This window comes from Schistocerca nitens, chromosome 1 (assembly GCF_023898315.1).
Source record: "Schistocerca nitens isolate TAMUIC-IGC-003100 chromosome 1, iqSchNite1.1, whole genome shotgun sequence".
Classification (NCBI taxonomy): domain Eukaryota; kingdom Metazoa; phylum Arthropoda; class Insecta; order Orthoptera; family Acrididae; genus Schistocerca; species Schistocerca nitens.
The window spans coordinates 491469399-491541487 of NC_064614.1; the positions used below are offsets into that span (position 1 = coordinate 491469399).

Here is a 72089-nt window from a genome sequence, read left to right on the forward strand (position 1 = left end):
AGTTCTGACATAATATCGTCTTCTCCCGCGACCTTGCTTCGACTTAGGTCTTTCAGTGGTCTGTCATATTCTTCTCGCAGTATCATAACTACAATCTCATTTTATCGACGTCCTCTACCATCTATAATACTGCCTTCAAGTTCATATCCTCTCCCACCTCTCAGCTTTCCCTCCTTAGGTTACGACTGGTTTTCAGTCTGAGATCTTTATATTCATACAGCTGCTTCTCATTTCTCCAAAGTCCATCTAAATTTTCCTGGAGACGGTATTCCTCTTTCCCTTAGTGAAATTGGCTTTTAAATCCTTACATCTATCCTCTAGCCATATATGATTAGCCATTTTGCAGTCTCATTTTTTAGACATTTGTATTCCCTTTTACTTGCTTCATTGTTGCATTTTTATGCTTCACACATCATCAGTTAAATTCAATCTCCTGTGTTATACAAAGGTTTCTGCTGGACCTTGCCTTTTTAACTGTTTGATCCTCTGCTGCTTTTACTATTTGAGGTCTAAAAGCTACCATTCATCATCTACTGTATTCCTTTCCCCTGTTCTAGTCAATCCTTGTCTAATGCTCCCTCTGAAACTCTCAACAATCTCCGGTTCCTTCAACTTATCTAGGTCCAACATCCTTAATTTCCTACCTGTTTGCAATTTCTTTAGTTTTAATCTACAACTTATACCAAATAAATTGTGGCTAGAGTCCTCACGTACCCCTAGAAATATCTTACAATTTAAAACCTGCTTCCGAAATCTCTGTTTAACCATTATATAATCAATCTGAAACCTTCTGGTGTCTCCAGGCCTCTTCCACGTATACAGCTTTCTTTTCTGATTCCTAAATCACCTGTTAGCGATGGTTAAATTATGTTCTGTGCAAAATTCTACCAGGCGGCTTCCTCTTTCATTCTTTTCCCCAGTCCATATTCGCCTACAGTTTCTCCTGCTTCTCATTTTCCTACTATCGAATTCCTGTCCCGCACCACAATTAATTTTCGTCTACATTAACTATCCGAATACTTTCTTTCATCTAATCACACATTACTTCAATCTTTTCATCCTCTGCGGAGCTAGAAGGAATATAAGTTTGCGCTACTGTGATGGGTGTTGGCTTCGTGTCTGTCTTGGCTACAATAATGCATTCACTATGCTGTTCATAGTAGCTTACCCGAATTCCTACTTTCTTCTTCATTATTATACATACGCCTGCATTACCCATATTTGATTTTATATTTCTGACCCTGTATTCACTTGACCAAAAGTCCTGCTTCTACCGCCACCTAAATTCACTAGTTTTCACTATATCTAATTCCAACCTATCGATTTGCCTTTATAAATTTTCTAACCTACCTGCGCAATTAAGCGATCTAACATTCCACGCCCCGATCCGTAGAAGGTCAGTTTTTTTTCATGATGACGAGATCCTCCTCAACAGTCCCCGCCTGAAGATCCTAATGGGGGACTATTATCCCTCGGAAATATTTTACCCATAACTCTAAAGTAGAGCTTCATACCCTCAGGAAAAGTCACGGGGATTTCTTTCAACTGTTAGCAGTACCAGCACAGCACGACTATGTTGCAATCATGCAGATTGTTGCCCCTGAAGCTCTTCAGAAACCACACGTTTGTCTCTCCTCTCAACAGATACCACTCCACTGTGGTTACACCTGCGGTGCGGCTATCTGCATCGCTGAGGCAAGCAAGCCACCCTAAGCAACCGCACCACGGGGAGATCCATGGTTCAGGGAGCGTCTCTAAGCTTAACAGCGTAGAATACACGAGTATACAGTCTAAGTCGAGAGAGTAGTGTGATAATGCATCTCCATGCAGTACAGCGCATCACTTAATCTCAAGTAGCTACCTTTCTCCTTTGTACTTCTGCCTTTATCTAATCCAGTTGACAAATATGTCTAAGCATAATAGCGTCAAATATCTGTTAACAGGATTGGATAATGGCTGTTCAATTTATTTCAAACTGCTTAAATTTGTTATGGACAGTCAGAAACGTCTTATGAAATGTTTTAAATTGTTGTGAACTGTTGAAAGTTGGCAATTCGTAGTCTGACAAACGAATAAACAACAACAAAAGGCCGGTCGGTGGGGTCGAGCGGTTCTAGGCGCTATGGTCTGGAACTGCGCGACCGCTACGGTCGCAGGTTCGAAACCTGCCTCGGGCATGGATGTGTGTGATGGCCTTTGTTAGTTAGGTTTATGTAGTTCTAAGTTCTAGGGGACTGATGGCCTTAGAAGTAAAGTCCCATAGTGCTCAGAGCCATTTGAACTATTTGAACCAACAACAAAAGTTAATAATGTAATGAAACTATTTGTAAGGGGTAATAAATATTTACGGCATTTATCCTACCAGTCGTCCGAAATAGTGCAAACGTGAATATGAACCTGTTTGCTTACTATGTCACCTCCTTGGATACTTATATGCTTCTTGGAACATCCCGTGCAGCAAGTAACGATATACTGCACAAGTCAGGTGTAAACTTTCATTATCGCTGTGGGTTATTTTTCTGGCTCTTATCTTCTTGCATGGGAAGCCAACCATGTAACGTATTGTTTCACCCACGAATGTTTCGACATCGTTTCTCTGAAGTGCTCACCAGCAAGTAGTCTCGCGTAACATTTATTCTGCACCCCGTGCAAAATAAACGTCATGTCTTTTTAAAACCTTACGGATACTTTAAGCACACTGCGTACGCACACGGGCGTGTTTGTTTAGTCGACATAATGAGTACGGTAAAAATCTTTTCACGGATTTATTGCTCGCCTTCAGAGACAGACACGACCGCTGCAGAGCCTCGTCGCCGCCGGCCGCGCCTTTCATTTGTCTAATGAATTTCCTTCAGCGGCCGCCGTTTCCGCGCAGTCGCGCCGCGCCGCCAGCGCGGCGAAGCAATTACGCGCCGTGTCTCGTGTCTGCCCGGCTGAGCCCGCTTCACGCCTCGCCTCTACTCGCGGCGCTCCGCCGCGGAAGCCATTTTGGATTGGGACAAATTAAATTTCTGTGGGCCTTATTTTACGGCTCCCATCTAAAGACGCGCTGGCCGGAAGGAATTTAAATTTTAAAGCCGCAGGCGCGGGGCTCGAGCACTTGCAGCCGTCAGCCGGGCGGAAGCGCGTCGTTTCGCAGCCAGCCGGCTGCGGCCGTGTTGCGGCTGCGAATCTAGGAGCAGGCGGCTGCCACCTGCGTGAGACACTCGGGGTGAATGCTGCGGGCACGCAATGTCTGTTGCCTCCCGTGCGGCAAATCACTGCAGCTGTTCGTTCCATTAATCTGGAAAGTAGCTTCATCTGTCCGAACATGCAAGGGGTTAACTTAATTGGAGTAAGCAGAAATGATTGAAGATTTTCATTCTGTAAACATCGTGCAGTAGGAATTAAAATTCAGACACTAGAAACAAAAACTTTAATGTTTGCCGATGACGCTGTAATTCTGTCAGTGCAGCAAAGGACGTGGAAGAGCAGTAGAAAGGAGTGTACAACCTCTTGAATGGAAAATAAAAGATGAACGTCAGAAAAAGCAAGACAAGGATAATGGCATGCAGTCGAATTAAATCAGGGGATGCTAATGGAATTAGATTGGGAAACGAGACACTTTCAAAGTAGTAGGTGAGTTTTGCTGTTTGGACAGCAAAATAACTGATGATGACCGAAGTAGAGAGGATATAAAATGTAGATTGGCAGTGGCATGAAAAGCATTTCTGAAGAAAAGAAGTTTGTTAGCATCGAATATAGTATTTGTGTTAGGAAGTCTTTTCTGAAGGTTTTTTGTGTGGAATGATACCGTGTATGGAAGGTGAAACATGGACGTTAAACAGTTTAGATAAAAAGAGAATAGGTTTGGTGCTACAAAAGAATATTGAAGATTAGATGTGCCGATCATGTAACTAATGAGGAAGTACTGAATAGAATTGAGGGGAGAAAAAATTTTGGCGAAGGGATCGGTTGACAGAACGCATTCTGAGACATCAAGGTATCACCAAGTTATTATTGTTCAAATGTGTGTGAAATCTTATGGGACTTAACTGCTAAGGTCATCAGTCCCTAAGCTTACACACTACTTAACTTAAATTATCCTAAGGACAAACACACACACCCATGCCTGAGGGAGGACTCAAACCTCTGCCGGGATCAGCCGCACAGTGCACGACTGCAGCGCCCTAGACCGCTCGGCTAATCCACGCGGCCACTTATTATTGGAGGAAAACGTAGCGGAGACGGGGGGGGGGGGGGGGGATGGGGTGAGTGGGGGGGGGCGGAGGGGGGGGGGCAAGCAAAAAGTAAAAATCATCTTAGAGGGAGACCAAAATATGAATACAGCAAGCAAATTCAGAAGGATGTAGGTTGCACAGGGCAGAGTAGCATAGGGAGCTGCATCAAAACAATCTTCAGACTGGAGACCACACGAACAACAACGAACATCGGCTTGCTTGGAATGAAGTTTTTCTTTAGGAAAGTTCGCTGTTTCTATCCATGTTGACTTGAACAAAAACTATACGCGACTGTCGATTGAAATTGCGTCACCATAAAGGTGGCAGCGACCGTTGTGGCCGAGCGGTTCTAGGCGCTTCAGTCTGGAACTGCGCGACCGCAGATTCGAATCCTGCCTCGGGCATGGATGTGTGTGATGTCCTTACGTTAGCTATATTTAAGTAGTTCTAAGTTCTAGGGGACTGATGACCTCATAGTGGTCAGAGCCATTTTCAACCATGAAGGTGGCAAGTAACACACGTGAAAGTGGCATGAAGTCTACGACACGCTTGGATGTGCAAATGATAAAGGCACACAAAGTGGCTGCGAGTAATGCATTCCGCGTTCTGCGTGTGAGGAAAGGTTATTAAGTGGGTGTTTAATTAAGATAATGCATTTGAGTGTTGGTTGGTTATGCAAAGATCGTGCGAACCTTATGTAGGAAGGAGAAAATTCTACCAGCACGAGTCGGCATTCGCGGCCTGTCCAAACTGCAGTGTATTGTTCCCTCGTATTATTGCTGGCGAAGGTAGAGACCTCGTTTATATGAATCGATCGGTTCAGGAGGGCCATCCTCAACAACACGCAGGATCTCAACGGCGTCACGCGACTAGCAGCCGAGAGAAATATTGTTCGCTCTGCCTTCCACTTACGTACAGCCACGTCACGTACCTGGAGTCAGGAAGCTGCCTTGTAAGCAGCAGAACAAGTGTCCAGAGTGTGACGACATCTGGAGAACCTTGAACTGTCAGCATTGGGACCATTACCGCAGCTTCCTCAGACGAGACGGTAGAGGGAGTCTCGCCCACAGTGGTGTAAGTACCGAAACACTGGACACACAAATGAGTCCTGGTTCTCTGCGTAGTGTCACGATGGATGAATGCGTGTCTGAAGGCTCCGAGGAGAGCGGACTAACGATGACAGATTGAATTCGTTATCATCATGCGAGCCGAGCGCCTGGAGTGATAGTATGGGGTGCCACTGGGACACGATTCCTTCTGCTACGCATAGTTGGTTATTTAGCAGGCGTTGTATTTCCGAAGTGGTAGCTGTGCCCTGTCTTGGACGTCTCCATGACGTTATCTTTCAACGAGAAAATGTAAGAACACACCGTCGCCCTTGCTATCCTGACTTAGCTCTTTACAGAGGATGTTTGGATATTGCCCTGGCCAGCACGTTCTCCACAGCTCACCGAGGTCAAGGGCTCTCGAGAGACTGACTCGTCCCCATTACTATCGATGAATTCTGAAATGGAGTGGAAGCAGCAAGGAATGTCGTACTTGTATCTGTCACCCAATGTCGGTTCAACTTGACGCTCAGCCAGGTTGGAGTTCTAGTTGGTGCATGAGCTGGCAGCTCCGACTACTAAATTTTACACCACACATACCCCTAGACTACAAGTATCTACAAATTTAATCATGTATTCCTCCTACTATACCGTAAAATATTGTTATTTGCTAGTGTTGTGCCGGACGCAAAAACACTCGTCAGCATTGTGGTGGATTCTTAGATTTACTTCTGGAGAAGGCCTAGTGGATGTTAGACCATTTTATTGTTACGTGAACAAGATGAAATACTCTGAAACAATAAGTATCCGCATGACAGTCTATGTATATTTGTTACTGCCACTGAAAACTAGCGTGTTACTTGATGCAGTACAGATGATAGTCTCTTCTCTCAATGTACAGCTGACTATAAACTTGGTACTTAATTCTGTGTAACACAACTCTCGCGCTGGTGGCTCTGTAGTGGGACGATCCTGTAGTCCTCGGCGATTGCTGCAGAGTAAAGTGAGCGGCACTGCGTTCTGACGTAAATAAGTCTCCAGTAGTGGTGGCAAATGGAAATTCTTGAGGCCGTGTCTGCGCCGACGTCTCTCATCCGTCGCTTCGTCTGGTAGCGATTGTGCTTGCTCGTGGTCCCGTGGTCAGGTACGAACATTGTCATGGACTTCGCTCTCCGGGTGATACTACAGCTAGCATTCGAGATGTTGGGTTGGGTTGGGTTGTTTAGGTAAGAAGACCAAACAGCGAGGTTATCTGTCTCATCGGATTAGAGAAGGACAGGGTAGAAAGTCGGCAGTGGCCTTACAAAGGAACCATCCCGGCATTTGCCTGGAGCGATTTAGGGAAATCACAGAAAACATAAATCAGGATGGCTCGACTCGGGATTGAACCGTCGTCCTCCGGAATGTGAGTCCAGTGTGCTAACAACTGCGCCTACCTCGCTCGGTCATTCGAGATGTCGCAATTTTTATGGCCAAGAGTGTATTTGGAGTATTCTGCCTTCAGCAAAGTACACTTTTCTGTTTTTCTAAAAATGGTTCAAATGGCTCTGAGCACTATGGGACTCAACTGCTTTGGTCATTAGTCCTCTAGAACTTAGAGCTACTTAAACCTAACTAACCTAAGGACATCACACACATCCATGCCCGAGGCAGGATTCGAACCTGCGACCGTAGCAGTCGCACGGTTCCGGACTGCACGCCTAGAACCGCGAGACCACCGCGGCCAGCTCTGTTTTTCTCTCTACTTCGCTGCAGAGTAGTCGTTTCATTCTAAAACTATCGTCGTTCATTGGGAAAAATTTCTGTTCTGATTGCCTAAATCTAATGTGTCTGCGAAATTCAGTTAATGTTTTAATTTCTTCATAGGAACGCAAATGTTCTAACGTTTTGTGCAAGTGTGTTTTCTGCGCTCACTTTTAACCTTCACCTAGCCCACGTCATTTGCAGAAATTATGAAAAAAACAGATGAAAGGAAAATGTGTCGGCAGCACTTCACGGGGTTAATTGGCTGTTGTAATATCATCAAATGGCCGCTTGTGTCATCTTCACAAAGATCTCCGAGCGATTCTAAGTTTTCAGAGCAGAAATAATATAACAACGATTTCGTTAACAAACTGCCAAACTCTCACGAAAAGCACACTGAAACACACCTCAACAAGTGACGCCAGGTCCGTCTTACATTACAGGAATTCATGCCATGGAAAAGTCCTAGTGTTGTCTTGTTCCTGTCTGTTGCAAGGCCCCTAATAGAAAGCCTCTCCCATGACCATTATTAAGCTTCAGCGAAGACTGCCACATCTCTCTAGACGCTTGGAGAATCCAGAAAAAAAATTTATCTCTCTCCTTCCCCCAAACCCTCTCTCCCACACTATATATCTCTCAAGATTCGTATGAATTTACTTAAGTATTCCATTCGTGTTCACTGGAGACAGCTAATATTCCACTGGTAGCTCTCTGGTGTTTCCATTTCACGTAAGATATGTTTCTAACGTTGACGAAATCATCCTTCTTCGACGCGCGTCGCGAGAGGACTGAATTTCCGGTCAAAACAGTCCAAAGAGCACGAATGTGTCTCCGAGCACATCAGCCGATGACTCATATAGAGGATTCACGTGACTTGAATGTGTTACATGCTTGCAAAACTGTATAATGAGCTTTGTGGGGACTCCTTAGCGAATGGTGGCAGTGCACGACATCTGTGCAGCTACTTCAGACACTAGATCGAAACTGCCAGAGTTACTCAGTCTTTCATGGGTATATGCTGCTTAAGGAATCTGCCGGCCTTTCAGGGTGACAAATAAACACACTTTTAACGGCTACGTTGGAAATACTTTAACGAAACTATACTGTATATAGTGACGGAACAAAATCGCAACACCAGGAAAGAATTGGGCGACATAAACGGAAGTTGGTAAACGTGTTTCTACATCTGAAAAATGATGTCTATTCCAATTTCACGGCAGTTGCGTAAGAGTGGGGCTAGTAGCGCTACTATGAGGATGCAAATCGGGTTTGCTTTAAATACAGGCTGTAACCGTCGTGAACGTTACTTGCTTTTGAAACTGGACGTGATGTTGATGTAGTTGAGACTGCCTGAGTTACAACGATGTCATGTTATCGTGCTACGAGGAGCTGGAAGTTCCTTCTGCAATACTGCAAAAAGACTTGGCAGGAATAAAGCCACTGTACATGATTGCTGGCAGCGGTGGTCACAATCGCAATAAGAGCGGGCTCCGGACGGCCACGTGGCACTACCGAGAGGGAAGACTATGATGTTCAGCGCATCTTACTGCGTCTGCAGCAGCAATTTGAGCACCACAGTCATGTTAAAGAACAGTCACTTCAAGGGCAACTCCGAGTCGGCCGCCATGTAGCGTGACCCAAACCCCACCACCATTTGTGGTTCAAATGGTTCAAATGGCTCTGAGCACTATGGGACTCAACTGCTGAGGTCATTAGTCCCCTAGAACTTAGAACTAGTTAAACCTAACTAACCTAAGGACATCACAAACAGCCATGCCCGAGGCAGGATTCGAACCTGCGACCGTAGCGGTCTTGCGGCTCCAGACTGCAGCGCCTTTAACCGCACGGCCACTTCGGCCGGCCCACCATTTGTGACTTCAGCGGTGTAAGCGAGAGCACATTGGAAGGGCGGGTGGAAGTCTGTTGTGTTTTCGGATGAAAGCTGGTCTGTCTCGGTGCCAGTAATGGTCGTGTGTTCGTTAGAAGAAGGCCAGTTGAGGGCCTGCAACCAACCTGTCTGCATGTTAGACACACAGGACCTACACCTAGAGTTATTGTCTCAAATACGATTTCGCATGACAACAAGAGCACGCTCCTCGTCATCCCACGCACCCTTTCAGCAGATTTGAACGTCATTCTGGTGAATCAGCCCGCATTCCAGGAGGTGTTTTCGAACAGCATAACTCTCACCCACGTACCCATGTTGTAACCCAACACGCTCTACAGATTGTCGGTACGTTGCCTTGGAGCCGGCCGTTGTGGCCGAGCGGTTCCAGGCGCTTCAGTCCGGAACCGCGCTGCTGATACGGTCGCAGGTTCGAATCTGCCTCGGGCATGGATGTGTGTGATGTCCTTAGGTTAAATGAAATGATAATTAAATGAACACCCTAGCTGCAAACAGGCGTTGATGTACTTCATTGGGGACATGTTGAAAATGTGTGCCCCGACCGGGACTCGAACCCGGGATCTCCTGCTTACATGGCAGACGCTCTATCCATCTGAGCCACCGCGGGCACAGAGGATAGTGCGTCTGCAGGGACTTATCCCTTGCACGCTCCCCGTGAGATCCACATTCCCAACATGTCCACACCACTACGTTCGTAGTGCGCCTAATGTTTGCCCATCATACTCATTACTCGTGGCAGATTAATCTACCAAGTCCCGTACGAGTCCGGGCATAGCGTGTGCGTTCGCACAAGAAGGTCAATGGCCGGGAAGCCATATTTTAACTATATATGACGGTAGTATTCGTTCCCGGAAGAACAGTTACCGTGGATGACCATACAGCTTTGCTAGAAATGAAATGATAATTAAATGGACACCCTAGCTGCAAACAGGCGTTGATGTACTTCATTGAGCACTATCCTCTGTGCCCGCGGTGGCTCAGATGGATAGAGCGTCTGCCATGTAAGCAGGAGATCAACATGTCCCCAATGAAGTACATCAACGCCTGTTCGCAGCTAGGGTGTCCATTTAATTATCATTTCATTTCTAGCAAAGCTGCATAGTCATCCACGGTAACCGTTCTTCCGGGAACAAATACTACCGTCATATATAGTCCTTCGGTTAGTTAGGTTGAAATGGCTGTTCAAATGGCTCTCAGCACTATGCGACTTAACTTCTGAGGTCATCAGTCGCCAAGAACTTAGAACTAATTAAACCTAACTAACCTAAGGACATCACACACATCCATGCCCGAGGCAGGATTCGAACCTGCGACCGTAGCGGTCGCTCGGTTCCAGACTGTAGCGCCTAGAACCGCACGGCCACTCCGGCCGGCGTTAGTTAGGTTTAAGTAGTTCTACCATCTAGGGGACTGATGACCTCAGATGTTAAGTCCCATAGTGCTCAGAGCCATTTGAACCATTTCTTGCCTTGGTCTTTTCAATCACCAAATCGGTCTCCAAACTAGCACATATGGGACATCATCGGATGACAATTCTAACGTCATCCACAACCAACATTAACAGTCATTTTTCGACCAAGTGCAACAGACATGGAACACTATCCCACAATCTGACATCCGGCACCTGTACTACACAATGCATTCACGTTTGCGTGCTTGCATTCAACATTCTGGCAGTTACATTGGCTATTAATGTACAATTCACATTTGGAATATCTTACTTCGCGCTTACATCAACGTCTGATCTTCCAATGTTGATCATTTAAATATGTTACCTACACTAATGAATTCCCAAAATTTCATTACTATATATTAATTACATTTTAGTGCTGCGGATTTTTTCCGTCAGTGTATTTGAGTATCTGACGTCGCTCCTAGTGCACACATTTCTATGAAACAGAGAATGCGGAAAGAAATGGAAGGGATGAGTGGGATTTCGTGACTTCTCCACATGCACAGGGCACTGTGGTAATACAACGGCGGTGCTTTAACCGCTTCGGTCTTCCGGACACGATCCTTGACCGACTCAAATTTCAACTTCTCACGCACTGCTATGGAGCGTCTCTCGTCCATTAACCTCCTCCTCACAAATTATTGATTCTCATAGGAGTTCAGACGATTTTATTGAATCCGTACTCAAACAAACATGAATGAACCGTCGCACTCTTAACGAAATGTATTTATTTAAGTGGTGTCTGTTCTGCTGGACATGTTGGCGTTGCCCTTCGGATTTTTCCTTCGCGACGAGAAGAGGGGAAGGAATGTTCTCACTTCGCAAGTTTCCATTCCAAGCTCGTGTTTTCTCTCATCTACTCCTTTCAGTTTCACCTAACGACGTCATCTGAAACATACATCGTCTTGACACGATGCGTCAAATGGTGTGGCTAGGGCAGGCCCGTGTTCCCACATCACCCGTAAACCTTTCTCCGAGAAACATTCCAGATCCAGCGCTGAGAGGGTTGAGCCTCAGTAATACTACGCCAGAAGAGCACAAATTGTGCGTGTTTATATTCCGATTCACGAAAGATGGCGGTTCGTGAAGATGAAGGTGCGGAAGGGAACTGCATGGCCGCAAGCGACAGTTGCGGTACGCGCATACAGGTGCTTCGCGTTTGAAGAAAGCGTGTAGCCTTCAAATTATGTCTCCCGTTTGCTTGTGCGGAATTTGTCGCTTACAACTACCATCAGAGACAAATGAAAAAAATCACTAAATATTCGCTACGATGAGTTTTAATGCTCGCATTGACAACGACATTCACACCAGAGCGCTCAGAACGCTACTGAACGCTCATTGGCTGTATGAGAATGCGTGACGTATTCGACCGCCATCATTCGTGCATCCAACAACACTGATGTGACAGAAGTTGTAGGATACCTCCTAATATCAACTCGACGTTGATTGAACTCAACAACTTGTTGAGAGTCCCCAAAGAAATACTGAGCCATACTGCTTCTGTACCCGTCCATAATTGCGAAAGAGTTGCCGTTGCATATTTTGTGCACGAACTGATGTCTCGATTACGTCCCATAAATGTCCGTGGGATTCATGTCGGGCGATCTGCGTGGCCAAATCATTCGCACGAATTGTCCAGTATATACTTCAAACAATCACGAACAACGGTTGCCCAGTGACAGGATGTTGTTGTTTGGGAACATGAAGTCCATAAATGGCTGCAAATGGTCTCCAAGTAGCCGAATATAACCATTTCCAGTCGATGATCGGTTCAGATGTAAACACAGTCCAGACCATTATGGAGCCAACACCAGCTCCGACAGTGCCTTGTTGACAACTTGTAGTGTCTGCGCCGCACTCGAACCCTGCGTCAGCTGTTACCAACTGAAATCAGGACTCATCTGACTAGGCTACGGTTTTCCAGTCGTCTAGGGTCCAATGGATACCGCCACGAGCCCAGGAAAGACGCTGCAGGCGTCGTGCTGTTCCCAATGGCACTCAGGTCGGATGACCATTGACGCCAAATTTTCCGCACTGTCTTGCCGTACACCCCACATCGATTTCTGCGGTTATTTCACGCAGCATTGCTTGTCTGTTAGCTCTGACAACACTACGCAAACGCTGCTGCTCTTGGTCATTAAGTGAAGGCCGTCGGCCACTGCATTGTCCGTGGTCAGACGTAATGTCAGATATGTGGTATTCTCGGCACACTCTTGACACTGTGGATCGCGGAATATTGAATTCCCTAACGACCTAACGATATTCGATAAGGGATCTCTTGCGTGTGTAGCTTCAACTACAATTCCGCTTTCAAAGTGTATTAATTCCCGTCGTGCGGCCATAAACACAACGCTAACCTTTTGACATGAGTCACGTGAGTATGAATGAGAGCTCCGCCAATGCACTATCCTTTTATACCTTGTGTACTCGTACGCGATACTAAGGTCATCTGTATATGCGCATATCGCTATCACTTCAGTGTATAGTGTCTCTATATGGATTTACAACCATTTATCTCATATATTCAGATGTTGAAATGAAAACCTTCTTTCGGGCCGTGCAGCTTAAGACTGTTGCAGTGAGGAGGTGGTTCCCAGCGGGTCTCGCTGTGTGAGTGCAGCCAGCGGCAGAAGCAGCAGCAGCAGCAGTAGCGAGTGTTTACCAGGGTCCACAAAAACCGCCCGACATGTGACCCCTGACGTCAGGCGCGTGGGACGCCGCCCCGATGCCACTGCCGGGGCGCCGACTCGAGAAAAGGCCGCGCACTCTTGGGCTTTTCCTCCACGCTAAGGAGGCCTGCAGCGCTGTGCGCGTCGTGCCAGACATAGCTCACTTTCCTAGCATGGCTTCGAATACCTTCGACAAGATTTCAGGGATTTTTTGGGTATAATTTCTGACTATTTTGGTATCCAGGACACGTGGTCTCCAGAGGCTCGGTACTGTACCGAGTGATAACGTATTACACTACTGACCATTAAAATTGCTACACCAAGAAGAAATGCACCTGATAAACAGGTATTCATTGGACAAATATATTATACTAGAACTAACATGTAATTACATTTTCAGGCAATTTGGGTGCATAGATCCTGAGAAATCAGTACCCAGAACAACCACCTCTGGCCATAATAACGGCCTTGATACGCCTGGGCATTGAGTCAAGCAGAGTTTGGTTGGCGTGTACAGGTACAGCTGCCCATGCAGCATCAATACGATACCACAGTTCATCAAGAATAGTGTCTGGCTTATTGTGACGAGCCAGTTGCTCGGCCACCATTGACCAGACGTTTTCAATTGGTGAGAGATCTGGAGAATGTGCTGGCCAGGACAGCAGTCGAACATTTTCTGTATCCATCCAGAAAGACCCGTACAGGACCTGGAACATGCGGTTGTGCACTATCCTGCTTAAATGTAGGGTTTCGCAGGGATGGAATGAAGGGTAGAGCCACGGGTCGTAACACATCTGAAATGTAACGTCCACTGTTCAAAGTGCCGTCAATCCGAACAAGAGGTGAACGAGGCGTGTAACCAATGGTACCCCATACCATCACGTCGGGTGATACGCCAGTATGGCGATGACGAATACACGCTTCCAATGTGCGTTCACCGCGATGTCGCCAAACACGGATGCGACCATCATGATGCTGTAAACAGAACCTGGATTCATCCGAAAAAATGACGTTTTGCCATTCGTGCACCCAGGTTCGTCTTTGAGTACACCATGCAGGCGCTCCTGTCTGTGATGCAGCGTCAAGGGTAACCGCAGGCATGGTCTCCGAGCTGATAGTCCATGCTGCTGCAAACGTCGTCGAACTGTTCGTGCAGATGGTTGTTGTCTTGCAAACGTCCCCATCTGTTGACTCAGGGATCGAGACGTGGCTGCACGATCCGTTACAGCCATGCGGATAAGATGTCTGTCATCTCGACTGCTAGTGATACGAGGCCGTTGGGATCCAGCACGGCGTTCCGATTACCCTCCTGAACACACCGATTCCATATTCTGCTAACAGTCATTGGATATCAACCAACGCGAGCAGCAATGTCGCGATACGATAAGCCGCAATCGCGATAGGCTGCAGTCCGACCTTTATCAAAGTCGGAAACGTGATGGTACGGATTTCTCCTCCTTACACGACGCATCGCAACAACGTTTCACCAGGCAACGCCGGTCAACTGCTGTTTGTGTATGAGAAATCGGTTGGAAACTTTCCTCATGTCAGCACGTTGTAGGTGTCACCACCGGCGCCAACCTTGTGTGAATGTTCTGAAAAGTTAATGATTTGCATATCACAGCATCTCCTTCCTGTCGGTTAAATTTCGCGTCTGTAGCACGTCATCTTCGTGGTGTAGCAATTTTAATGGCCAGTAGTGTATGATTTATTCTGTTTCTTACCCCAGTTAACGTGCATTCTGAGGAATTACCTTCGCAGCAGTAGAAAAGCTTGTCACGTGTAATCTATAAGACGCACACCACAAAACACAGAGTAATGTAGTAACCCTCAGATGCGGAAGTACTGTGACACGGTTCTCGTCGCTGCGGTAACAACATAGCGTCGTTGTACCGCTCGTCCACTGCTCACACACCGGTGCATATTGGCCAATTCTCCGTCAGAAAACCTAACCATACTGCTGTGTGTCGCTGTTAACGTACAGCTACTATCACTGGAAAAACAAACCCGACACTGATCGGTGCGTTACTGAGTGCAAATTCGAGGGCGAGGAATAATGTGGCCTTACTGTAATCGAGAGCAAATAATGTGAATGAATGAAACAAATTTGTTTCCAAACAAGAGACATAGCGCATACTACCGACAGTTGCGCTTTTATGTACACTGTCGAGCCGTAACATCATGACCACCTGCTTAATAGCTTGTTTGTCCGTCTTTGGAACAAAACACATGACTGATTCTGCGTATAAGGGATCCGTACATGGAGCGTTGCACGTTTCGAGCCACCGTTCACTTCTATGACGGTCTTTGTGGAGACGAGCATCGAACTAGTGTAGCAAAATTTTGATTCATCCGAAGAGGCGACACGTTTCCGTTGATTGACCGTCGGAATCACGATTATCCCGTGCCCACTGCAACCGTAATCGACAATGTCGTTGTGTCAACATGTGAACACGTTGGGGTGGTCTGCTACGGAGTTCCATGTTCAAGAATGTACGATGAACGGTGTGTTCCGAAGCACTTGTGCATACTCCAGCATTGTGTTCTTTCGGTAGAGATGCCACACATCACCATCTATTCTAGTTTACAGAGCAGACAAGCCTCAGAACCCCACGTTTTATGAAGAGTGGTGGACGTCCAACCATTTAGTGCCTAGACAGGTAGGTTCACTTTTTTTTTTCTGTATTGTGATTTCATTCCCCTGCCCCATATGGGCAGGAGAGGGCTGTCAGCGGCACAATCCGCCGCTCTTCAGCCGAGAGACATGACAACTAAAACAAGAATAAAATGATACATACATAAGGAGATAAAAAAGGGGAACATAAAACAGAGTAAGGGGAGAAAATTGAGGTAAAAATACATGGACATGGAGATGTTCATGGGGGACAGTTAAAAAAAAAGGTCACCAGAAAGTTAAAAAACACAGTTGGCGATTCTTGAAACACAGGGAAGACACTGAATGCGAATGCACAGGTTAAAAGTTGGCCACAGTATTAAAAACTCTCCGAGACAACACACTTAAAACCCACTTCGAGCATACACGATGAAGAGTAAAACTACCAGGTGGGACCTGTCGAGGGAAAGGTCAGACAGGATGGAAAAGGAGGGGAGAGCATGGGGCAGCTGAGGAAACGGCGGGAAGAAGAGAGGAGGGGCAACCGTGGGTTCACGAACAGGCAGGAGACACGTGGAGCGGGAGAGGAAAAGGGAAGACAGGGCAGGAGGGAGCACAGAGACACTGAAAGGAGGCACAAGAGACGGAGGGGGAGTAGGAGGGGAAAGCCGCTCAGGAGGAGGGAGGGGGAGGAGAGGGAGCCCTGAGGAGGAGGCAGGAAGAGGGGGTTAGAGTTGGTAGGAAGGGTAGATGTCAGGGCGAAGCTCATCATCCGGGAGGGGTAGATGGTGGAAGTTGTGTTGGGAAAGGAGATGGAGGGTGTGGAGATGGAGAGAGGGAGGGACACAACGGTAAAGGCGCGGCAACTGGTTGGGAGTGGAGAGGATGGGAGACACCAGGGGGTGAGGGGGATCAAGGCGGCGGACAATATATAGTGAGCGGATGTGTTCAAGGAAAAGGAGAAGATGGGGGAAGGGGATGAGGTCGTAGAGGATGCGCGTGGGGGACGGAAGGCGGATGCGGAAGGCGAGGCGGAGTGCATGGCGTTCGAGGATTTGGAGGGCTTTATAGAACCGGGGAGGGGCGGAAATCCAAGCGATGCTGGCATAACAAAGGATGGGGCGGATCATGGATTTGTAGGTGTGAAGGATGGTGGAAGGATGCAGACCCCACGTCCGGCCGGACAGGAGTTTCAGGAGGCGGAGGCGGTTGTGAGCTTTGTTTTGTATGGTAAGGAGATGGGGAGTTCAGGTGAGGTGGCGGTCGAGTGTGAGGCCAAGGTATTTGAGGGTAGGAGTGAGGTGGAGAGGACGGCCATAAATGGTGTAGAAATCACGGAGGCGGTAGGGTAGGTTCACTGTCCTTCTTCCTCTTTCAGCAGATGGACACGACAGTAGCACGTGAGCATACGACCCGATTCCACGTTTTCGCGATACTCGTTCACAAGCTGTTCGTAATAATAACATACCCTTTGTCAAAGTCGCTTATCTCAATGAATGTCCCCATTTGCAGCCCATATCTTAGCTAGGGTGATCCCCTGTCCGTTTCTGCTCCACTTAAATACTTTTGTTACCGCGTCATGTGCACGCAACGCCACCAAGCGGCAACCAGCGTTGCGGTGCTCAGAGATCATAATGTTTTGACTTGTCAGTGTATATATTTTCTGAGCTGTACATCTACAAAGATAAGTGGTGTTAAGAAATAAAACTAAATGCAGTTACTCTGTAAACAGTCACCGGACTCATCAAATGACTTAGAAAATATCGCTGCAAAATCTCCGAAATTTTGTTGGTGCAATTCTGGTTCACTCACTGTACCTGGATGAACATAAGTGATTGACAGAAGACTGTTTTAGGTCAGTTACCACAGCAGCACACAATAAGAGAACTAGCATGGACATCCCTTTCTTGTTCCTTTTTTCGTTTTTGTTCTCTGCTGCCATATCCCTCTGGTACTTTAAGTGTAGTTTTGTGCAGTCGCTAGTCAGTTACACACGACGCTTATAATTGCTAACGTAACAGTTGGGGTCTGTTTTCGTCGTTTGTATTGTTCTTCGCTGATGTGTGTTTATTTTACTGGACAGAATGTCTAAAGCTATACAGAAAAGTTATATAGGTGTTACCCTTCTATGATTCTTCTGCCATAGCAAAGAAATTGGGTTTAAAATTGGACCGCCATTTATGCCAGATTGCACTCACAATTGCTGTTTGTAATATCATCATCCCTCTAAGTAGAAGCTTTCTCTGGGAATCAAAAAGAAACCCTTTCAATTAGTGATGCTTTTAAATCTCGATTATGGTGTCGTTATTCTATTAATATTTCACATGAAACCTCACGCCGATTGGCATTGGATTTCAACGCTTCTGCGCGTTGATGTTTTAATATTAATCTTTTCGACCACGTCCCTTCAATCTGCGAAGAATTATTTTGGCCACTGCCTTGTTTACTTCCACCATATCACTTCTAACTCGACTGCATAACTGAAGATTTTGTGCACAGAAACAAAATCCTTTGTGTCCGACTCCAGAAGAAAGATATTTCCGTTAAATCTCTTTTCGATTATGGGTGCCCGACAATGGAACGAGCTTCTACAAAATCTCTAAGCAATTACATAGCTTTAGAGCTTCATAAAGCAGGTAATCAACCAGTATCTATCACAATGGCAAACTCACCCTGGCCCGTGTCCGTACGAAGATTTCCTTTGTACTGGAAGCCTGCACTAGAACTGTCACTCATATTGTTATCTCGAGTTTTTCCTCTACCACTGCCTCCGTCTCTCCCAGGAGGCACCGCCTTATCGTAGTACTGTCCGTCCGAGCGAGAGAGTTTGTGTGCCCCGAAGAAGCTGAGAGCTATAACTACGGTAGCGTAGCTACTGGTAGGTCTAACCCAGCCGGGCAGGTCTCAGCAGAGGAGCAAGACAAAGTTTGCCTCACAGCGACCCATTTTATATCCTACTTATCCTGTTCCCTACCCTTTTCTTAATTACCATTCCTTTTTCTCCTCTAACAACCTTAACCGCCACTGCCTTGTGGATGAAGGCTTAGGGGAAAAAAACCTGAAAGAAAACCTGGGGTGGGGCCCCAAAGACGGCTGGAAGGCGTACTACCTCATCTACCGGCAGCTCATGAATCGAAGTGATAGCAGACGCATAGGACACTATTATTTGGATCGAGAGGGAGACTGACATGTCTTTATATTTATCGCTCAGGCACGTAGTTTCCTGGAGAGGACACGTCAGCGACGTCCAAGGACATCGAAATAACGCGGGAAGAAGCAGTTGTAAGCTCTGTCTGACTGACTTAAGGCTCGACCGCCAAGGGTTACTTCCGGCAGTGGGAGAGGTCATTGGATCTCATTGGACAGCGACCGTACGCCTCAAGGTGGGCAGCCCCCAGACAACGTAGTGCTGTCCCGCCACTACCCTCCTGCTTCATGGACTGTGTGGAGCTTAGAAGTAATCTTCGACAAGCGGCTTCATATAGCACATCTGCTAAGAATAAAAAGGAAATGATAAAGAAATCACCATTTTATTTTTCCACCTGGAATGTTAAGGCCATGTGTCCAAGGTACACTAACGATACCCAAGAAGTTTATTTCATTTTTAAGACTTCACTGATTGACAGAGAGCTCCAGCGCTTGAATCTGGACGTTACATGGTGTCCACGCATCAGACACGGATTCCAGACACGAGCTCCATCAGACAGCCAAGCTACACATTCTACTGGCAAGGGAAGTTTCAAGAGGAGCCAAGACTTCAAGGCATCAGATTCGCAGTTAAAAGCAACCTCCTGGAATGTATTGCGCCACCACCTGCTGAAACAGAGCGTATTATTACTTTACAAATGTGCTCTTCAAGTGGCACTATCAACGTCTTGAATGTGTACGCTCGCACTTTATCAGCCAGCATGGAAGAGAGGGATCTGTTTTATGATCTACTCAGCGACAGAATAAACAATTACGAGGCTCCGAGTCACAATATATTCAAGGGGAATTAAGCTCGAGTTGGATCAGATAACGACATGTGGCCGACTTTCCCGGGTCATCATGGAGTGGGAAAAATGAATAAAAATGGCCAGACTGTTGGAAACCTGTGGCTTTTACGGACTATGCACTACAAACACATAATTTCAATTTAAGAATTCGCGCTAGGTGTTCTGAAGACACCCTCGCTCTCATCACTGGCATCAACTTCATTTTGTCATAGCCAGGCGTACATATTTCAAAAATGGCACGAAGCTGTCTTAGTGCTGATTGCAGCACAGCATGCACAATGAGTCTCACCCACCAGAAATGTCACGTCGCCAAATCGAGACGTCACCCCCGGGACGACGCATATCATGTTCATGACTCACAAGGGAAAAGGAAGGGTAATTCTGAAATTGCCATACCAGGAAATGTACAAGCAGAAAGGAAATTGGTAATAAATGGGCTTTCTGGCGTCCTCTACAAATCGGAAGTATTGGACTATGGAACAAAACAAAATAGAAATAAGGACTGGCAAAATTTGGAAGAGATGGAGTTAGCCGTTGAGGCTAAATCGAAAGCCTTGCTTGCTTACAAAAGAAACCCAGATGGAAGATCTCGGGATGACTTGCGAGAAGCAAAGAACAGCGCACAGCGAACATCCAGGAAATGTGCAAATAACTACAGGCTAAATTTATGAGCAAGTATACAGATTCTGGGGACACTAAGGCAACGCATGACAGCTCCTCTGAAGTCCACGACAGGTGAAGTCATTATTGATGAAGGCAAGCAAATGGAATTCTGAGTTGAATACTACCTCGAGTCGTATGCAGCTGAGACTGAAGTCCGCGGGTATATACTTGATGTCATCAAACAAATACCATTTATGAAAGAACTAGATGCGATGCCTACTATGAAAGAACTAAGTACAGCAATAGACTCCCTTGCTAATCGAAAGGCTCCAGGTGAAAGTGGAAACCCTGAAAAGGTTATTAAGTATAATAAGACTGTCCTCCTGAAACATCTACACTCATTTCTCAGAGCCAGCTGGGAAGAAAGTTACATCCCATTGAGTACGCGGAATTCAAAGACTGTTACGCTGCACAAACAGAAATTGAACAGAAGTGACTGCAACAGTTGCCGAGGCATTTCACTGCTAAATATATCCGGGAAAGCAATGCAAGAGTCATCCTATTGCGAATACAAGTCCTAGCTAACAGAGTCTATCCAGAACCTCCGTTCGGCTTCCTACGACAGCCGCAAGAGAAGTGCCATGAGCAGCACAAGTCACTTTATATTGGGTTTGTGGACCTTGCTAAAGCATTTGATTTAGGAGCAGAAATTGGCTCTTCAAGTTGCTGCAGGAGATTCGATGCCTACCTAAACTACTACAAATAACTGTCTCTCACCATGAGAAAACTCCAGCAACGATCTGCTTTAACGGCAAAACGTAGTAGTGATGTAAAGCAAAGGTGTGTGTTAGCTTCTACTGTGTCTGGGATCTTCTTTTCCCTTCTGCTGAGATTTCCCTTTCAAGACTGTGAGGCCGGCCGCTGTGGCCGTGCGGTTCTAGGAGCTTCAGTCTGGAACCGCGTGACCGCTACGGTCGCAGGTTCGAATCCTGCCTCGGGCATGGATGTGTGTCATGTCCTTAGGATAGTTAGGTTTAAGTAGTTCTAAGTTCTAGGGGACTGATGACCACAGATGTTAAGTCCCATAGTGCTCCGAGCCAAGACTGTGAGGCGGGCGTGTGTTTACATAGTAGGTTTGATGGAAATCTTTCCGACTGTGCCTGCCTCAGGGCCAAGACCAAAGAAAACGCAGTTATTATTCGTGAATTGTTACAGGCAGACAATTCAGCTCTGGTAGCAAACACAGAAGGTGAGCTTAGTATCTAATTAACAAATTATCACATGCACGTGAAAAATTTGGTCTTACCATCAGCCTCCAAAAGACTAAGATTATGGCGCAGGGCACCACCAACCTTCCATCCTTCAGCACTGACGGCAATTCTCTTCACGAAGTTCATGATTTTACCTGCTTGGGATCTAGAATGTGTAGCAACTTGTCTGTGGACATTAAGATTACTAACAGAATCGCATAAGCGTCATGTGTCACGGCTAGATTGAGAAACAGAGTATGGAACAACGGACTGCTCACAACAGAAACTGAATTACAAGTATACAACGCTTGTGTAATCAGCAACCTGCTCTATAGGACTGAGAGATGAACAGTTTGCCGGCCGGTGTGGCCGAGCGGCTCTAGGCGCTTCAGTCCGGAACCGCGCGACCGCTACGGTCGCAGGTTCGAATCCTTTATTGAGCACGTCCTTAGGTTAGTTAGGTTTAAGTAGTTCTACGTTCTAAGGGACTGATGACCTCAGATGTTAAGTCCCATAGTGCTCAGAGCCATTTGAACCACTTGAACAGCTTGCTATGCACGAATCTCGACTGAGCTGCTGTCATCTCCACTGTCTGCGCAGGATCCTTCACTTTTCTTGGAGAGATATAGTAACCAACACTGCAGTCTTACAGCTCGCAGGCACAACCAGCATTCAAGCACTTCTGAGACACCGACGTCTAAGGTGGCTGGGACATTTGACGCTCGTGGATCCTGAGCGAATACCGATAAAACTGCTGTGCAGAGAACTTTAGGGGAATGTGAAGCCAATGGGAAGACCGCGCCTTCGCTTCAAGGATGGCCGTAAGAGAATGACCAGTATTCAGCAAAAAAATGGTTCAAATGGCTATGAGCACTATGGGACTCAACTGCTGAGGTCATAAGTCCCCTAGAACTTAGAACTACTTAAACCTAACTAACCTAAGGACATCACACACATCCATGCCCGAGGCAGGGTTCGAACCCGCGACCATAGCGGTCGCACGGTTCCGGACTGTAACGCCTAGAACCGCTTGGCCACTCCGGCCGGCAGTATTCATCCAAGTCGAAGTAACTATGCTTCACGTGGTCAACTTGGTTTACACAAAGAGTGTAACTCCACAATAATTTTGATAATTAAAATAAATTACATCCCAACGCAATTTACAAAAGAAAAACCTCGAACTGGTTACTATCGCCTTACTATTAACCTGATGGGTCAAACAATTGTATAAGCACGTGGTACTGGTCTCACAAAGTACACCCCACGTGGGTTGAACATAAAGAAAAGTTGTTATGTTGAAAAATATTGTTAGACGAGACGTTATAATCTCACGCAAATTCGCATTTAAGATTGATGATCTTAGTTGGAGTTACTAATCAACACGTGGTTCCACTTTACTCACAAAGTAGTGACAAAGCAACTACTGGAAGATATTCTAAACTTCACACTCGAATTTCACTGCGTTGCAATTTAAGATAACGTTAGATATTTTAGAGCTAAACCTGGAACAAAGGTGATTAAATTTTCAGTTAGGCTGAACTTAATAAATCCATTCTCCTACGGACTTAGCAGACACGCGCTTAGCCGGAGATCTTGCCACTTCAGACGCTCGCCGCGGACAGACTGCCGTGGTCCCTTCCTGAGGGTGGCTCACAAATACAAACGGAAGTGACCAGAGAGGCAGCTCCCTATACCAACATGACAAGGGACGAACAGGACCGTACTAAGAATAGAAACCTCTTTGCTTCTAGAAAGCGTAGCTACCTGTTCCGACGTTGGTCCTACTGTTCTCTAGCAGACAGGCTTGTCTGCTACCATCAAGCATGCAACTAGAAATACATTTGCTCATTCATTCTTTCACACAGAAGGGAAGGGGGATGACAGTATCTTATCATATACAGTATATAAAATAAAGCGGATGTAGGTTCTGTATGAGACTGTGTGACATGAATTACATATAAACTGTGTTTTAAAGTGTAGTAGTATGACAGATCGTTCTTGTTCATGTGTAAAAGTAACACGTTTCACTGCTCAGACTCCTCCCAGATAGAAACACCACAGTAAATTTAGAAGAGGAATTTATGCCGTAAGTGACAACAGATTTAAGAAATTAACATGAAAGGAATCCAACAGAGACCTTTCATAACCCCAACGCTCCGGAAAAAGACTGTGCAGGGAATTTTCTGGCCATGCTAGGACATTCCCAAGCAGGCTTCTCACACCCAACGTAAACCAAAAATGTAAAGAAAAGGCAAAAGGTCACCAGCTACTTGCTAAAACACAATAATTTCAACACATCTTTAGAATCTACCAATTTCAAAGAGAAAAAAAAAAAACAATCTGTGACACCTATTTAAAAGATAGTGTAGACCTAATTCGGTCAGCAAGTAAAAACAATAGTTCCTGTGTCATTAATATGAAAACAATTTCTGGTTGTTACCCTTATGGAGTTCACCAGTATTTGCTCATTGCAGGAGCCAACTGATCACAGGAAAATTTATGACTGTTTATTAACAAGTAAAATTTATGAAAATAGCAAAGGTGCCACAGCAATTAAAAAACATGAAAATAATATCAGAACATTGCAATGCACAATCCGCAAAGGCAAAAAAAAAGATAAGAGAAAAAACATATTTTACAAAGTGGTTATCGCAAAAAAATTATACATCTTATAAAACTAATAATTTGTAGAATTAAAACAACTTTGTGGCACTAATTTAATCAATCTACTACATTTCAGTTAGTTAGCAAACAATGATCACTGTGCCATTATACTGAAACTACAATTAATTATGTCATTGTTACCCTTATGGTGTTCCTCACTATAAATATGCCCCATGCAAAGGCTAATCGATCACAGTCCAATGAGAATGAATAGCTATCTGACTGATAAACGAAGCAATGCTACAGGAATGAATTTACGAAACAAAATATCACAAATCTAATACATCACACAAGAACAAAAAATTGATCAATAAAACAGCTCTGAAAGTACAATAGTCAACGTCTAAAAAAAAACACCAATAAATAAAACACCTGCAAAATACAAGAGTCAAAGTCTAAAAAAAAACAATACATAGAACACCTGCAAAATACAAGAGTCAGTCTAATAAACACCAATAAATCGAACCCCTGCAGAACACACGAGTCAGAGTTTCTCTGACAGAAACACACGTATATGCATTGGACTAAGAACCGTATAATCACTGTTCACTGACACACTCAGTAGTTCCACTGTTCGGAGGCACAATATAAGGGAAGGAGGGGGGAGGGGAGTTCGTCGCCGCAGCTGTCAGTAGGTATTTTTGTCCATCTGTTGCGTGCAATCCCGTCGTCTCTGCCCTCTCATGAAGTTTCTCTCGATGGCCCGTGTCACGTACATCTCGATTTGGTTCCATGTTTGTGTTGTCAAATTCGTGTGGTATCCTCGTTTGACACGCCAGGTTGATATTCCTGGGCAAGGATGACACTTAATTGCTCTTCTTTGTGCCACCCTTAGCTACCAGCGAACATCGAACTATGATTTACTGTCACTTGACAGTGGGCATCTGCCAGGAAATGATAGTCGTCGTTGACGGCTGCAAGTTTCTCTCGACAGTACCTGTCAAAGGCTCCAGGCCCCTTTATCTCCTGTCTTCTGTCGTTTCACCGCGGCCGTCTCGCCACGGTCGCGTGCGTGTGGTGTGTTGCCAGCAGATGGATTTCTGCACGGTGGACAGCTCGGCCATCTCAGGTCATCGCCTCCATGAAGGGTCGCACTGGTGCGGCCGGCCATTAGCTCCGGGTGCAAGGGAAAGTGTTTGTCCCATACCCTTCTTTTGTTGTGACCGCGCTCCCGAAGGGGCCCGGTTGACACTGTGTCCTGCTGGGAAACCGCCTGTTTACAACTAGTCCTCCTCGCTGCTCCCGCTGTCTCATAAGAGTTGAGACAGTTCGCTTTCACGTTCTCAACTGCATTCACAGAAATTGTTCATCATAGTTATGTGAATACAAAATGTCATACATAATATCGCTTAGTATTGTCTTTCACAATTTTTAAGAACAAAAGTGAGACATATTCTTTTTTTTTAATAAAAAAGTTACATGAATCGACAATATAAAAATAAAAGTTAAATGACTTGACAATATAAAAAAATAAAAGTGAAATGAATTGACAGTATAAAAATAAAAATTAAATGAACCGACAATATAATACCGAAATCCACATCACTAATGTGGTTCACTTGCGTTTTAATAAATCAAATGCTACTTATTAATTCACTAAAATGAATAGGATTATGCCTTGTGCAAGTATAGGTCAATAGGTCAGGGCAGCATAGGGTTCACATGTTATTTACACACACACACATGCACACCTGTTGTCTATACTACAAACTAACTACCCATAGCCGGCCGAAGTGGCCGTGCGGTTAAAGGCGCTGCAGTCTGGAACCGCAAGACCGCTACGGTCGCAGGTTCGAATCCTGCCTCGGGCATGGATGTCTGTGATGTCCTTAGGTTAGTTAGGTTTAACTAGTTCTAAGTTCTAGGGGACTAATGACCTCAGCAGTTGAGTCCCATAGTGCTCAGAGCCATTTGAACCATTAACTACCCATAAACATGTATTACTCAAAATTCTACTTCAATCTGCTACTAGTTAATCCAACAAGCTACTTCAATCCTACTTCAACACAGTGTTTATACCACTACAACATTGTTCTAATTCGTCCTCTTCTTGACGCTCGTGGCACATGTCTTGTCACATGATAAATATGGAGAAACTTTCCTTAAACATACACAGTAAAAAGAACAATGGTTATTTACACGCCAAAACATTTATACCAGTTGACAAAACCTGATAAGGGACTCGCAATTATATATTTATCATACTCATATATTCATACATAAAACAGTAAGAAAATTTCATCTAAAATTACGTTATCAGAAGAATTAATAACATAGATGACTCTGAGAAGGGTAAAAATATTTTCATCATACAGGTTATACTACATTTTCTTACCCATTTTGCTCCAATTTCGTTCCTTCTTTAAGTTACCTTTCGCTTCCAAATCAATTATTTCGCCTGAGGTGGTTATTCTGAATTCATTTCTCATGAATGGTAAAGTTGTGGTCTCCTCTATTCTGTAAAACAGTTTCATCTTAACATATTGAACTTACAACAGACACAAAAGATCCGAATCCTCCTGCAGTTTAAATGACAAATGTTTTGCTTCATCCTTATTACATTAAACCAAGCTTTCCTTCGGTCCCAAAATCAAAATTATTTAATCTTTCTCTACCTTCAAGAGGGATATTTCTTCAGTTCAACTCATATAGGCTGCAGTGCATCCCACACCAGCGAAAGCAGTAAGCTGTAATGCTCACAGCATCAGCAACACACATAAACATCACTTTTCTAGGACAAGTATTAAAGCAGAGTAATTTTTCAGGCTCTGGCTCAACATCAGTCAAGACTACAAAAAGGATCCATATTTCCGTTCCTTTCTCCATTTAATGGAAAACTGCTCGTCATTTGACTGCCATAATACTATTTCAGGGCCACGTAAATTACACAAACCACAACTCTTCTTTCACCTTGAAAGGAATCAATCTACTTACGAAATCCACAGACAGCACTTTACGTACTCAGCTATAAAGAACAAAAAAAGACATACATCATCTATATTAACATATTAGCGTATATTGGGAAGCCATTGGTTAAACAATCGTATTATCGCATCCTGTTTTCAAGATTCCAAACTTACTCATTCCTTTCTCAGAGTTCTCCTATCTTAAAATATTCATACAGCACGCATACTATAGTAAGAGATCCTCATTTATACTGACAGATATAGAATAGTAATAGATAGATAATAGCACTGAAAGCATAAAATCGGAAACAAGGCTACTAACAGCTGGGGACCTGGGTTTGAAAGACCCATAATACCCACAGATCGGATATTCCCCTGAGTTTTGCATTAATTAAACACATACCTTGCTTCCCTCAGGAGCGACTCTTTTCAATTTACACAAAAAAACCATAAACAGCATTTCACTCGTTCACAAAGAAACCTTTTATCTTCACATTTGAACCAACCTAAATCCTAATTGCGCAAGGGAAAAATACCACAAATATCACTTCAATCAATCACATAGAGACATCTTTATCATTATTTTTACCAACATATTACTCAAAATGCATATGTCACAAATGTAAACCAATCAATTCATTCTCCTCTCTATACACCATATGTACTCATTTGCCATGTCACTCATTTGTTCCGATTGGGCGCCTTCTGCGCTGATCATTTGTCATTGCCGATTTTGTTCATTTCCATTTGCTGGATTATGTCTAGGGTTGGCCGGCCTAATTTCATCATAATGTGGTGCTCCGCCTACAATCCTATTCCCACCGTGTTCATCGTAGTATCGATTCTGGTTGCCGTACCTGTAGTGTTCCCGATCTTGTCCACGTCCTCGAGCCGGCCGCCGTGGTCTCGCGGTTCTAGGCGCGCAGTCCGGAACCGTGCGACTGCTACGGTCGCAGGTTCGAATCCTGCCTCGGGCATGGATGTGTGTGATGTCCTTAGGTTAGTTAGATTTAAGTAGTTCTAAGTTCTAGGGGACTGATGACCACAGCAGTTGAGTCTCATAGTGCTCAGAGCCATTTGAACCATTTTTTTCCGTTGTTCCACCTGTGCTCGCGAGTGTTACCCCAGTTTCTATACGGCCGGTCCCGATTATTGTTCCGTTCGCGTCGCGCCGACCAGTCACGCCGTTGATTAGTACTACGGCCACGACTGCGATCGCACTACTGTGCCCCGTAATAACTTTGCGCCTGATTAGGCGGGCATTCTGCTGTATTATATTCCAACTCTTGGAGAAGTGTCTTAAACGTTTGCACGTCCTCTTTGCATCGTCCCGCAAGAATGACGTGGCGCAAGTGCATCGGCAATTTGGTGATGCATATCCTAATTAGTTCCGCAGGCCCGTACGGGTCGTATAGAAATTGATTTGCCTGCAGCATGTGGTCGAATAGGCGTGCTGGGCTGCTGAAACCAGACTGGTTCAAATTTGGCAGCGTAATTATGCCATGCTTGACCATATCTTGTGCCGCTTCCGACCAATAGGCGGACAGAAAGGCTTGTCGAAACTCCCGAGTGGAGTTGCAGTGACGGGCTGCCGACCTCATGCGAATCGCCGTTTCGCCTTCCAAATAGCCACACATATATTCTATCTTATGTGAACTTGCCCATTCGGGGGGAAGACAGAACTCAAATTGCTCGAGCCATGCTCATGGATGTATTCCTTTTTCCGAATTTCGAAATATCTCAAACTTTCTCACCGTAAGGAAATGTTTGAAATCAAATCCCCGCATTTCCTCCTGGCGAGGTCCTTGAATGTTTCTATTTTTCTCATGTCTGCCCCTCAAAATACCTTCTTCCCTGTCGTCAAAATCTCCCTCGTGGCCAGAGTCCCTCTCTGCACTGTTTGTACAGCTATTTTTAGTGCTATTGGCGAGTTCGGAATCACACCCCATGCGGCTTTCCAGATGCGCCACGAGTTCTTGTAAATCGCCTGTTACAGCTTTGTGCCGCCTGTTCACTTCGAATTGTCCCTTCTGAAATCTAAGAAGTGAACGCACTTCTTCGGTCTCTACGACCGCTACCGGTGTAGTATTGTTATTGCTCTTTGTCACCTTCATCGTGCCTACGATGTCCGCTAATGCCGCAATCTTATCATGTATTTGTCTGTTGTCCTCCGCCCCAGTCTGCTTCAATTGTTCTACTTGCTGTTCGAGTGCATGAATCGCTTGACTGTTGTCCGCTACTGTGTTGCTTACGGATGCGGGACAATGCGTTTCCGCCTCCTGGACCCTGAAGAGTACCTGCTGGCGTTCCCTTTGACATTCTTCTCTCAGCGCTTGGAAATTCCTAAGAAGCTGTTCTTCGCTCTCTTTCGATTCCGCATCGCGACTCCGCTTGCCCTGTTCTAAGGCTTGCAGACGATCATCGATTTGTTCAAATGTACGGCCTAATTCTTTCATAATATCACTTTTTATTTCACTTGTCAGATTGTTTATTCTTTGTGAGATATCATCGGACACTCTCAGCATCGACTTGTCGACTTTATTTGTCTGCTGGATTAGTTTTTCGTTTATTTGTTCGCCTAGCTCGCGGATCGATTTTTCAGATTTCTGCGTCGTTTGTTCGCCTAGCTCGCGGATCGATTTTTCAAATTTCTGCGTCATTTGTTCGCCTAGCTCGCGGATCGATTTTTCAGATTTCTGCGTCATTTGTTCGCCTAGCTCTGGGATCTATTTTTCGGATGATTCTTTTTGTTCTCGGAACGATTTTTCTGATTTCTCCGCGTTTTCTTTATTTTGATGCAATAAGGCTTTTATGAGTTCTGCCAAATCAATGTGGTCAGTAGGAGGCAAATTAATTTCTGGCTCTGCTGTGAGCCCGTTCGTCCTGTTTTGCATTTCCTCTGAAGTATTCCCCATTGCATTTTCGGAACCGTCCGACGCGTTAATATTCGAAATCAAATTATCTCCTTGGTCCATGTTGCTTAAGTTGTTGGACCACCTACTGTTAGCTTGGTTACGTGTCTGCATTCGTTCAATTTATACCCGGTACGCAACACACTAATCACAATAAATGTATCCCCCAAAAATTACGACAGTTACACGAAAGGTACCCAACCTAGTACGCACTTTTTCACACACAAAACAAATGTTTATCTTTGATCGAAACAGTGCAATTTGGAAGCGAGAAAAAAAACACACACATATATAAATCACACAAATATAGAAAACAAAACAACAAGACAAACAACACAACGCCGCTCAAGAACGCCGTGAATCATTTGAATGTCTGCTCAGAAACAACGCAGAAGTTGTTTGAGCGCTGCAGGGAAAAAAAAAAAATTAAGATTATACAACGCTCGCAATCTAACGTTTAAGAGATTCCAGAGTCTAGCGGAATCAAAGAACATGGTCGCCATGTGTAACGTTGGTGCATTAAATGACAACAGATTTAAGAAATTAACATGAAAGGAATCCAACAGAGACCTTTCAAGCTGATGACCATGCCAAGTGCCGGCTAACCGTGCGAAATGAGATCGAGCTTGCAGAGGACCAACTCGCACAAGAACAAATCAGGAAGAGGACGAGACGGAAAGGGAGAGCGGCTTCTGTTCGAAGTACCTCAGGTTTCAAGCGCCCGAACTGAAGCAGGGACTGCCGCTTTCGAACGGGACTTTTTGGCCACAGCAGACGTTTCAGACTGAACCAACTATGGTAACCACCATCCTTTGAGAATGGACGGACGCCATGTTCCTGCATATATCACTTTCTACTAAAACACTTTCACACAAGTTCTCCTCTATACTTTACATGACTAGCACTCCTGAAAGAAAGGATATCACGGATAAATTGCTTATTCACAGTCTTGGAGAAGCGTAGGGAATTATTTTAACCTTCAACAAAAAATAAAAATTGCAGAAACTCCGCTCAGAGTGAAAAATTAATTCTGGGAAGTGGTTGGAGTCAATGTAATATTCCTAAAGTCTTAATTGTAAGGCAAACTCAAGGATAATGGTGCCGCTCTGTTTCGAAGAACATAAATCTGTTATTACTGTTCTGCTGTCACATCCAACGAACGGAGGGTTTATTAACTTTGTGCAATGTACTCCAAGGAAAATGATCAAAGAAAGATGTTTTTATTGGATGGCGTAGTAAATGAAGGAGGGAGAGCGCTGGCGGCTGCAAACAGTGAGCTCCATAATGAGAGAAGGCGCTTTAAAGTTCACAGGTTCAAGGTCGGTACGGCGCTTCAGCGGTACTGGATATCGACGTACCGACAAGCTGCTACCTGGGCTTCTCTTCGCGCTCGTGCGAAGTCCCTACTTGAAGTGATTTGTTCGGAAATATACCGTACTATCCGACTTGAGTTACGCATATGGCGACCTAGCGTTTTGTACGTATGTGATCATGACCAACAGCTGCTGCTAGTCATTTTCATAAAAGAAAAATAGAAAACAGAAATGGATCACGACGCCTTCAGCAGTCGCCGCCTTTTTGTTGCTAGTAATTGGATAAATGAAACAAACAAACACCAGACAACGCGTCTTATTGAGAGTCACAAATACACAAACATCTAATTGTTCACGAAATAAAATGCTTTCTGTATTTTATTAAATCTTGTAAAATGTTAGTTAGCAATACAACGAATGGTTTGCTTGACTTGAATTTGACAACAAAAGAAATAGTGTGAAATGCCCATGGCCGTTATTCACATTTATGCGCACAAATATGGTAGTTTAATTGTCTCTGAAAAATGTCTCACCGCACTCCGATAGACGGTCTGCTAACATTGCAATAAAGAAGTTTATTGTCTCCACAGAGGGCAATATAGCAGTACAGCAAGAAGATGCATAGAGGTTTATGTCTGCTACGGTTGATCATGAAATACGGGAGTTAATGGGGTATTTTCATAGCAATTTCATGGCATGGTCTAGTGGCTAGAATACCTGGCTCTTAGTCGGCAGGCCCAGGTTCGATATTCGTTACTGGAGCAACATTTTTCCCAATTTCGACAATATTGTCAGTGTCACTTGCCAACGTTTCCTGAGCACTTTAAGAAAAATAAAATGATTGTGTGACATTGTTGGCCGGGAGGTGCCATCCGGGGAAGAACGGTCGCGGAGTACACATCTTATTTCAGTCGTCGCCACATTGGGCGACTTGCTTGCCAGTGACAAGGATGAAATGTTGATTAGGACAACACAACACACAATACACGAGTGGAGAAAAACCTCCATACCCGAGGGGAATCGAACCCAGGCACGCTGCATGATAGACAAGCAAGTTACCACTCAGCTAAGCAGGCCGTTTACGATGTGCCTGCACAGAGAATACCCAAGAGAGCGTCGTGGCCACCTGCTGATAGACATCCCGGAGTGGATAGGTGTCAAGTGGTTGTGTTCTTTCAGGTGCCTAGGATATGTTTTTATAGTTCAAATGGTTCAAATGGCTCTGAGCACTATGGGACCTTACATCTGAGGTCATCAGTCCCCTAGAACTTAGAACTACTTAAACCTAACTAACCTAACGACATCACACACATCCATGTCTGAGGCAAGATTCGAACCAGCGACCGTAGCAGTCGCGCGGTTCCGGACTGAAGCACCTAGAACCGCTCGGCCACAGCAGCCGGTTGTTTTTATAGTGCTCAACAAATGTGAGCGAGTGGCGCTGAGAGTGTTCCGAAACAGGGGGCTGTTTGCCGATTTATTCATACATGTGTCAATGTCACACCCTCTGTGATCACGCCCCAGGAGGGTGCAAAACATGGAGGCTTAAAAATAAATAAATAAAAATAAAAATAAAAAACCGCATGAGCACCCTTTGCTGCTTCAGTCCAAGTGCAAATTTCGTCGAATGGTTTTGAACGGTCCCTCGTGGACCCACACTGTACACCAGAGCGAAAGTTACGGTTGCACTGGGCTTCAAAGGGGTACGATCATGTTTAGTGGGTTTGCTGACGTAATATGTCTTTAGAGAAGGACTGAAACATCCGTGGGCTGTCAGCATGTCAAATATTGTGAACAACGTGATATTGTTGCTCATCGCGCTGTGAACTGTCGGTTTCGACCGCGGAATATGTGGAAATCGCCGCCTCAAGGGAAGAAGGGGTGGTTTCATTGACGTCCTTTATGCGAACCCCTGTGGCCTATTCGTGTCGATTCTGACCGTCGGTGTATCTGAAATGTTTTTCCTCAGCCACACATAAGAGAACCGCATGATTTTAATGCTGGGCGCCGCCGTTCTAACCTCCCTAGCGAAGGCGCGAAAAGAAGGGGTGAAATGAAGGTCAGGGGGAGCGACGACCTTCATATGGAATGAGACATCCACAGTGGGGTTGGAAAAAAATTATGCTGAAATTTGGTGCCAGTGTGACATCATTAAGCCTCCTTACACCTCAAACCAACTTCTGAGCTCTGGCCTTTTTTCGCATGTGTCGACTTCTTGTGTTTAAGTGTCGCCCAGTCTCAAAGTGACGTCGCAGGGAATCACGGTTTTGCATAATTACGTAGGAATGTTGCAGATGCATTTCAGCCAGTTTGAAATTTATACTCATGCTAGGAAATAATTACTGTATTTCGAAAAAACGATCCTTTAATTCCAGTGCGCAGTGTATATTGTGTTGACAGGCAACTTACGACGACGCCTCCCCATAGGCATCCTCCAATGTTTTTTGTGTAATAATTTTAATCATTACTTTGTTTGTTACATGGACCGTGCGTACACCATACTTAGCCGGCAACCTGTAGTACTGCGCATTAGATTAATCAGCAAAGAGTCATTGCATTGAAAACTCCTTCGTCGATTTTGTCACACTGCTAATATTGTCAATGAGGAGCAGCACAGTGTCGCTACGATGAGCTATCCACGCAGCGACGGCAGCCGCATTACAGCACTTTTGTATGTGTACCCAGTCGTCTACGAGAAAACGAGTCCTAGTAATCTAAGTGTCGGGAGGACTCGAAACAGGGAACGAAGGCCCGGGGTTCGAGTTCCGGGTCCGCACACAGTTTTATTTTGCCAGGAAGTTCCAAATCTGCACACAATCCGCTGAAGAGTGAGAATTCAATCTGGGAATGGAATGGCCTTGGCTGTGGTTAAGCCATTTCTCCGTAATATAATTTGCTCCGGGAGCGCTAGTCCTGCAAGGTGTGCACGGGAAGTTTGGAAAGTAGGAGAGAAGTACTGACTGAAGTAAAGATGTGAGGACGGATCGTAAGTCGTTCTTGGACAGCTTAGCAGTCAGAGCACGTGCATGCGACAGACCAAAGCCCCAGGCTGGAGTTTAAGTCTGCCAGGATGTTTCAAATCAGCTCACACTCCGCTGCAAAGTGAACAGTCACTCTGGTGACGACATCTATGCCTGTGGGACGGAGTCTGATAGATGATATTCTAGTTGTCCGCCTTCGAAATGAGTGGGGGAACTACCAAACTGTCGGTTCTGTGCGTGCTGTCATGAGGAACTGGAGAGACGCCTACAGTGTCGCCCCAATGCTTGTTGCCTCGCCGGCGTACAGGAAAGTTAGCCTCTGCAGGCGCGCCTCCATATGCAATTTACAGCGTGACAGAGAGTGACGAAACAGCTACGAAGCTGACGTTGCCCGAGTGCTCACCCACTGCTGGAGCGGAGCCCCTCGCGCCTGAGGTTTTCGTCTTGACTCGCGGCGCGCCCTCACTTCCCGGCAGCAGCATCGCTCGTGCAGAACGGGGCTTCACCGGATGCCCTGCGGCCGCCCCGGCTTTCTGTCTCTTCCTGTCTGCAAGGAAGTAGCTGTTCACGGTCTGAAAGTCCCAGATCGCTACAATGGCGATCGTCGAAAGAATAAGCACCACTAAGAGTTTAAAGAGTTCTTCTTATGAGGCAGTCGCAACTGTGTAAGTCCATTTTGTAAAATCAAGAAACCGCACATCACTTGCTTAACCCAAGTTAGCTTAAGGAATCGTGACATCAGAAAGAATCCTTTCTCCCATCCAGGAGTGTATCGAATTGAGTACGTTAAAAGCTAGTGGTATAAGAGCAGATACACTATGTGATCAAAAGTATCCGGACACCTGGCTGAAAATGACTTACAACTTCGTGGCGCCCTCCATCGGTAATGCTGGAATTCAATATGGTGATGGCCCTCCATTAGCATTGATGAAATCTTCTACTCTCGCAGGCATACGTTCAATCAGGTGCTGGAAGGTTTCTTGGGGAATGACAGCCCATTCTTCACGGAGTGCTGCACTGAGAAGTGGTATAAATGTCGGTCGGTGAGGCCTGGCACGAAATCGACGTTCCGAAACACCCCAAAGCTGTTCTATAGGATTCCGGTCATGACTCTATGCACACCAGTCCATTACAGGGACGTTATTGTCGTGTAACCACTCCGCCACTGGCCGCGCGTTATGAACAGGTGCTCAGTCGTGTTGAAAGATGCAATCGCCACCCCCGAAATGCTCTTCAACAGTGGGAAGCAAGAAGGTGCTTGAAACGTCAACGTAGGCCTGTGCTGCGATAGTGCGACGCAAAACAACAAGGGGTGCAAGCCCCCTCCATGAAAGACACGACCACACCATAACACCGCCGACTCCGAATTTTATCGTTGGCACTACACACGCTGGCACATGACGTTCACCGGACCTTCGCCACACCCACACCCTGCCATTGGATTGCCATATTGTGTACCGTGATTCGTCGCTCCACGCAACGTGTTTCCACTTTTCAATCGTCCAATGTTTACGCTCCTAACACCAAGCGAGACGTCGTTTGACATTCACCGGCGTGATGTGTGGCTTTATGAGCAGCCGCTCGACCATGAGAACCAAGTTTTCTCACCTCCCGCCTAATTGTCATAGTACTCTCAGCACAGGGAGAGTTTCTTTGGAGACAGAATCCCAGCAGATAGCTGCATGGCATAAGATTGTAGTTTCATCAAATATTTTTCATTCGTGTGATGAACAATACTAAAATGTATAATTGTTTCTGAGGCTGTGTTGAGTGAAATCTCGGTGTTTTGTGCGCTTGTGCTCCACTGAGATCTCTACTGAGACCGTGTGTCGTTTAAAAAAAAAAAACAAAAATAAATAAATAAAAAACACGGGCAATAATGGCGGCCGGTGGTATCTGCTGGCCGGCCGAAGTGGCCGTGCGGTTAAAGGCGCTGCAGTCTGGAACCGCAAGACCGCTACGGTCGCAGGTTCGAATCCTGCCTCGGGCATGGATGTTTGTGATGTCCTTAGGTTAGATAGGTTTAACTAGTTCTAAGTTCTAGGGGACTAATGACCTCAGCAGTTGAGTCTCATAGTGCTCAGAGCCATTTGGTATCTGATGTTGGGTGTTGCGCCGAAGCTTCACTGTTGCATTTTTAAATGAGACGTTTACAAGGGAGATGGTAATATAGGTTCCCGTAAGATCACCGGGGCTAAGCGCTGTCGGGCTTTGCTAGAACTTCGATGGGTGACCGTCCTGGTCTACCGCGTGCGGGGTGCACTCAGTTCCTGTTGGACCAATTGAGGAGCTCCTCGACTGAGAAGTAGCGTCTCCAGTCACGAAATCTGACAGCGGCCGGGAGAGCGGTGTGCTGACCACATCCGCTTCCTAATTCGCATCGAGTGACGACTGTCGGCTCAGGGTGACACGACGGTCGGTCGGTACTGTTGCGTCTTCCGAGGTTTTTTCAGATGATGTTACAAGGGAGAAAATTATTTGTCTCGGCTTCTGGCTTCCCTATATTCGTTATAATGTAAACACCCCTAGAATTCATGATGTATGAAGGTCACAAAACTCAGTTTTAAATCTGATTTACGATCATGATAGAAGTTACAGATATGACAGAAAACTACCTGTGGCAAAGAGCATGCTACCATTTATCGAATATACAGAAAAACTATATAAATAATAATAATGTCGTGTGACGAAGGCCTCCCGTCGGGTAGACCGCTCGCCTGGTGTCTTTCGATTTGACGCCACTTCGGCGACTTGCGGGTCGATGGGGATGAAATGATGATGATTAGGACAACACAACACCCAGTCCCTGAGCGGAGAAAATCTCCGACCCAGCCGGGAATCGAGCCAGGGCTCTTAGGATTGACAGTCTGTCACGCTGACCACTCAGCTACCGGGGACGGACAGAAAAACTATTATCTTTACGTAATGAGTTACATTCTTAGTAGAACTGAAATAAATTCCTCCTTTAACAGACTTGATATTGCAGACAAATTACACATTAAAAGTACACTTCGGTCAGTCTAACCTCATTTGTGTTGAAAATATGTCCTCTTGGTTTTCAATGATGCAGTCTTTCAGTCACCCTCTGATTGAATAATGCCATCTCCGTCACAAGGTTTCTTTCAATGGAAAGCATCGCCACGGAGGACAATCTTTCCTGGCTCATAGAATTACGTACGAATGATTTTATTCTTTTCAACGTTGAAAATCACCTTTCTGCTTCAGTCGATGCCATCGGAATTCTTTGGATCAGTTTCAACAATTTAAAACCCTCGGCGACCTAGAACTATGTGACGAGCCAGTTCTCACTGTTAAGAACGTATCATAGCAACGCATGAAAACCACGATATCAAGAACCAAAACATTCAATCGCCTTTATACACCACAGTGACTCCAACAATCGTAATAATCTAGCCACTTTCCCAAATGTGACAATGTTTGCATTAAATCTAAGTTCTATTTAACGATGAGAAAATAGGTTCTCCGAATTTCTACTCTCAAAAGAAATTCGTGAATGGAACAGACTATTATTACGATGCTGTTGTTGTTGTTGTGGTCTTCAGTCCAGAGACTGGTTTGACGCAGCTCTCCATGCTACTCTATCCTGTACAAACTTCTTCATCTCCCAGTACCTATTGCAACCTACATCCTTCTGAATCTGCTTAGTGTATTCATCTCTTGGTCTCCCTCTACGATTTTTACCCTCCAAGCTGCCCTCCAATACTAAATTGGTGATCCCTTGATGCCTCAGAACATGTCCTACCAACCGATCCCTTCTTCTAGTCAAGGTGTGCCACAAATTTCTCTTCTCCCTAATTCTGTTCAATACTTCCTCATTAGTTATGTGATCTACCCATCTAATCTTCAGCATTCTTCTGTAGCACCACATTTCGAAAGCTTCTATTCTCTTCTTGTCCAAACTATTTATCGTCAACGTTTCACTTCCATACATGGCCACACTCCACACAAATACTTTCAGTAACGACTTCCTGACACTTAACTCTATACTCGATGTTAAAAAATTTCTCTTCTTCAGAAACGCTTCACTTGCCATTGCACGTCTTCATTTTATATCATCTCTACTTCGACCATCATCAGTTATTTTGCTCCTCAAATAGCAAAACTCATTTACTACTTTAGGCGTCGTTTACATACCGTAGTTGCAATAAGGTATGTAAACGAACGATTGATGTGGATAGATTTGACAATGTCTAGCAAGAAAATTAGGATTGTGTCAGTATATTCGCATTGTGAAGGGACAGATCAAGATAAGATGGATAGCTTTGATGAGGCACTCAGTGATGTAATTGTTAGAGTAAAGGTCAAGGACAGTGTTCTGCTCATGGGTGATTTTAACGCCAGGATTGGAAATCGAACAGAAGGGTATGAAAAGGTTATGGGTAAATTTGGAGAGGATATGGAGGCCAACAGGAACGGGAAACAACTCTTGGATTTCTGTGCCAGTATAGGCTCAGTAATCACAAACTCCTTTTTTAGACATAAGAACATTCACCGGTATATTTGGGAAGGCAGGGGAACCAGATCTGTCATTGACTATATAGAAACAGATCAGGAATTCAGGAAGGTGTGAGGGACACACGTGTATTCAGGGGATTCTTTGATGACACCATTATTTAATCTGCAGTGAAATTGGGACTGTGAGGCCGAAAGTGCAGGAGGTCAGGTCCATATGTAGGAGGATAAGAGTGGAGAAACTTCAGGATAAGGAAATCAGGCACAAGTACATAACAGCGATCTCAGAAAGGTACCAGTTAGTTGAATGTAGTCAATTACAGTCATTGAAAAAGGAATGGACATGGTACAGGGACACAGTACTAGAAGTGGATAAGGAATGTCTTGGAACAGTAGTGTGTAAAGGTAGGATGAAGCAAACAGCTTGGTGGAATGACACAGTCAAGGCAGCCTGTAAAAGGAAAAAGAAGGCGTATCAAAAATGGCTACGTACTAGAACTCAGGTAGACAGAGAAAGTTATGTTGAAGAAAGAAACAAAGCCAAACAGATAATTGCAGCATCCAAGAAGAAATCTTGGGAAGACTTTGGAAACAGGTTGGAGACTAGGGGTCAAGCTACTGTAAAACCATTCTGGAGTGTAATTAGCAGTTATCGAAAGGGAGATAAGAAGGAAATGACAAGTATTTTTGACAGGTCAGGAAAACTGCTGGTGAATCCTGTGGATGCCTTGGGCAGATGGAGGGAATATTTTGAAGAGTTGCTCAATGTAGGTGAAAATACGATCAGTAATGTTTCAGATTTCGAGGTAGAATGGGATAGGAATGATGATGGAAATAGCATCACATTTGAGGAAGTGGAGAAAATGGTCAATAGATTGCAGTGCAATAAAGCAGCTGGGGTGGATGAACTTAAGTCGGAACTCATCAAATACAGTGGAATGTCAGGTCTTAAATGGCTACACAGGATAATTGAAATGGCCTGGGAGTCGGGACAGATTCCATCAGACTGGACAAAAGCAGTAATCACACCAATCTTTAAACATGGAAACAGAAAAGATTGTAACAACTACAGAGGTATCTCTTTAATCAGCGTTGTGGGTAAAATCTTATCAGGTATTGTTGAAAGTAAAGTGCGAGTATTACTTGAGGACAAATTGGATGAAAATCAGTGTGGGTTTAGGCTTCTTAGAGGTTGTCAGGACCAGATCTTTAGCTTACGGCAAATAATGGAGAAGTGTTATGAGTGGAACAGGGAATTGTATCTACGCTTTATAGATCTAGAAAAGGCATATGACCGGGTTCCTAGGAGGAAGTTATTGTCTATTCTACGTGATTATGGAGTAAGAGGCAAACTTTTCCAAGCAATTAAAGGTCTTTACATGGATAGTCAGGCAGCAGTTAGAGTTGACGGTAAATTGAGTTCATGGTTCAGAGTAGTTTCAGGGGTAAGACAAGACTGCAACCTGTCTCCACTGTTGTTCATATTATTTATGGATCATAAGTTGAAAACAATAGACTGGCGGGGTGAGATTAAGATATGTGAACACAAAATAAGCAGTCTTGCATATGCGGATGACTTAGTTGTGATGGCAGATTCGATTGAAAGTTTGCAAAGTAATATTTCAGAGCTAGATCAGAAATGTAAGGACTATGGTATGAAGATTAGCATCTCCAAAACGAAAGTAATGTCAGTGGGAAAGAAATATAAACGGATTGAGTGCCAAATAGGAGGAACAAAGTTAGAACAGGTGGACGGTTTCAAGTACTTAGGATGCATATTCTCACAGGATGGCAACATAGTGAAAGAACTGGAAGCGAGGTGTAGCAATGTTAATGCAGTGAGCGCTCAGCTACGATCTACTCTCTTCTGCAAGAAGTAAGTCAGTACCAAGACTAAGTTATCTGTGCACCGCTCAATCTTTCGACCAACTTTGTTGTATGGGAGCGAAAGCTGGGTGGATTCAGGTTACCTTATCAACAAGGTTGAGGTTACGGATATGAAAGTAGCTAGGATGATTGCAGGTACTAGTAGATGGGAACAATGGCAGGAGGGTGTCCACAATGAGGAAATCAATGAAAAACTGGGAATGAACTCTATAGATGTAGCAGTCAGGGCGAACAGGCTTAGATGGTGGGGTCATGTTACACGCATGGGAGAAGCAAGGTTAGCCAAGAGACTCATGGGTTCAGCAGTAGAGGGTAGGAGGAGTCGGGGCAGACCAAGGAGAAGGTACCTGGATTCGGTTAAAAATGATTTTGAAGTAATAGGTTTAACATCAGAAGAGGCACCAATGTTAGCACTGAATAGGGGATCATGGAGGAATTTTATAAGGGGGCTATGCCCCAGACTGAACGCTGAAAGTCATAATCAGTCTTAAATGATGATGATGATGATGATGATGATGATGATGAAGCGTCTCATTTCCTAATCTGATACCCTCAGCATCAGCCGATTTAATTCGACTACAGTCAATTATCCTCGCTTTGCTTTTGTTGATGTTCATCTAATATCCTCCTTTCAAGTCCATTTCGTTCCGTATAATTACGATCACCGTTTGTATATCAATACCTGTAATATTTTGGGTAGCGGAAGGGGATATCCTAGCGGCTTGAAGAACAAATTAACGTTGTTGGAGGAGAGAAAATTCGGTGAAGTGTCCTCCTTAGTGTGGTGCTGCCTAACAGGGAATATTTGAACTTTTTTTTACTCAGGGGACTGTACGCCTGCGTGATGGCACGGTCAGGTCTCGTATCTTCCCTGCTAGAAGTATAATAGGCCGCGCTATCCGCCAGGGAGTTGCCATAAAACTGCAAATCCCCCCAAGTTTTCTTCGGGACGGACAGCGTTCTTGAGTCCGTTATGAGCCAATAGGACGTTCGGGGAAAGGCTGTTGATTGTACTATATTTCATGCTATATATTAGGCTTCTTCAACCCAAAGAAATGTATGAAGTGCAAAATTATTGGGAGTTGTGCATCACCACTAGTGTGCGACAGTAATTTTTATCAGGACAGCGGCTACTCAAGTGCAGCAATGGGCCCCATAGAAGGCGTGGAGAACGGAGAGAACGGAATGCGATAGAAGTATAAGTAACTTAGACGAAGGGAAAGAAAATGGCGTGAGGTATTGCGGGTCGAAAACAGAAACGAGCATAAATGGGAGAAGTGAGCCTTTTGCTTTATTATCTTACAGAGAGATACTGACCATACCTGTTAACTTTTTAGGAAGAAGTTGTGAATCTGATGAGAAATGAAATGAAATGTCGTGTGGCTAGGGCCTCCCGTCGGGTAGACCGTTGGCCTGGTGCAGGTCTTTCGATCTGACGCCACTTCGGTGACTGCGCGTCGATGGGGATGAAGTGATGATGATTAGGACAACACAACACCCAGTCCCTGAGCGGAGAAAATCTCCAACCCAGCCGGGAATCTAATGGTTCAAATGGCTCTGAGCACTATGGGACTCAACTGCTGAGGTCATTAGTCCCCTAGAACTTAGAACTAGTTAAACCTAACTAACCTAAGGACAGCTCAAACATCCATGCCCGAGGCAGGATTCGAACCTGCGACCGTAGCGGTCTTGCGGTTCCAGACTGCAGCGCCTTTAACCGCACGGCCACTTCGGCCGGCTCGGGAATCTAACCCGGACCCTTAGGATTGACAGTCTGTCACGCCGACCACTCAGCTACCGGGGGCGGACATCTGATGAGAGGAAACGCTGCAGTTTTTTCTTAAAAGCAGCAAAGCGTCATGTTGTGTGCAGAGTGCATGGTAGTTTGTTACAGAGGCGGACGGCAGCGACAGGAGAGGTGTTTGCGAATGTTTTTGTTTTATGTGTGGTGTCACCGCCAGACACCACACTTGCTAGGTGGTAGCTTTAAATCGGCCACGGTCCATTAGTACATGTCGGACCCGCGTGTCGCCACTGTCAGTGATCGCAGACCGAGCGCCACCACACGGCAGGTCTCGAGAGACTTACTAGCACTCGCCCAGTTGTACGGACGACTGGGCTAGCGATGCCCAATGACGAAGCCTCGCTCATTTGCAGAGCAGGTAGTTAGAATAGCCTTCAGATAAGTCAAAGGCTACGACCTAGCAAGGCGCCATTAGTAGTACATTGCATGTATCTGCAGAGTCTCACTTGTATCGTCAAGAGCGATGTACAACAATGATGGATTAAAGTTAAGTATTCCAGCAGCTACGTACTTTTCTTTATAGCATTCATTACGTATCCTGTTTCAGACCTCACGCCCATCTGCGTGAGCTTAGTGCGTGCCTTTTGGCTACTTCCGAGTGGCGTGGCTGTCTTGTTACGCCACAACAGTTGGCGACGAGCCAATAGAGTTTGTATTAATTTGCTTGTGTCATGGCTTCGCCACAATCTCCAGATGTACTGTCCGAATTTTATCGCTTGCAGAATCAGCAGACGCAGGCGTTATTGGATGCCCTTGGACAGCTCGTCCAGGGTCAACGTGCAATGCAAAACGATGCGGCGGCCGCCGCTTCACCGCTACCGCAGCCACAACATGCTGTTGCACCCCCGTTCCGGCCATTTGACCCGGCAATGGAAAGCTGGACGGAGTGGTCACGCCAATTTGGATTCCATCTCGCCGCCTACAGAATTCAAGGTAACAAGCGGCAGCCTTTTTTATTGGCCTGTGTAGGTGTGTCCACCTACCGTGTGATAGTGAAATTGTTTCCCGACGCGACGTAGCAACTCTGTCCTACGAAGAAATTTTGTCGGCGTTAGATGCCTATTTCAAAGAAACAGTCAATGTCGTTGCAAAAAGGTATACGTTCTTTCGTACAAAACGTACGGCCGGTCAGACTAATAGGGAGTGGGTTGCAACATTGCAAGGACTCAATAGGGATTGTGCCTTTGAGTGTGAATGTGGACTCCCTTATTCCGATACTATGGTGCGTGATGCAATTGCACAGAACGTTTCTGATGTTCGTATACGGGAACAGATTTTGAAACTAGTTAATCCCTCCCTTCAACAAGTGATGGACATATTGGATAGGCAAGACACACTTGACTTTGCTCAGGAATCATTTGAAACTTCGCCAGTCGTGTGTCACATTCACCGGCCTGCTGGGCGCGCTGCACGGAACGTTAAACAGCCCTCGCGCCCGTCCGCGCAGCTGCGGCCTAGCTCTCACACACGTGTGCCGCGTAAACATGCCAATGCAGTTCTAAAATCATGCCCGCGGTGTGCAACTAGACATTCGCGTGACAATTGCCCGTCATGCCAAGCTATTTGCTTTTACTGTAATAAGAAAGGACATGTTCAAAGTGTTTGCCAGAAAAAGCTCAAATCAGACAATCACAATCATTCCAGGCCCTTTGCTTCGCGCCGGAATCGAACCAAGAATACTCAGGCTCGTGAACCTTCGCCCATGGACATTCATGTAGTTAATTCCACTCCGTCCAGTGCCACTTTCTCTAACAGTGACTGTGTTCGTCCCACAAATAGTGTGCGTCGACGTCGCCGGAAATCTCGTCAGGTCGCAAGTGCTTCTGTACCTGTATCAGTTCAAATTGCACGAGACAGTCGCTCTTGTCGTCGGCAGGACAATAAACTTTTTGTAGACTTGGACCTTGGAGGCAAAGTGATCCCATTCCAGCTCGATACCGGAGCTGCAGTTTCCTTGATCAATCACGACACGTACAAACAACTGGGCAAACCTCCGTTGCGTGCCGCAAATGTTCAGCTCCCTAGTTATTCAGGACAGCATATCCCTGTGTTAGGACAGTGCACTCTTCTTGCAACATACAAGGAACAAACAAAACTTGTGTCATTTTACGTTCTTCGTTCTTCTACTGCAGTGAACTTGTTTGTTTTACATTTATTTCAGTTGTTTAACTTGTCTATAGTAAATCAGGTCCTATCAGTGAACCAGACTGTGCCTTCCGCCAGTGTTTCTCGTCTATGTGAAGAATTTGCAGACATTTTTGCGCCGGGCCTTGGTTGCGCTAAGAACTATGAAGCACATTTGGAACTGAAAGTAAACGCGCAACCGAAATTTTTCAGAGCGCGCAATGTTCCCCACGCATTGCGTGATGAGGTCGCAAGAACATTACACGATTTAGAATCACGAGGCGTAATTGAACGTGTGAAGGCTTCTCTCTGGGCCTCACCCTTAGTAATTTTGCCAAAACCTTCTGGAAAACTGAGACTTTGTGTGGACTTCAAGGCAACAGTGAATCCACAATTAGTGGTTGCAACTTTTCCTTTACCCCGCCCAGAAGATCTTTTTGATAAACTGTGCCCGGGTAAATACTTTTTGAAGTTGGACCTAGCAGATGCGTACTTGCAAATACCGGTGGACGCAGAATCCCAGCGCGTCTTGGTGGTTAACACGCATCTTGGTTTGTACCAATTCAAAAGACTGCCATTCGGGTGTGCATCCGCCCCTGCATTGTTTCAGCAATATTTACAAACTGTTTGTGCGTCGGTCCCTACTGCTGCAAACTATCTGGACCATATTGTGATCTCCGGAAAGACGGCAGACGAACATTTAGCAAATCTAAGAACATTATTTCAGGTATTGCGACAAAATGGTCTTCGCTTGCGGAAGGACAAATGTGTGTTTTTTGCTCGTGACTTACCATATCTGGGACATGTAATCAATGCCCAAGGCATACATCCCAGTCCAGAGCACCTCCGTGCGATACAAGACTTGCCTTCGCCGCAGAATTTGAAGCAGCTACAGAGTGTGTTGGGAAAAATTAACTATTATCATAACCTCTTCCATTTCAGCTCCGCTTCATCGCTTACGCCGTAAAGGTGTTCCGTTCGTCTGGACGACGGAATGCGAACGCGCCTTTCGCCAGTTGAAATCGGCGTTGCTTTCTAGTACTTGCCTTACGCCATTCGATCACCAGAAACCCCTGTTGTTGATGGTAGATGCATCGGATTTCGGGATCGGTGCTGTGCTTGCGCACCAAGATGGATCGCATGATCGCCCTATTGCCTTTGCGTCAAAATTGCTCTCGTCTGCGCAAAGAAATTATTCACAGATCGAGAAAGAGGCTTTGGCTCTCGTATTTGGCGTTACTAAGTTCCATGATTTCTTGTATGGTCGTCACTTTACCATCATCACGGACCACAAACCTTTGACATCGCTTTTTCATCCGAACAAGCCTGTACCTCCACGTACAGCGCAGAAATTCATTCGCTGGTCAATTTTCCTCTCGCAGTACCGCTACATCTTGTATCGGTCCACTGCTAAGCACGGCAACGCTGATGCGTTGTCCCGTTTGCCTGTTGCTGAGGATAAAGCATTCGATTCTTCCGAACTTGCTTGCATGTTCATTGATTCGGAAACCGATAACGTGGTCGAATCGTTTCCGATTGATTTTCGTCGTGTAGCTACAGCCACAGCTGCTGACCCTGTCCTTGCTACCGTTTTGCGTTTTGTTGCTACGCAATGGCCCTTGTCAAAGTCACGGATCGAGGATCCGTTGGTTCGCCGATTTTTTGCTCACAAGGAGACGTTTGTACGACGTGGTGTTTTGTTGTTGCGTTCTGATAATTATCAGTCCAGAGTCGTGGTATCACGTTCGTTACAGTCCTCTGTCTTACGGCTTCTTCACCGAGGACATTGGGGTATAGTGAGAACGAAACAACTTGCTCGTCAGCACTGTACTTGGTTCGGAATCGATGCTGCGATTACGAATATGTGCTCTTCTTGCATGGCGTGTGCCGAACAAAAATCCGCCCCGCCGTGGAAATTCTTTGCATGGCCGAAAGCCACTTCCCCTTGGCAACGCTTGCACATCGATTTTGCTGGTCCATTCTGGAATGCTTGATGGTTGGTTGTGGTCGATGCTTTCAGTAATTTTCCTTTTGTTGTCCGGATGTCTTCCATGACGTCTTCTGCCACAATCCAAGCATTGTCTGCTATCTTTTGCATTGAAGGCCTTCCACAGACTATTGTTTCCGACAGTGCCCCACAATTCATGTCCGCAGAATTTCAGTCATTCTGCACGGCCAATGGTATTCAACATCTGACATCCGCGCCGTTTTCGCCTCAGTCTAACGGTGCCGCTGAACGATTGGTCCGGACTTTCAAGTCACAGATGTTGACGTTGAAAGCGTCGCATTCTCGGGAGGACGCGTTATTGCTCTTTTTGTCCTCGTATCCATCTCAGCCCCGAGATGGTCGCTCGCCGGCTGAGTTGTTGCACGGTCGTCCTCATCGAACCTTGATGTCTTTGCTGCATCCGCCGCATCAGGTTCCTGTGCAGCGGCAGACTCCTGCTTTTGCTCCAGGCGACGTTGTATTCTATCGCAACTATCGCGGTTCACGGCGTTGGCTCGCAGGGCGCATTCTTCGTTGCCTCGGCCGCGCGATGTAATTGGTTTTGGGGGCGTGTGGTGAGGTGCGTCGGCATCTCAATCAGCTGCGCCTCTGTCGTCGCCTGGGTTCTGCCGCTCCCCGTCTGCTTTCAGCGACGGTGCCGTCCGGTCAGCGCCCTGGGGACCCATCTACTGGCTCGCCTCATCCCCAGGTGTTACCGACGCTGCCTTCCATTTTGCCTCATGGCGACGCGCCGCCGCCGCCGCCTGTTCTCCCGCCGGCGCCACCCGCAGTGGACGCGTCGCTGCAACCGCCTGGCGCCTCCCTGGGTCACGCGCCGCCGATCGCTTCCCGTGACCAGATGTCCTCCGCCAAGGAACTCTTGCCCGCTCCGGACCAGACGTCGTCTTCGCCCGTCGGGTGCCCCGACCAAATGGAGGTCGACCCTTCGGCCCCTCCTGTATCTCGAAGGGCGCATACACCGCATGTTGACGTGCACCCTGGACTAGGTTTTCAGGCGTTTCCTAGCTCCCCTCGGACCAAATGGCCGGGTGCGGGTGGCACAGCCTCGCCTGTTGTTGGGCTCCCCACCTCATCGCATACGTCAACATGGGGTCCTCCCCACGGCGGGCGGAAGCCTTATAACACGACCGTTCGCCGATTTGCGGGGGAGGAATGTGGTGTCACCGCCAGACACCACACTTGCTAGGTGGTAGCTTTAAATCGGCCGCGGTCCATTAGTACATGTCGGACCCGCGTGTCGCCACTGTCAGTGATCGCAGACCGAGCGCCACCACACGGCAGGTCTCGAGAGACTTACTAGCACTCGCCCAGTTGTACGGACGACTGGGCTAGCGATGCCCAATGACGAAGCCTCGCTCATTTGCAGAGCAGATAGTTAGAATAGCCTTCAGATAAGTCAAAGGCTACGACCTAGCAAGGCGCCATTAGTAGTACATTGCATGTATCTGCAGAGTCTCACTTGTATCGTCAAGAGCGATGTACAACAATGATGGATTAAAGTTAAGTATTCCAGCAGCTACGTACTTTTCTTTATAGCATTTATTACGTATCCTGTTTCAGACCTCACGCCCATCTGCGTGAGCTTAGCGCGTGCCTTTCGGCTACTTCCGAGTGGCGTGGCTGTCTTGTTACGCCACAACATTATGGATGGACACAGTTAGCATACTAGGTAAGTAAGACCTCGTATTTCGATTATGATGAAATGACAGGTTCTTGATATCTGATGTGAAGTGTTAGGGTAGCATGCTTATGGAATAAATGTAACGAAATGCCTGATCGAAGAACAGCACTTGTTCATTGGCCAGTTTTAAGCGCCATTCTGCGGTCCAGGGAAAAAAGACTTTTGGATCGTGGATTGTGCCACTTGTCTGCCGAGTTTGCGAAGGTGAAGGCATGTTATCGATGCAATCTGAGAAGGCGACAGACTGGCTGCACAGCTATTTTTCGACTTCAGCTTCATGTATGGTAGGTAACAAGGTGCCCTTAATAGCCTTTAAATGTTAAGAGTTTACGTTTAAAAAGAGTGAGGCATAGTTTAAATAATTACGAGGGTAAGTCCATTATTATCCGCAATTTAGTTATATTTTTGTTTATTTTGGTAGTACTGTCGTTTTACGGAGATGACGCATGATTTGTTTATTTGTTGTTATATCTTTGCAATTTTCAAGCTGCTAGGTTAGTTTCGTTATCGCTGCCATGCTGTTAATCATGGCCGCTCCGCTGTCTGTTTGCACCAAAGAAGAGCAACGTTCAGTGATCCGTTTTCTTTTTGTTTGTGTGTGTGTGTGTGTGTGTGTGTGTGTGTGTGTGTGGTCGGAAGGCGTATCAGGGACCGAAATTCATCGAAGGCTTTCGGTACAGTACAGGGAAAGTGTTTTGCCAGAACGGAGTGCCTATGAATGGATTGAAAAATTCCGAAATGGTCGCACAAGTGTTACGCACGATGAAGGAGCCGGACGACCGTTAACGCCACAAATGAAGAAACCATTGACAGTTCACGTGAAATGATTCTCTTAGAGTTAGACAGACGATTAACTATTGACGAAGTGGCACATCGTCTGCCAATTATTCACGGTTCTGCCTACGAAATCATCCACAACAGACTTGGGTTTCATAAATTTTGTGCAAGATGGGTCCGAAAACGTCTCACACAGCGGCATAAACAAACGCGCTTGGACATCAGCAAAAAAAAAAAAAAAAAAAAAAAAAAAAAAATGGATCGCTATGGTAACGAAGGGGACAACTTCTTAGAAAGGTCATTGCTGGTGACGAAACATAGATCCGTCATTGCGAGCCGGAGAGTAAACGGCAGAGTGTGGATGGTAGCATCCAAATTCGCCGTGCAAGAAAAAGTTCAAGACCCAACCGTCCACAGGAAAACTGATGCTTACGGTTTTTTGGAACGCACAAGGTCCAGTGCTGGAACACCATGGGGCAAGGGCCACAACAATAAACAGTGTACGTTACAGTGAGATGCTAACTGCTAGGCTAAAGCCTACAGTTCGAAGCAAACGCCGAGGATTGCTGTCAAAATGTGTTGTGTTGTTGCACGACAATGCCTATTCGCATACAGCTGCCCACACTGTTGAAGCGCTCCAGAAACTCTAATTTGAAGTACTGGATCATCCTCCATATAGTCTCGATCTTGCCCCTTCTGACTATCACTTCTTTGGTCCACTCAAACAGGCATTAAGGGGCCGTCGATTTGCCTTGGACGAAGCAGTGAAAGAAGCGGTGCATTCCTGGCTCGCAACTCAACCGAGAACCTTCTTTTATGAAGGCATCAGGAAGCTTGTACAACGGTGGACCAAGTGCGTTGAAACGCAAGGAGACTATGTCGAAGAATTTGATTACAATAAAATTTTATAGCTATTATGCGAATAATAATTGGTTTACCTTCGTAGTTTTGTGCGACGTTTTATAAAAGTGAGATTTATCATGAGTTTGTGATTCATTTGTTAGAAGTTTAAGTACGGTCTTAAAAATTGGACCTCACTCGATTTTCAGATGAGCACGCCATTATTCTGTTTATTGTACATCTTTCTCTTGATATTTTAGTTCTCTGACATACACTCCTGGAAATGGAAAAAAGAACACATTGACACCGGTGTGTCAGACCCACCATACTTGCTCCGGACACTGCGAGAGGGCTGTACAAGCAATGATCACACGCAAGGCACAGCGGACACACCAGGAACCGCGGTGTTGGCCGTCGAATGGCGCTAGCTGCGCAGCATTTGTGCACCGCCGCCGTCAGTGTCAGCCAGTTTGCCGTGGCATACGGAGCTCCATCGCAGTCTTTAACACTGGTAGCATGCCGCGACAGCGTGGACGTGAACCGTATGTGCAGTTGACGGACTTTGAGCGAGGGCGTATAGTGGGCATGCGGGAGGTCGGGTGGACGTACCGCCGAATTGCTCAACACGTGGGGCGTGAGGTCTCCACAGTACATCGATGTTGTCGCCGTTGGTCGGCGGAAGGTGCACGTGCCCGTCGACCTGGGACCGGACCGCAGCGACGCACGGATGCACGCCAAGACCGTAGGATCCTACACAGTGCCGTATGGGACCGCACCGCCACTTCCCAGCAAATTAGGGACACTGTTGCTCCTGGGGTATCGGCGAGGACCATTCGCAACCGTCTCCATGAAGCTGGGCTACGGTCCCGCACACCGTTAGGCCGTCTTCCGCTCACGCCCCAACATCGTGCAGCCCGCCTCCAGTGGTGCCGCGACAGGCGTGAATGGAGGGACGAATGGAGACGTGTCGTCTTCAGCGATGAGAGTCGCTTCTGCCTTGGTGCCAATGATGGTCGTATGCGTGTTTGGCGCCGTGCAGGTGAGCGCCACAATCAGGACTGCATACGACCGAGGCACACAGGGCCAACACCCGGCATCATGGTGTGGGGAGCGATCTCCTACACTGGCCGTACACCACTGGTGATCGTCGAGGGGACACTGAATAGTGCACGGTACATCCAAATCGTCATCGAACCCATCGTTCTACCATTTCTAGACCGGCAAGGGAACTTGCTGTTCCAACAGGACAATGCACGTCCGCATGTATCCCGTGCCACCCAACGTGCTCTAGAAGGTGTAAGTCAACTACCCTGGCCAGCAAGATCTCCGGATCTGTCCCCCATTGAGCATGTTTGGGACTGGATGAAGCGTCGTCTCACGCGGTCTGCACGTCCAGCACGAACGCTGGTCCAACTGAGGCGCCAGGTGGAAATGGCATGGCAAGCCGTTCCACAGGACTACATCCAGCATCTCTACGATCGTCTCCATGGGAGAATAGCAGCCTGCATTGCTGCGAAAGGTGGATATACACTGTACTAGTGCCGACATTGTGCATGCTCTGTTGCCTGTGTCTATGTGCCTGTGGTTCTGTCAGTGTGATCATGTGATGTATCTGACCCCAGGAATGTGTCAATAAAGTTTCCCCTTCCTGGGACAATGAATTCACGGTGTTCTTATTTCAATTTCCAGGAGTGTATACATCTCCTACTACGCGCTGTTCACATCCAACTGCCCAACACTACAATAGCGAATATTCCAACAATGCCAAGCAGCCACAGACTGCACACAGCACAACCAGTGATATTCATACAGAGCGCTACGTGACGTTACCAGCATAAAAACCTAAACAGCCTACTTACAGGCAGTATGCCAAATCTGTTTCGGCCTTCAGTCACTGTGGAGGCAGTGCTCTCAAATGTACCTGGAGTTCCAAATACGGAACTAAAAACAATTCAGATATGTGCGAAAGTCATTTGTATCCGGAATGCCGTTTCCGTGTATGGATCACGAATCCCACCGCACGACGTGAAACTCTCAGCTAACTCTGCCTGAGCGAAAATGTGCTGGAACTGGGTCCCGTGCGACGCTCCGCCGGTGCGATACCTCTGGAGCAGAACTGGAGGAATCACGCGACGGTCGTAGTGTGACGTGCCGGCGTTCCGGCTCTCCGCCACACACAGGGACGCCGGCGACCTTGTTTGCTCTTCCGTATACGCCGTAGCAGCGCTGCCGAGAGGCAGTAATAGCACACGGGGCCCCCTGCTGTTTGCCCAACTCTTCGTCAGGCTAGTTCAACACCGTATCAGAAGGAACTTTGCACGTTGCCGCTTAAAAGGGAAGAGGCTGGTGTGAAGCCAGGGGTTAGGGGCTCTACAAAATAGTTGACCTTTTACACTACAGATGAGAAAACTCTCGTGAGCACCTACGAGCGTAAAAAAGAGAGGGGCAGGGGAGTAGGGGGTGGGAGGCGGGGTGGGGGGAGACAAGCCTGAATTCTGACGGACGAAGCAGCGTCAAAGCGGCAACGCAACCGCGCCGGATCAAAGGTTCTGAACACATGAGTATGGTATAAAAATTCAGATGCCTGCCGGATTTGCAGGGTTCACTTTCTTTACCCAAGTCTTTTCTGTAAAAACCAGTAAATCCTAATCCTCGATTCTTTAAACAATCCAACTCGCATATATAAAACCTCATATCTTCCGAACAACGTGTCGTACAACGATATAATTTTAAATTATTAAATTCGGTCAGTTGACAGAGCACTGAAAGATCTGAGTCGAAACAAGGCCCCGGAAGTAGACAACATTCCTTGGGATAGCCAGTCCTGACGAAACTCTACCATCTGGTGAGCAAGATGTATGAGACAGGCGAAATACCCTCAGACTTCAAGAAGAATATAATAATTCCAATCCCAAAGAAAGCAGGTGCTGACAGATGTGAAAATTACCGAACTATCAGTTTAATAAGTCACAGCTGCAAAATACTAGCACAAATTCTTTACAGACGAATGCAAAAACTGGTAGCAGCCGACCTCGGGGAAGATCGGTTTGGATTCCGTAGAAATACTGGAACACGTGAGGCAATACTAACCTTACGACTTATCTTAGAAGAAAGATTAAGGAAAGGCAAACCTACGTTTCTAGCATTTGTAGACTTAGAGAAAGCTTTTGACAATGTTGACTGGAAAACTCTCTTTCAAATTCTAAAGGTGGCCGGGGTAAAATACAGGGAGCGAAAGGCTATTTACAATTTGTACAGAAACCAGATGGCAGTTATAAGAGTCGAGGGACATGAAAGGGAAGCAGTGGTTGGGAAGGGAGTGAGGCAGGGTTGTAGCATCTCCCCGACGTTATTCAATCTGTATATTGAGCAAGCAGTAAAGGAAACAAAAGAAAAATTCGGAGTAGGTATTAAAATCCACGGAGAAGAAATAAAACCTTTCAGGTTCGCCGATGACATTGTAATTCTGTCAGATACGTCAAAGGACGGAAGAGCAGTTGAACGAAATGGACAGTGTCTTGAAAGGAGGATATAAGATGAACATCATCAAAAGCAAAACGAGGATAATGGAATGTAGTCGAATTAAGTCGGGTGATGCTGAGGGAATTAGATTAGGAAATGAGACACTTAAAGTAGTAGATGAGTTTTGCTATTTGGGGAGAAAAATAACTGATGATGGTCAAAGTAGAGAGGATATAAAATGTAGACTGGCAATGGCAAGGAAAGCGTTTCTGAAGAAGAAAAATTTGTTAACATCGAGTATAGATTTAAGTGTCAGGAAGTCGTTTCTGAAAGTATTTGTATGGAGTGTAGCCATGTATGGAAGTGAAACGTGGACGATAGATAGTTTAGACAAGAAGAGAATAGAAGCTTTCGAAATGTGGTGCTATAGAAGAATGCTGAAGATTAGATGGGTAGACCACATAACTAATGAGAAGGTATTGAATAGAATTGGGGAGAAGAGGAGCTTGTGGCACAACTTGACAAAAAGAAGGGACCGGTTAGAAGGACATGTTCTGAGGCATCAAGGGATCACAAATTTAGCATTGGAGGGCAGATTGGAGGGTAAAAATCGTAGAGGGAGACCAAGAGGTGAATACACTAAGCAGATTCGGAAGAATGTAGGTTGCAGTAAGTACTGGGAGATGAAGAAGCTTGCACAGGATAGGGTAGCATGGAGAGCTGCATCAAACCAGTCTCAGGACTGAAGACCACAACAACAACATTCGTTCAGTAACTGTATGAAGTATTAAAACCAAGTTTTGTTGCCCCTGGAAGCCGTTAGATAGGAAACCTGCAACTGGTACTTTGCCCCAGATTAGCTGTTACGTAATGTAGATATTAAACTGTCGGGCAATGTAATTACTGCAGTTCTCTTACTTCATTCAGGTAGCTTACGATGAGGCGACAAAAGTCACGGGATATCTCTTAATATCATGTCGGACCTCCTGTTGATCGGCGTAGCGCAGAAACTCGACATGGCGTCCCCTGCAGAAATATTAAGCGATGCTGCCTCTATAGTCGCCCAAGTGAAAGTGTTACTGGGGCAGGATTTTGCGCACCAACTGATCCCTCGATTATGTCCCATGCATGTTCGGTGGGATTCATCTCGAGCGAGCTGGGTGACCAGATCATTCTCTCGTATAGAATGTTCTTCAAACGAAGCGAGAACAATTGCGGCCCATTGACATCGCGCGTTATCATGGGAACGTAAGTCCGTGATTGGCTGCAAATGATCTCCAAGTAGCCGGAAATCACCGTTTCTGGTCAACGATCAGTTCTGTTCGATTCATTCCATGCAAACACAGTCCATACCTTCATGGAGCCATCAACAGCTTGCACAGTGCCTTGTTGACAACGTGGGTCCATGGCTTCGTGGGAACTGCGCCACACTCGAACTCTACCATAAGCTCTTACTAACTGACATCGGAACTCGCCCGACCAGACCACGGCTAATCTGTCGTCTACGGTCCACGAACCCAGGAGAGGTGCTACAGGCGATGTCGTATTGTTAATAAGGGCACTAGTGTCGGTCGTCTGCTGTCATAACTCATTAATGCCACACTTCACCGCACTGTTGTCGTACGTCCGACATTGATTTTGTTTCACGCAGTGTTGTTTGTCTGTTAGCATTGACACCTTTACCCAAACACCGCTGCTCTCGGTCGTTTAGTGAAGATAGTCGGCCACTGCGTTGCACTTGGTGAGAGGTAATACGCGGAATCTCGTATTCCCAGCACACTATTTACACTGTGGATCTCGGAATATTGAGTTCCTAAACACAATTCCCCCCCCCCCCCTCCTCAATGAACCATGGACCTTGCCGTTGGTGGGGAGTCTTCCGTGTCTCAGTGATACAGATAGCCGTACCGTAGGTGCAACCACAACGGAGGGGTATCTGTTGAGAGGCCAGAGAAACGTGTGGTTCCTGAAGAGGGGCAGCAGCCCTTTCAGTAGTTGCAGGGGCAACCGTCTGGATGATTGACTGATCTGGCCTTGTAACAATAACCAAAACGGCCTTGCTGTGCTGGTACTGCGAACGGCTGAAAGCAAGGGAAAACTACAGCCGTAATTTTTCCCGAGGCCATGCAGCTTTATTGTATGGTTATATGATGATGGCGTCCTCTTGGGTAAAATATTCCGGAGGTAAAATAGTCCCTCATTCGGATATCCGGGCGGGGACTACTCAGGACGACGTTATCAGGAGAAATAAAACTGGCGTTCTACGGATCGGAGCGTGGAACGTCAGATCCCTTAATCGGGCAGGTTGGTTAGAAAATTTAAAAAGGAAATTGGATAGGTTAAAGTTAAATATAGTGAGAATTAGTGAAGTTCGCTGGCAGGAGGAACAAGACTTCTGGTCAAGTGAATACAGGGTTATAAATACAAAATCAAATAGGGGTAATGCGGGAGTAGGTTTAATAATGAATAGGAAAATAGAGAAGAGAAATTTGTGGCACAACTTGACTAGAAGAAGGGATCGGTCGGTAGGGCATATTCTCAGGCATCCAGGGACCACCAGTTTAGTATTGGAAGGCAGCGTGGAGGGTAAAAATTGTAGAGGGAGATCAAGAGATGAATACACTAAACAGATTCAGAAGGATGTAGGTTGCAGTAGCTACTGGGAGATGAAGAATCTTGCACAGAATAGAGTAGCATGGAGAGCTGCATGAAACCAGTCTCTGAAGACCACAACAACAACAAACAATTTCCGAAATGGAATATCCCATGTGTTTAGCTCCAGCAACCATTCAGCGTTCAAAGTCTGTTAATTCTCATCGTGCGTCCATAATCACGTCGGAAACCTTGTCACATGAATCAACTGAGACAAATTACAGCTCCGCCAATGCACTGCCCTTTTGTGCCCTGTGTTCGCGATACTACCGCTATCGGTATATGTGCATATGGCTATCATATGATTTTTGTCGTATGACTTTTTTCGTATGACTTTTGTCACCTCAGTGTAGTTTGCCGTAGTTATTTCCTGAAGACACAAGGCAGAAGTGGTAAGTCCAGCATATCACAAATACCGGTATCGTTAGCGCACTTTCGATTAACTGAGTCAAGCACGATTGAAAACAGCTAACGATAAAGCTCGCTGCTTGATTTACTAAACACAAGAAGTTTAGATGATCTCGTATCAGATACAGGAGGAACGGGAAACAAATCAGCGTTGGCCATCAAAATTTAGTTAACTTCTCATGGCTGGGATTCACAGTCATATAATATTTCTTAAAAGACATCGTAGTCGCCGTTGACTGTATAAAATATTTATTGTCACTATTGCAATTTCGGCCTTATGGCCATTTTCAAGTAACACTGCAAAGTTACCTAAACACAAAAATACAAAAGTGAAGCACAGGGTGTATATATGTAATCTAGGAAACATTTCATTTAGAAAGTAGCTCAATTATAAAAATTGGAGATAAATGTACATTACTTACATTCTGTCAGAATGTCAGGCAGACAGAGAGCAATACCTCTACCTTTATCAAATACTTAATTGAGAATAAACATATGGTCAACAACATAGATTCATCCCTTAAATACTGCATACTGTGCCTAAAAGTAGAATCATGAATATTCTAGAAGAAATAGAGGTTTACAACTGTATTAAAAATCGTCCAAATGACCTACTTAATTATCAAACTGATTTAAAAAATAAAAGATTTTTAGATAATTTCCAGTCCGTTTTATGTACAAATGATAGATTGTAAAATGGCTTACAGGCGCAATACCTTGACATCTGATGGGAGTTTACCACCCTGACATTTTGTATAGACAAGCGTGTAAACGAGGTTTTTTTTAAAAAAAATACGTAGATGCTTCAAAATTAATATTAGTAACTGGGTAATGTCATGTCCGCTACCACTCGCAATGTATCTATTCTCTTATTTTATGTATTTTAAGATCGCCAGTTTTTATGTGATCTGACAATTTTTGTCTTAAATCATAAGTAACAAATTTTATCAGTAATCGAGTGTATTTTACTGTAAAGAAAAGTTTATGGACTATAACGAGGGAAGAAAAGCATACTCCAATGTATTTTATTTTTGTATGTTTTATAAATGAAATGTAGACTCGACATTTCATTGTATCCGAAGCTTGTGATATATTCTATCAATCTACTTCAGCAGTAATTCATAGAATTGTAGTTATTTTAGACACTTACCGAAAACATTTTAAACAATTTCGATGGAATAGTATACATATTTACTTAGTCCTGTTTGCTATAATAGAGCCTAGTTGAAGGACGCATCAAGTATTTGTGCGGAGGCATTGTGACGTTTTGTCAGACTTTGTGGTGCTACACAGTGAATTGGATTGCTGGCGAGCGTTTTACGCCATTTATATTCGTAAAAATTATACGCATACAAAGTATTATACATCAGAGATCTCTCTTCATCTCATTCACGAGCACTTAGGTCAATGTGAGAGCTTATTAACAGATAACACATGTATTATCCCGTATTATGTTATAAATAAATATTCCCATCCTATCCTATTGCACATTACAATCATAGCACTATTTAGTAAGCTGTATGATGTCGACAGATGAAAAGACTTTACGATATAAAGCTTATAAGTTGTATCCTTGGTGTGCACTATCTTTGCTACGTGCACAGGCAGTATCTTTAGTAAATGTATTTTCACGCCAACTGACGTAGCTCCAAATGTTGTCAGTGCACCTGAACTTGTATATGTGATAGATTATAAGAACGATGGTAACATCGACAGTTCAGTATATATTTAACAACATATTACGATGTAATAAGTGTCGTACTCATCGGGTCTTGTGGAACTCTCACAGTCAAAAGGCTGCATTTTGACGACGATATGTACTCATGTCAGATAGTTTTATATTGTGACAGAATGTAAGTAATGAACATTTCTCTCCAATTTTTGTAACTGAGCTACTTTTTAAATGAAATGTTTGCTTAAATATGCATATACATCCGGTGCTTCACTTTTGTATTTTTGTGTTTAGGTAACTTTGCAGTGTTACTTGAATATGGCGATAAGGTCGAAATTTCAATAGTAACAAATATTTTATACAGTCAACGGCGACTATGATGTCTTTTACGAAAACAAAATTTAGGTTCCATGGTTTCCCTAAATAAATGAAGGCGAATTTCGAAATGGTTCGTTTGACGAGGAAACGGCCGATTTAATTCCGTTCCACTGCCCTAACCGAGCCTGTGCCCGATTCTAGTGACCCCGTAACAGACGGGTGCTTTATAAGGTCGCCTGGCTCTTACTCATCAGCTGCACCGGCTGAATTACAGCAAGGTCAGGAAAGCGAGAAGTCACATAAGAAGGATCTGTGCCGTATCGTTGAATTTAACTGCGATCTTGCATGAATGCAGCAAACCCTAGTGCTGTCCTTTTAGCCGGTTGTGAAGAATACTGTTCTCAGAGATCCACTCTGCACAATTTTGACCGTGAATTTCGATTATTAAAACTCAAATGAACCCGTTTTTCTTCCAAACTTAACGAAAGTAACTACGTCAGAGTTTGACAACAGACACCAAAAGAACATATAATAAGAAAACTCCTGTAAATATATTCGTAAATACTTAAGAAAATTGCTACAATTTTGTTCAGTGGTAACTGTAAGAGTTAAATAAGCTCGCGGTTGGTATGAGTATGTCGTAATATGAGGTCCTATTGAGTGTAAACGCAGTTTACCGTAGTTGACAGCCCTTAGATAAAAAGTTCCTACTCACGACGCGCCGTGCACCTGTAGCAGACGAGCCGGCGCTCAGAACCGCAACTTACAGGGGTTGGCGCACACCACAACCAAAACATTAAAATACATCAAATGAAACACACCCTCCGAAATTATACGTAAAACACATTCAGTAACAACTGAAATAAAACAAATGAATTACATCAAATGAAACACACCCTCCGAAATTATACGTAAAACACATTCAGTAACAACTGCAATAAAACAAATGAATAAGACAGAGAAAGTAAATAGTAATGGCTACTCTTAAGGTTGGTTGGTTGGTTGGTTTTGGGGAAGGAGACCAGACAGCGTGGTCATCGGTCTCATCGGATTAGGGAAGGATGGGGAAGGAAGTCGGCCGTGCCCTTTCAGAGGAACCATCCCGGCATTTGCCTGGAGTGATTTAGCGAAATCACGGAAAACCTAAATCAGGATGGCCGGACGCAGGATTGAACGGTCGTCCTCCCGAATGCGAGTCCAGTACTCTTAAGGATGAACTCAACAATGTCAACACTGATTCGCGAACACGCTTTACAGAAACTGCCTTTATTTTTAGGGAAGTAAATACTGAGAAAAGTTAGTTACAAGAGAATAAGAACTAACAATTCGAACAGTTTGAGATACTTTGAGTCTTTATACGGGGAGAGCGCTTGACGTTGCAACTTATGAGTGAGTGGACGTTGTGACGTCGACGGCAGTTCGATGACGCTGGCGACGTAATGACGGTAACTCTATCAGTCTTGAAATTGCCGTGAATACATCCTCTTGGTTAATACATGATTCTCCATGCAATAACGTTATCCTCCTTGGCGTTTCTTTGCTCACATGCTGTTCGGTCGTAACTGTTTCTGTGTAGATCGAAGCTCGTATGTGCGCGATTAAAAGTTCCATACACACACGTATCTGTTTCTAATGTTCTGTACACAGTTTTAAAACAGTACAGCATTCAATTCCATCTGCTGATCGCGATATTGCAGTCCGTACGGTTTTTGCAATTCACAGTACTGGCAAAAAACAAGTGCCACACGTAATAAGCGGCTTAGAAGCCTCCACGGCGCCTGTTGTTTTAATGCGAACGGCAGTTCATTAGGTTGCAAATGATAAACTAACTCGAAAGTATATTGGTTTGTGCAGTTCAGTTAGCTGAAAACAGTTCTGTTCTCACAACGATAATCACAGTCCATTCGCGCAAGCTTTGTCGCTCCTGTTTATGGTACTCCACGAAACTCACACTACTCACAAAGTCTAACATTTTGTTACATAACGTCAGCTTTAAGTTTAGTTTCAGCCGTGATGGAAAAATAAGAACACGGCCCTGAATTTTTGTGTGGTTCTTTCCGGCACGATCACACAACACAATCGCGCGTGTCCCATGACGCTGTACACGTATTGATTGTCTTCACTCTCCGACTGCAACTATCGATATCGATTGTCTTCACTGTCCGACTGCAAATATTGATATCGCTCTCGCACCTCAGTTCATACAACAGTACTGCGTATTATATTTAGTTTCACACAGAACATTACACGTAAACGTTACAAAGAAAATGAAACACGTGTTGAAACTTTTGCATACTCAGTTACAACATATTCAAGTAACAATACCAATAAAGAAAAAAACAGTTACATTTCATAGTATAGAACAAAACAAGAAATATTCTAAACCGTCAAAAATATGTGTACAGAGTGAATGAAGCTGAAGAAAAAAAGAGGAAAAGAAACAAAATTATCTCACATAATTAGCAATATCTTGACACTGCCCAGCCTCATTAAGTGTAGCGCCAGAACTTAAAAGGCGACAGCAAAGGATCCAAGTGGTCGTATCACCGACCAGTTTCATACTATTTCCCATTTGGTATAGATGTTCTAAGCAGTCCTTCCCGTACGTGTCATTAACAGTCAAGTAATAAAAATCATTAAGGTCAAGTTTTCTAACATTTTTTCTGTCAGTACAACCTGGCATATAAATGTATGATAGCATTTAATGGGTAAAGGTACTGTAAAGTTTCACTTTAAAATGATTGTGACGTAAAGTTTAAACCGACGGAAATACTCGTCTTGACTTTCTAGCAGAATAGTAGCTCGTTATCTAATAATCTGCTGAGGCATGAATCTTGAGAGATCTAGGTCTGATAAGATTCTGAGAAGACAATAAAACTGCTGAGGAATACATTATCGTAGTACTTCTCATTATCATCTCAGAACACTCTGCATATAGTTGGTCACTTTGGAAAGAAACCCTATCTTTCAGTTTGACGTATTTGTATTCTTTGTCATAACTGCTGAATTACAAAAATTAACATTTGCATTTCGCATATGTTCGCAAATATTCAGTTCATAAGACAAAAATTACACTCCTTCCAACGCGGCAAGTTGCAATCATGCCTAACCGCATATGCCCTCTACCAGCACACATCAAACAGTCCCAAAAAACTCTTATAAGACACGCCATCAACGAATATAGCACGACACGTTGGTGCAATGAATCACAGACTAATATTAACAGAAAGTTAAAATTCGTATTTACTGAAGAGATATAATATTCAAGACATAAACAAATTTATAGTAATAACTCAATTAAATAATACTGGGTACAATTTTTGTCTTTTTTGGTATCTGGATAATGTTAAACACTCAAACATCTCTCAGTTATTGTCGAAAGAAAGAATGCAATTTCATAGGATAATTAATGCTTTCAGAAGCAACACGAAAGTGAAAGTAACGTATTCTCAAAGTATAATGGAAAATATATATAAAGCTAAATGAAATTTCAAATAATAGTCGCCGTACAACATAATATGCAGATAACACCCATACTGAAAATGAGATATGCAGTTTTAAAAGAAACATCATAGAAATGTGAATGGTATTGAACGGTTCGTTAAACACAGTTGCATCGTCAACTTCTGTTGCCCAGTTATACAATCGTACGGATTCGTTTCATTATACTGCCTCAATAATAGTGTTTAAACGTCCCTGGATGAACAGCTTCAAAGTCTAAGTTTATGTTGAAGGATAAAACTGAGATTGCACTAAGGTCTTCCCGACTGAACTGCCAAAAATGTTGGATTCTAACATGCGAACCCACTTTCTTGTGTCGGTAACTTAATTAGCCCACGTAGCACTACTGATCACGAGTATGAACTGTCTGAGTGAAATATCGCATTTATTTCGTTCGAAATATGAGCTGAACTAAACTGAAAGGACAGGACTGCGAGGCTTGATTTCCTGCTTGTAGTCACTGAAATCGTTATAAGAGGTTGACCACATCTTAACTTTTAACCGGTGTAAATCTTAGGCTCTCGTCTTTCCCTCACAGTCGCCTCCGTCCCTTCTTGAAGTTAAGTAACGTCTAACCCGCAGAGAATTTATCCTGTCACCACGATCGTGTCAGTGCAGTTGTTTCTGCCGCAACTTGCTGTATGAATATAATGGGACAGGCGGACGATTAAAGAAAACAAACACTTAGTGGAATTTTACTTATTTAACGTATTTCTTCAGTATGTATGAAAGTGAAGGCAGCCTTTCTATTTTGGGAACCACAAAACCGCAATTTTAGTGGAAGTATCCCTGTCACACTTGGCTAAATGTTTAACTGTCTGAACACAAAAAATATTAATAATAAGAGTTTACTTACTCCAGCCTGATTGCTTAAGAAACAAAGAAAATGGTTCGAATTTCAAACAATATGCCGAGAAAGAATGGGAGTTGTGAGCTACCCATGAGAATTCTAGGGATTCATTGTATCTACATCTACATCTGCAAACTGCAAAAAGGTGGGAATTTAAGGAGATGGCACCTGGATAAACTGAAAGAACCAGAGGTTGTACAGAGTTTCAGGGAGAGCATAAGGGAACAATTGACAGGAATGAGGTATGGAAATACAGTAGAAGAAGAATGGGTAACTTTGAGGGATGAAATAGTGAAGGCAGCAGAGGATCAAATAGGTAACAAGACGAGGGCTAGTAGAAACCCTTGGGTAACAGAAGAAACATTGAATTTAATTGATGAAAGGAGAAAATATAAAAATGCAGTAAATGAAGCAGGCAAAAAAGAATACAAACATCTCAAAAATGATATCGACAAAATGGCTAAGAAGGGATGGCTAGAGGACAAATGTAAGGATGTAGAGGCTTATCTCACCAGGGGTAAGATACTGCCTACAGGAAAATTAAAGAGACCTTTGGAGAAAGGAGAACCACTTGCATGAATATCAAGAGCTTTGATGGAAATCCAGTTCTAAGCAAAGAAGGGAAAGTAGAAAGGTGGAAGGAGTATATAGAGGGTCTATACAAGGGCGATGTACTTGAGGTCAATATTATGGAAGTGGAAGAGGATGTAGATGAAGATGAAATGGGAGGTATGATACTGCGCGAAGAGTTTGACAAAGTACTGAAAGACCTGAGTCGAAACAAGGCCCCCGGAGTAGACAACATTCCTTTAGAACTACTGACAGCCTTGGAAGAGCCAGTCCTGACAAAACTCTACCATCTGGTGAGCAAGATGTATGAGACAGGCGAAATACCCTCAGACTTCAAGAAGAATATAATAATTCCAATCCCAAAGAAAGCAGGCGTTGACAGATGTGAAAGTTACCGAACTATCAGTTTAATAAGTTCAAAATGGTTCAAATGGCTCTGAGCACTTTGGGACTTAACATCTATGGTCATTAGTCCCCTAGAACTTAGAACTACTTAAACCTAACTAACCTAAGGACATCACACAACACCCAGTCATCACGAGGCAGAGAAAATCCCTGACCCCGCTGGGAATCGAACCCGGGAACCCGGGCGTGGGAAGCGAGAACGCTACCGCACGACCACGAGCTGCGGACAGTTTAATAAGTCACACCTGCAAAATACTAACGCGAATTCTTTACAGACGAATGGAAAAATTGATAGAAGCCGACCACGGGGAAGATCAGTTTGGTTTCCGTAGAAATGTTGGAACACGTGAGGCAATACTGACCCTACGACTTATCTTAGAAGGAAGATTAAGGAAAGGCAAACCTACTTTTCTAGCATTGGTAGACTTAGAGAAAGCTTTTGACAATGTTGACTGGAATACTCTCTTTCAAATTCTGAAGGTGGCAGGGGTAAAATACAGGGAGCGAAAGGCGATTTATAATTTGTACAGAAACCAGATGGCAGTTATAAGAGGAGTGGGGTATGAAGGGGAAGCAGTGGTTGGGAAGGGAGTGAGACAGGTTTGTAGCCTATCCCCGATGTTATTCAATCTGTATATTGAGCAAGCAATAAAGGAAACAAAAGAAAAGTTCGGAGTAGGTATTAAACTCCATGGAGAAGAAATAAAAACTTTGAGGTTCGCCGATGACATTGTAATTCTATCAGAGACAGCAAAGGACTTAGAAGAGCAGTTGAACGGAATGGACAGTGTCTTGAAAGGAGGGTATAAGATGAACATCAAAAAAAGCAATACGAGGGTAATGGAATGTAGTCGATTTAAGTCGGGTGATGCTGAGGGAATTAGATTAGGAAATGAGACACTTAAAGTAGTAGATGAGTTTTGCTATTTGGGGAGAAAAATAACTGATGATGGTCAAAGTAGAGAGGATATAAAATGTAGACTGGCGATGGCAAGGAAAGCGTTTCTGAAGAAGAAAAATTTGTTAACATCGAGTATAGATTTAAGTGTCAGGAAGTCGTTTCTGAAAGTATTTGTATGGAGTGTAGCCATGTATGGAAGTGAAACGTGGACGATAAATAGTTTAGACAAGAAGAGAATAGAAGCTTTCGAAATGTGGTGCTATAGAAGAATGCTGAAGATTAGATGGGTAGATCACATAACTAATGAGGAGGTATTGAATAGAATTGGGGAGAAGAGGAGCTTGTGGCACAATTTGACTAGAAGAAGGGATCGGTTGGTAGGACATGTTCAGAGACTTCGAGGGATCACCAATTTAGTATTGGAGGGCAGCGTGGAGGGTAAAAATCATGGAGACTAAGAGATGAATACACTAAGCAGATTCAGAAGAATGTAGGTTGCAGTAATTACTGGGAGATGAAGAAGCTTGCACAGGATAGAGAAGCATGGAGAGCTGCATCAGACCAGTCTCAGGACTGAAGACCACAACAACAACAACAACAATGGTTCAAATGGCTGTGAGCCCTATGGGACTCAACATCTTAGGTCATCAGTCCCCTAGACTGAGAACTACTTAAACCTAAGGACATCACACATCCATGCCCGAGGCACGATTCGAACCTGCGACCGTAGTAGCAGCGCGGTTCCGGACTGGAGCGCCTAGAACCACTCGACCACCGCGGCCGGCCAACAATAACATCTACATCTACATCATTACTCCGCAATTCACACTCAAGTGCTTGGCAGCGGCCTCATCGAACCATTTTCATACCACTTATCTACCGTTCCACTCTCGAATGGCGAGTGGGAAAAAGGAACACCTAAATCTTTCCGTCCGAGGTCTGATTTCTCTTATTTTATTGTGATGATCATTTCTCCCTATGTAGGTGGGCGTCAACAAAATATTTACGCATTTGGAAGAGCAAGTTGGTGATTGGAATTTCGTAAACAGATCTCGCCACAAAGAAAACCACCTTTGCTTCAGTGACTGCCACCCCAACTCGCGTATCAGATCAGAGACACTCTCACCCCTATTGCGCTATAACACGAAACGAGCTGCCCTTCTTTGCACTTTTTCGATGTCCTCCGTTAATCCTACCTGGTAAGAATCCTATACCGCGCAGCAATATTCCAGCAGAGGACGGACAAGTGTAATGTAGGCTGTGTCTTTAGTGGGTTTGTCGCATCTTCTAAGTGTTCTGCCAACAAAGTGCTGTCTTTGTTTGGCCTTCCCGACAGTATTATCTGTGTGGTCTTTCCAATTTAAGTTGCTCGTAATTGTAATTCATAGGTATTTAGTCCCATTTACAGCCCTTCGATTTCTGCGATTTATCGTATACCCAAAATTTATCGGATTTCTTGTAGTACCCATGTGGATGACCTCGCTCTTTTCTTTGTTTAGTGCTAATTGCCACTTTTCGCACCATACAGAAATACTCTCTAGATCATTTTGTAATTGGAATTGATCGTCTGATCATTTTACTAAACAGTAAATTACAGCGTCATCTGCAAACAATCTAAGGGGGCTGCTCAGATTATCACCTAGATCATTTATGTAAATCAGGAACAGCAGAGGGCCTATGACACTACCTTGCGGAACGCCGGATATCACTTCTGTTCTACTCGATGATTTACAGTCTGTCACTACGAACTGTGACCCCTCTGAGAGGAAATCATGAATCAAGTCACACAACTAGACGATATTCCATATGCACACAATTTGATTAATAGTCGCTTGCGAGGAACGGTATCAAAAGCCTTCTGGAAAACTAGGAATATGGAATCGATCTGAGTTCCATTGTCGGCAGCACTTATTACTTCATGGGAATAAAGAGCTAGCTGTGTTGCACAAGAACGACATTTTCTGTATCCGTGTTGGTTATGTATCAATAAGTCATTTTCTTCAATGTTATTCATAATGTTCGAGTACAGTATATGCTCCAAAATCCTACTGCAAATTGAGGTCAGTGATATGGGTCTGTAATTCAATGGGTTACTCCTATTTCCTTTCTTGAATATTGATGTGACCTGTACTACTTTCCAGTCTTTAGGAACAGCGCAAGTGGCGGGGTAGACCGTTGCGCTTAACAACGTGCCGACTTCACGTAAGTGGGGCGGAAGTCGTAGCGTGGTCTCCACTCTGACGACGGTCGGTGACACATTGCGAGCATTGCGACGGAATTTATAGCAAGCCTGGACCCTGCAAGTCTGACTCCAGGGTAATGGAAATCAGAAAATGCTAATATATAGCATGTTGGCAGACTGCTGCGATAATGTGAACATCGACACAAAATGTCTGAATGCACTCTGCTAGGGATCCGAGCTAGTAAGTGAGCTAGACAGGCGGAGCGCATGAGCGCAGCGTCTCCAGCAGTTTTATAGCTTAGGAGTGGCGAGAAACACAGGCGGCGTTGCTAACCCTACAGCAGTGTGGCTGCACTCCCTTCTTGTTTTTCCAGCAAAGGCTGCTCTCCCCACGTTGCACCAATGCTGACTTGGAGATAAACGTCTGCTTCCACTACTGCACGGATCACGCATAAAATATCAACGTAAACGGCTTTTCCTAACGGCCACTGCCATGCTGGAAAATGTAACAGAAGTCGTTTATGGTAATCACGTTGTGCTGCCAACATCACTGTCTGGTAGTCGAACCCTTCCACCAAACGATGGAAATTTTCGAACTTCGCAGATATTTAATTTTATAGGAGAGACTTGGGATATCAAGTTTATGAACTTGCTTAATGTACATGTAATCAACGCATGATTGCAGTTTTTCTATCTGTAATTTCAAAAGACTTCCGCATTCAGTTGTCTGGATTTATAAAGGCTCTTTCTTTGTATGGGCTGGATGAAATGGTTGTCTTGGACTTGTGGAAGAGTATGTAAATCTCCCTGGGAAATTATGTGATCTACACCACATATATAGATGATAGGTTCATGATCATATGTTGAAATGACGAGTAAACAAATACTTTGTAATCTAGTAATTTTTTTTTTTTTACTTATCAATCATGAAACGTCTCAGAGGTATGCTTCGTTAATTTTGGTATGTTATTGTAGGGGACTGCCCTCAGTAAAACACCTTTTTCGTTGGTAACTTTGTTAAAACGTTTCTGTAATATATTATTGTTAGGCCCATTCCATTAAAATATTTTTCATGTATTACGTTATTGTCCCTGAGTGAGCAGACATCCACTTCTGCTGCGCAAACGCCACACCATGTACTTCCTGATATTGCTGTACACACCGGTACTTCTAATACCCAATAGCACGTCCTCTTGCATTGATACATGGCTGTATTCGTCGTGGCATACTATCCCCAAGTTCATCAAGGTGCTGTTGGTCCAGATTGACCCACTCCTCATCGACTATTCGGGGTAGATCCCTCAGAGTGGTTGGTGGGTCACATCGTCCATAAACAGCCCTTTTCAATCTATCCCAGGGATGTTCGATAGGGTTCATGTCTTGAGGACATGCTGGCCACTCTAGTCGAGCGATGTGCACGGTGGGGGACGAATTGTCGTCCATGAAGGCGAATGCCTCGCCAATACCCTGCCGATAAGGTTGCACTATCGGTCGGAGGGTGGATTCACGTATCGTACAGCCGTTACAGTGCCTTCCATGACCACCAGCGCTATACGTCGGCCCCACATAATGCCACCCCAAAACAGCAAGGACACTCCACTTTGCTGCACTCGCTCGACAGTGTATCTAAGGCGTTCAGCCTGACCGGGTTGCCTCCAAACACGTCTCCGACGATAAGGCATATGCGACACTCATCGGAGTGAAGTGGCGCATCATGCAACCTATTGCGCACAATTTGAGTCGTAACACGACGTCCTGTGGCTGTACAAAAAGCATTATTCAACATGGTGGCGTTGCTGTCATGGTTCCTGAAATGGTTCAAATGGCCCTAAGGACTGTGGGAGTTAACATCTGAGGTCTTCGGTCCCATAGACTTAGAACTACGTAAACCTAACTTACCTAAGGACATCACACACATCCATTCCCGAGGCAGGATTCGAACCTGCGACCGTAGCAGCCGCGTGGTTTCGGACTGATGGTCATGGTTCCTGGGAGACATAATCCGTAGGTAGCGGTCATCCACTGCATTACTAGCCCTTGGGCGACCTGAGCGAGGCATGTCATCGAGAGTTCCTGTCTCTCTGTACGTCTTCCACGTCCGAACAACATCTCTCTGGTTCACTCCGAGACACCTGGACACTTCCCTTGTTGAGAGCCCTTCCTGGCACAAACTAACAATGCGGACGCAATCGAACCGTGGTATTGACAGTCTAGGCATGGGTGAACTACAGACCTGTTTAATATGCTCTGCTCATGCATGGTTGTTTACATCTTTGGGCGGGTCTAGTGACATCTCTGAACGGTCTGTGATACAATATCCACAGTCAGCGTCTATCTTCAGGAGTTCTTGGAACTGAGGTGATGCAAAACTTTTTTGATGTGTGCAGTATTAACCGTTTTGACGGATCCCTAAAAATCTGATCTTTTTGTTGGTATGTTATATACATCAAATGCCATTGAACCTTTACTTACTTTGCAGATGAAAGACAATATTGTACGTTCTTTCCTTTGAACCGGATGATTACGATACGTAACTTTTCAGTCTTTTGATTTATGTGATCACGAAGACAATTCTTCTCAGATAACTCCAGCTTAGCTTCCCCCCACAAACGGTTAACTTCTTACTCACACGTATGTGTCGACTTGTCAGCATCCATTGTAAAATGTTTTGATACAAATTCATGTTGAACACAATAACATTGGCTTTACATGCATTGCAGAACATCACGACTGACTGACTGACTGACTGACTGTCACGCAGTGATGTCGACCAGCGTGGCAGGGAATTCCCAGAATGAAATCTGATGCTAGGGTGGCACTTGGTTCAAGTCGGGGAACCCCGGGCATGCACATGTCTAAAGCATTCAGTTCAGTTCAGAGAGGCCATGAAGATTGATGGGCACTTTAATATTGTACTTTATAATTATGAATATTCGGTGAACTAAAGATTTGATGTGAGATTTTCATTGGCCCTCTCCCCCTCCCCTCTGCCCACTCCTTAACTTAGATTTTGTGAGATTTTGTCGGACCCCTTTCACCCCTTATTTTGAGCTCACCTTATTAATACACTACTGGCCATTAAAATTAATACACCAAGAAGAAATGCATATGATAAACGAGTATTCACTGGACAAATATATTATACTAGAACTGACATGTGATTATATTTTCACGCAATTTGGGTGCATAGATACTGAGAAATCAGTACCCAGGACAACCACCTCTGGCCATAATAACGGCCTTGATACGCCTGGGCATTGAGTCAAACAGAGCCTGGATGGCGTGCACAGGTACAGCTGCCCATGCAGCTTCAACACGATACCACAGTTCATCAAGAGTAGTGACTGGCGTATTGTGACGTGCCTGTTGCTCGGCCACCATTGACCAGACGTTTTCAATTGGTGAGAGATCTGGAGAATGTGCTGGCCAGGGCACCAGTCGAACATTTTCAGTATCCAGAAAGGCCCGTACAGGACCTGCAACATGCGGTCGTGTATTATCCTGCTGAAATGTAGGGTTTCACAGGGATCGATTGAAGGGTAGAGCCACGGGTCGTAACACATGTGAAATGTAACGTCTACTGTTAAAAGTGCCGTCAATGCGAACAAGAGGTAACCGAGACGTGTCACCAGTGGCACCCCATACCATCACGCCGGGTTATACGCCAGTATGGCGATGACGAATACACGCTTCCAATGTGCGTTCACCGCGATGTCGCCAAACACGGATGCGACCATCATGATGCTGTAAACAGAACCTGGATTCATCCGAAAAAACGACGTTTTGGCATTCGTGCACCCAGGTTCGTCGTTGGGTACACTATAGCAGGCGCTCCTGTCTGTGATGCAGCGTCAAGGGTAACCGCAGCCATGGTCTCCGAGCTGATAGTCCATGCTGCTGCAAACGTCGTCGAACTGTTCGTGCAGATGGTTGTTGTCTTGCAAACGTCCCCACCTGTTGACTCAGGGATCGAAACGTGGCTGCACGATCCGTTATAGCCATGCGGATAAGATGCCTGTCATCTCGACTGCTAGTATTACGAGGCCGTTGGGATGCAGCACGGCGTTCCGTATTACCCTCCTGAACCCACTTATTCCATATGCTGCTAACAGTCATTGGATCTTGACCAGCGCGAGCAGCAATGTCGCGATACGATAAACCGCAATCACGATAGGCTACAATCCGACCTTTATCAAAGTCGGAAACATGATGGTACGCATTTCTCCTCCTTACACGAGGCATCAGAACAACGTTTCGCTAGGCAACGCCAGTCAACTGCTGTCTGTGTATGAGTTCAAAAAAAAAAAAAAAAAAAAAAATCGTTCAAATGGCACTGAGCACTATGGGACTTAACATCTGTGGTCATCAGTCCCCTAGAACTTAGAACTACTTAAACCTAACTAATCTAAGGACATCACACACATCCATGCCCGAGACAGGATTCGGACCTGCGACCGTAGCGGTCGCGCGGTTGTGTATGAGTAATGGGTTGGAAACTTTCCTCATGTCAGCACGTTGTAGGTGTCGCCACCGGCGCCAACCTTGTGTGAATGATCTGAAAAGCTAATCATTTCCGTGTCACAGCATCTTCTTCCTGTCGGTTAAGTTTCGTGTCTGTAGCACGTCATCTTCGTGGTGTAGCAATTTTAATGGCCAGTAGTGTAGATATCCACTTATAGCTACACCAATTTTTCAGAGCATTCCAAATATCTGCTCCACTTTACTCTGTCTCTTTTCCTAGCGCAACAAATCTTTGTGTGGTGTCACCGCCAGACACCACACTTCGCTAGGTGGTAGCCTTTAAATCGGCCGCGGTCCGGTAGTATACGTCGGACCAGCGTGTCGCCACTATCAGTGATTGCAGACCGAGCGCCGCCTCACGGCAGGTCTAGAGAGACGTCCTAGCACTCGCCCCAGTTGTACAGCCGACTTGGCTAGCGATGGTTCACTGATAAATTACGCTCTCATTAGCCGAGACGATAGTTAGCATAGCCTTCAGCTACGTCATTTGCTACGACCTAGCAAGGCGCCATTACCAGTTAATATTGAGATTGTAAAACATGTACCGTCAAGAGCGATGTTCACCAATTATGCATTAAAGTTAAGTATTCCAGAACCTACGTACCTTTTTTGCTAGTCTCAAGACCTTGGCCTGTTCCAGACCTCACGCCAGCCTGCGTGAGCGTAAACGCGTGCCTTTCGGCTTCCTCTCATTGTGGGTTGGCGCTCTGGCCAATCCACAACACTTTGTTGTTCATATTCGTTTTCGGCAGCTTTAGCGAGGACTCCGTCTGCTACA

The 72089-nt window shown here is 45.0% G+C and overlaps 1 non-coding gene across 1 annotated transcript; it reads right to left on the reverse strand.

Annotated features, from left to right (window-relative positions):
- Positions 1 to 9448: 9448 nt before the first annotated feature.
- On the reverse strand, positions 9449 to 9523 carry Trnat-ugu (transfer RNA threonine (anticodon UGU)). Its single transcript has one exon. It is a non-coding gene; the product is annotated as a tRNA-Thr (tRNA).
- Between the last annotated feature and the right edge of the window lie 62566 nt (positions 9524 to 72089).